The 72089-nt window shown below is 38.3% G+C and overlaps 2 protein-coding genes and 1 pseudogene across 2 annotated transcripts; 1 reads left to right on the top strand and 2 right to left on the bottom strand.

Moving 5' to 3' along the window:
- Nucleotides 1–21186: 21186 nt before the first annotated feature.
- Nucleotides 21187–49709, top strand: dpy19l1l (dpy-19-like 1, like (H. sapiens)). The gene is made up of 22 exons (XM_067600606.1): nt 21187–21663; nt 22291–22315; nt 22413–22500; nt 24352–24489; nt 25537–25657; nt 27437–27530; nt 28376–28433; nt 29903–29994; nt 31103–31202; nt 33697–33774; nt 36462–36548; nt 36710–36769; nt 37620–37700; nt 38217–38318; nt 38879–38950; nt 40030–40109; nt 41030–41054; nt 42770–42889; nt 43081–43255; nt 45105–45204; nt 45470–45595; nt 45907–49709. Exons 1-22 carry the CDS (start codon nt 21441–21443, stop codon nt 46076–46078), a joined length of 2217 nt encoding a protein of 738 aa, XP_067456707.1. The 5' UTR covers nt 21187–21440; the 3' UTR covers nt 46079–49709.
- A 5125-nt stretch (nt 49710–54834) lies between these two features.
- Nucleotides 54835–61283, bottom strand: LOC137190879 (uncharacterized; annotated as a pseudogene).
- A 1621-nt stretch (nt 61284–62904) lies between these two features.
- LOC137190883 (fucolectin-1-like) lies at nt 62905–69808 on the bottom strand. The gene is made up of 6 exons (XM_067600602.1): nt 69648–69808; nt 66431–66498; nt 65594–65888; nt 65217–65371; nt 63923–64205; nt 62905–63735 (listed from the first exon to the last, which is right to left on the bottom strand). Exons 2-6 carry the CDS (start codon nt 66492–66494, stop codon nt 63585–63587), a joined length of 948 nt encoding a protein of 315 aa, XP_067456703.1. The 5' UTR covers nt 66495–66498; nt 69648–69808; the 3' UTR covers nt 62905–63584.
- Nucleotides 69809–72089: the final 2281 nt, after the last annotated feature.

Below are 72089 nucleotides of genomic sequence, written 5' to 3'. Positions count from 1 at the left end.
TCCGAGGGCCACAAGTCAGCAAATTCTTTACCACCATGCTTTTGTAATCTTCATTCTTACTGACTCACATCATTTATTTTGAACCAGCTAAAAGCCAGTGATGGCAGCGTTTGATTTTTGGCCCATTTTCCAGATTAGAATCCAAACCAATAAAGCAAAGTCTGGGTTTTTTTTTTAAATTTTTTATTTAAATTAAGACCTGAAACTTTATCCCATCTGCTTAATTTGTTGCAATTTTCTCTGAATTAATCGTTAACGTCATGGTCAACCATATTAGGTCCAATTTGTGTTACAGCGTACATTAAACATGCTTAATTTATTCATTAAATTGTCCAATTCTGCTACGAGAGTCCAGTGGCTGCTAAGAAATTAATTATGAATAGACAATAAATTATTTATCCACGCTGGGGCCCGAAGCCAAGACAAATGAGTCTTGTGTCTTGTTGTGGCTTAATGATGTTTCCTTGTTCATTGTGAGGCTAAAAGTTTATATCATGGTTATTAATTTCACAAGACAGAACAAATGAAAAGCAACCCAAGCCAGCTGGACTGTGCTTTAAAAACTTATTTAACATTTTTAATACTTTATATGATAATACAAACCTTATAAATCTGTAAATTCTTCAAATTATGGAATACTTAAAGAGTACTGAGTTTAAAACGGTACTTTTTAGTCTTTTTTTCCAGCATCACTGATCAAGATTAATTTAAAAAAATGTGTTTTTATGTCAAATGAAGGTCAGCTGAGGGTGTTGTATTGTTACTGATTGACTCAATGTGCTGACAGAAAATCTGGCATCATCGCTAATAGACATAAATTTGACCAGAATACAAATGAATACAAATCTCAGACTTTACTGAGTGTAAAATGATGAATGCAGAGTAATTCTAACTTGAATCAGCTAATTTTGATGAGACAAATTAAAATTAAATTGCACTTTGTCAGGTGTAGAAGTCATATGTGTTTTGAATTAGAGCTATTTAGTATCCATATGAATATATTAATAGTGCTGCCTGCAGCCTGTGCAGTGATGATTTGTCAAGTTGCTCTTTAACTAAAGATGGGAGTCAATGAGGTTAATCATCTCTCCACTGGCTCAGCCGCCCGTCCGCTCTTTCTTCGTTAGGGCCCGGAGCCATCCGTCACGACAAGAAAGAGCCTCCAAATTCTCTGAGATTGGCCGACAGTTTTTCAGCCTCTCCCTCTGCTTACACTCAAAACAATCATCAGAGAAGATAAATATGCACAGCAAATGCACAGCTATCGTAAAATTGCCTCTATTCCAGGAATGGCCAACCTAATCTGTTCTGCTCTGTCATCCGTCCAATTGACAGGGGAGGCTCTGTCCAGCGGCCGTGGACCAATGGGCCAGGAGCCTCACAACGGCCCGCTCCTTGTCCTCATGTCTTCCTGGACGCTCGGGGGCCGCAGCTGCTCGTCAGGGCCCCTCGTGCCTCTATTCTGTCAGTATCGGCAGCCGAAACTAAATAAAGATGTTTACTGACAGCCTAATGAAGGGATGGGCCCTGGTGATTTAACCTTGATGAATGGTCCGCCCAGGTGTTTTCAATAACGACAATAAGCACTGCAAGCCGCAGGCCCACTGATACTGGTATAATGCATTATTAGGCCATTAGAGGCAGGCCAAGAGAGACCACTTATGCACTGGCCTATCAATAATGCGGTGTCCCAGTCCACATTTGGGCCCGGGGAATTAGTCATACTGATATTCTATTTAATAAAAAAATCACAAGACGACGCATAAAGAATCTCATTACATTTTAACAGGGTTACAGTAACCCAGGAGGACCGCGAGTTTAATTTTCATAAGAGCATCCATTCCTCAATTATGTCAAGCAGAGAAAATGTAAATGGCAAATGGAATGCTAACAATATCTAACCAGCAGCGCATTGGCAGGAGAGGAGAGTGAGGGGGGCTGCAGCTCTCTTTCTGTATGTGTGTGTATGTGTGTGTATGTGTGCAGAGTTTCTGATCATGCAAAAAAAAAAAAAAAAGTCCACAATTTACCAGTAGTGTGTGTTAACCCACTCCCACCCAGTAAACCACACACAGAGATGCAGAAGTGAGGTGTGAGAACAGGACTTCTAATGACGTCTATCTAATCCTGACAATGAATTTACTGTTAATCTCCCCATCACATTAGAAAATATAAAAGTGTGTTAATTCTTTTCCAAATTTGTGTAAAACTATCCGTGTCATACAGGAGAAAACCTTGTGATGATGATGACAGATGGTTTCAGTAATGGATCATTCAGTGTTGATGATAATAGTGAATTCAATAAAGATGATGACAGACGATGACTTTCCATTTGATTGCAAAGTGTTGCTTGTTAATGTCTAAATAGCATTTTTGCACTTTGTGTTTTGACTGGTTTAATTATAGTCAATGTGGTGCAGCAAGACTTATTTCATGCTGTTGTGAAATAAGTCTAACTGCATCTCATATTGTAGTGGTACTGCAACAAAAACAACAACAAAAATCCGGCCAAGAAAACACTTACAGGTCTGCTATTTTTTCACATTTTTGTGAAATATTGGAGAGTTTTACATCTTTGGGCCTCAAACAGTTATTTATTTGAAACTATATGAGGGGAAATTTAGAGGGAAAATGTCTCTTTGGTGGACAACTTATAGACACGTGAATGATACAAAGAGACAGAAATGCATGGATTTTTTTGTAAAGGCCCACAAGCCAAAAGGTTTGAGAACCACTGGTTTAATCTGGTTTAATCTGGTTTAAACAATGCAGTGTAATTTATAAACTTGTCATTATTTTATGTACGATTTTAATCTGAAAAGTAACAAGTAACTAAAGGTGTTAAATACATTTAGTGAATAAAAAGTACAATATTTCCCTCTGAAATGTAGACGTATAAAGTAGCATAATATGAGAATACTCAAGTAAAGTACAACTACTGTACCAGTCAAAAGTTTGGACGCACCTTCCCATTCACTTGAATTAGAAAGTGTGTTCAAACTTTTGACTGGTAGAAAACCTCAAAATTGTACAGTACTTGAGTCGAGTTGGGAAGCGCACATATCAAAAGTATCGCTAAATATCTCTCAATACTGTGGTCACACCAGGAAGTGTAGCGAAGTTTATCCACACATGTCTGCGAAAGCTAGAAACTTGTTCACATAAAAAACTACTTAAAGTGCTAGTTGATGAATTGAGGTGGTGAGTTAACATGCTAACACGATAGCTAGCTGAGAACATGCTATGACTAGTCAGTCATAATAGCTCACCGAGCTAGCCGCCTTGCTAATTGTCGGTTTGCAATCTAGCTAGCTAACAGGACACTAAGACACGTAAAACCATTGCTCTTTTGTAGAGAAGTTTATACTTCAACAGAGGAAGTTAAATAAAAGTGGATGATAGAACACAGCTAAAAAGCTCCTATTCAGCACTGTTATGATGACTTTCCATTGATCATAGCACAATTTTGTGTGTCAGTGTTCACCAAAGTGAAACAGGGAAAGTTTTTGTGTAGATTTCCTTCGCTCCCATAAGCAAACCCACTGATCATGGCAATTAAATGAATTGATAGTAAATGCTGATGTAACATGCCTTTAAAGAAGACGCATACATGTTTCCACTAATCTTGCATCCATGTGTTAATTGATCTTGTAATAGTTTTAATATATATTCAAAAAAATCATATTTGAGTATTTTCATATCGAAATCCCTGTCTCTTCTCTTCTCTGCCTGTAAAATGTTTTTAGATGTTTGATGACTCATTAGGAGTGTAGCTATGCCAGCTCTTACAGTATGTTGGTGAGACTTTAGCTGAGCAGCCAGTTTATTCAGAGGAAGCATGTCTTGCATCCAACTTTAGTATTTGTAACACAAAATCTTAGAGCCCACATGAACTCATTTTTTATGTGTGACATCATCTCAGTTATGTGCAGCTGACATGCGCGTATAAAGGGCCACACACTGAGGAAATCAACAATTTTTTTGGCGATGGTGAGCAAGTTACGTTTGAATTTACGTAAGCACATCCATGCTTAGCACAGAACACACATTTCATTGGGGCGGGATTCATGAGGAGACATACACACAAATGGATCAGTATATTCTGCAAGGCTCGAACAAATATACATAAAATCTTTGGTCAACTCACAGCAGCTCTCATCAAAAACCCCAAAGACTGCTGTTGAAAGGTGTCACTCTGCACTCCGGCAACCCTTCCCTCTCACACATACACGAGCTCACGGACTGTCAGTAGCGGTATTGGCATGTAGCTATCAGCGCCCGGGGGCCGAAGCCGAGGGCCCCTGCAATAATAAACTGCTAATTGAAGGACTGCAGTGAGCAGAGAGGTGTTAGCGGGGCGCCCAGCCGCTGAAAGATCACTGCAGCACGCCAGCCAGCCGAGGCGCTGAAAGAGCCTATTACACCTCGCCTCTGTACCTGGACGCTGCGTTAATGAAAATGCACACTCACTCTGCCTGAAATATACGCTGCATACATGTGACTGACTGCTGGACGAGCATATACAGTACTGTGCAAAAGTTTTAGGCACTAAAAATGAGGATGCTTTCAAAAATAATGCCATGAATCTTTTTTTAAATATCAATTAATTTAAAACAAAGTTCAGTAAACAGAAGAAACCTAAATGAAATCAATATTTGGTGTGAGCATGCTTTGCCTTTAAAGCAGCAGCAGCAGTTGAAGGTACTTGGCAGGTTGGTTGTTTCTGCATCTTGGAGATGTTGCCACAGTTCTGGATGGTGGATTTAGGCGTCTCAGTTGCTTCTGTCTCTTCATGTAATTCCAGACTGACTCCATGATGTTGAGATCAAGGCTCTGTGGGGGCCAAACCATCTGTTGCAGGACTCCTTGTTCTTCTTTTTACTGAAGGTTGTTCTTTATGACTCTGGTTGTATGTTTAGGGTCATTGTCATGCTGCATAATAAATTTGGGACCAATCAGACACTTTCCTGATGGTATTGCATGATCAATAAGAATCTAAAGTGCCAAAAACTTTTGCACATTACTGTAGATGGACAGACAGACTGTGGAAGTATTTCTAAACATCTTTTCATTCATGTTGTCCTAAAAATCACACATTTGGACCAAGCTTGATGGGAGCAATGTGACTGATGTGAAAAACTGTTAGTAAGGAGATGTTTGAGATGTTCATCATGTGGGTTTAAGAAGTCTTACAAAGAAATTTGCTGTAAAATATAAAAACATTTTTTTAAATGGATGAAGAATGGCTTGATGAAATTAGCCAAACTGTGTGCTGTGTTCAGCAATTAATATTGTTTATTAAATGAAATCACTTTTATTGGAAGACAGTTAAGAACACAAACCTGACAAAGACTGACTTGTAAGCTATTTCTCTGGTTGCTCAAATCCACAGGACTTGTTGACTGTAGATAACGGTAGGATTTATTACAGGGCTGTAGTGGATTGCATTAGATTGGGGGTATTGCTGCTGCTAGTTATTCTATAGATGTATCAACACAGCCTCCATATTGGTCCGGGGTTGTTGACCTTCTGAATGCATACAAGTATATTGTGGGAAGAGGTCTATCCGCTCTTTATTTGGTTTTGGATCGTCACACAAGGCAAGTTTTCGTATCAAAAGAGTGTTTAATGCAAAGTAACAGTATTACTACAATAAATTAAAGTTTAGCCCACATGTCATTATTTTTAGAAGTATTCTCTGTTTTAATGCATTGCTATGTGGCTACTATGATAATTTAAAAGATACAGGATAGAGAAATGATATGTGTTTTTAATAGTTATAACTACTAAAAATGTCATCATTCTTCACAACTCTGTTTTGATGATATTCATATTTTCACACACGCTGCTGACATTTTCCACACTATTTAATACACTATTTACATGTTTGTGCAAGTTGTTCCAGTGTAACAGTTACATATTCTGCTCAATCAATTGTTTTGTAAAAACAAAAACAAAAATATCACGAAAATGAAAACAAGCACTTTATTAGGAACACTTGTGCAATCTAATGCAATCCAATACAACAGCTCTGCCATAAATTCTACTTTTATCTACATTTTCAGTTTTTGTTGACATTGTCAGAAAGGTGATAATTCTACTCTATGTTTATTATTGGGGTCATAGTGGGTGGTGGTGGTGTACCAGAGTGCATTATATTGAAAAGTGTTCCTAATATTTTGTCCATCCCATTAACAGTCATGAAGGGGGCAAAATATTAGGAACACTCAGAAACATGTAATGTTACTGGTACGTTTGTGTCAGCCTTTTACCTTATCCTCATACGTTTTGTTGATGTATCCAATTAGGCTCTGCTGACGTTGCAAATATTCACATGCTGCCTGCCTTAAGAGGACCAGTTTCTTGCGGTCAGCCATGTTAATTGTTTGCATTTTGCGTCGTGAGTTGTAGAACGCTTCAAGTTCGGAATTTGGAATTTTTCTGACCTCCGACTTGAATGTAAAGCACAACGAGAAGCCTGCTTTTCTCCATAATCAAGGACTCCATCCAGCTAACCATCCATCCATCCATCCATGCATTGGATGCTTATCCTCTAGAGGGTTGCAAGGGAGCTGCAGCCGATCTCAGCTGACATTGAGTACAACACGGACAGGGCGCCAGTCAATCAGGGCTAACATATAGAGACAGACAGTCATTCACACTCCTAATCATATGGGCAATTTAGAGTCGCCAAATAAGCTATCTGCATATTTTTGGTTTGTGGGAGGAAGCACCCAGAGAGAACCCATGCGGGCAGCACGGAGAGAACACCACAGAGAAAGGCCCCAGCTGGCCAGCGGGTTCGAATCCAGACTCATTGTTTCTAAAAATTACAAAGAGTTTTGAGTGGTAAAGTTGTCAGACGTAGCTACAGAAGCTGGCGGGGCTTAGCGAAGGGAGGCCTAAATCCTGACTTGTAAAGACAATCTGCTGCATTTTTCCTACTAGAAAGTGGAATTTATTCAACATTGTAAATGGATACGTCATGAAAACCTGCGTACCCTTTAGGTCTAGGTGCAAACAAGCAAACACACAGTATAGTACAGTGGCAAAAAGGTTTGTAAAATCACTACTCAAGTGTCTGTAAAAATGCCATGAAAAACACCACAACCACCACCAGCTCCACCTCTCCTCCATGCCTCTCTCCCCCCATGGGCCTCCGTCTCACCCCCTCTGAGAATGAACCGAGGGGCCCCGCGAGAAACAGCCCCTTATGCGGCGTGCATGAAGCCATGCAGAACGTTCATAATCTTTTAATACTTGCACAGGCAGGAAAGATTAAACCGTCAGGGTGTTGACAAGTGACAGAAGAACCTCGTCGAGTGTGTAAGTCACAGTGGCGGAGTCATGCACTCACTCACACACACTCACACACACACGTACACGCACACACGCATACAGATACACACTGTGCGCAGGGTCTTCTCCCCTCTCCGAGTGGTCAGGGACTCTTCACCTTAATTAAAGAAATTGGCTTTCCAGATTGCTTCCCCAATACTTGATCAGGTACGTCTGTAGCAGTAAGAGGCTTAGTCAAAAATCGCTGTGGTAATGAGAGAGAGAGAGAGAGAGAGAGAGAGAGGGGGCACGTACTGGAAGAGGAGGGAGAGAAAGTGAAATAAACACAGACACAGGCAGACAAAGAGATTAGGAAGAAAAAGAGAGAGAGAGAGAGAGAGAGAGAGAGAGAGAGATGGGGAAATCTGGGAATGAATAGGCAATTCATTCACAGCAAGTCTCCTTTGAGGCAACAATAAAAAATGACCCCTGTGAAGAGTGACACAAACAACAATCTGTTCAAAAACATTCAAAAACTCAATTTAAAAAGTTGAAAAAAATCAAGTTGGTATCATTTTATTCCTCCCCTTGTGTTCTCTCTGACAATACAAACTTGTTTATATGATTGTGTTTACTGTATACACCCATAAACCTGAACTTGCTTTATTGGTAACTAAGTAAAGTAGGTGGTACCTGATTTACATTAGAGATTTGCACAACTGTTGCCCGATACTGCTTTTATCGAACAGTTTTGTGATTTTTTAAATGTTTTTTTCAAGAGATTCAAGAGCTTCTAATGTCACATGCACAGTAATACAGTAGTTGGCAACAATGAAGGCAGTGAAATGTGGCTTCTTCGAGCTCTAGTTCCCATTAGAGTAGAAAATAAATATTTACATTTGTAAAAAAGGAGAGAGAGATGAAATAAAAAATATAAATGTAAACAAATATACATTATATTGCATTAGGTGCACGTGTGTGGTATTGCACATAAGTGTATTGTACATAAATGGCACATTTTGTTATTGCAATTTTAATATTGGTCTTCTATGGATAACAAGCATGTCCTGTATATGACAATAAAGCTTTAAGATTCTACAATGTATAAGTATAAAAATTCAGAAATAAACAGGAAGACAATGCTACACATTCCCTTTTACCCCATATAAGTACACTAATCCATTGGAACATATGAATTATTACACACTGTTCAGGTCAAATTTTATGACTTGACCTAGAAAACAAAAGTGGAAATATTTCCGGTTTTTTTTTGTGTGCAACTGATGCGTATTTTTTCTACAAAGAAGGTGGTCCAGGTTAAATTTGACCCGTATTTATTGAAAAATTCTAAAAAAAAGTTCTTCACATTCAATAACATTCATTGAAATCATGATATCTGTTATGTTCTCCTGTTTTAGGTAACATTGAACCATAGTATAGTTTGATTGTGAATGTTTTTTCTCCATAAACAAATGGCATGAGACCTAAAGATTACTCTTTATCTGTTCTATGAAAGTTTAATTAAGGGTTAATCACCCATTTATTAATGACTGATGAGGTATTCAGAAGCACGTTTTGAAAAAGTAGTCAGAGACAGATTTTGAAGGAGCTGAACACAAAACTTCACGAGTGACTTTGTTGACTGTGACATTCACTAATAAAATATATTTGACTGCTTTCATGACAATACAGAAAGACACATATTTGATCTGTGAATGAGCTAAAGTTTGTTAAAGAACTTGATTCTTATCTTTACAAAGGCTGCAGCTGAACAGAAAGCTCTCCAGGTCTCTTTCTCTCTGTCTGTCTGTCTTTATGTTTGGCAGACACACCGCTTGCTTGTCCAGTGTCCATTAGCCAGAAGGTCCCAGCTGGGTGACTCTGGTGTTGGTGGTTGTGGTGAGGTAGGGAGTGTGTGTGTGTGTGTGTGTGTGTGTGTGTGTGTGTGTGTGTGTGTGTGTGTGTGTGTGAGCAGGGCCCCTCTGGCATTGTGTAGGGTCTGAAAAGGAGGTCACTGATTTGGGCTAATTATATTACATAGACCCTACTTAGGGCTGGTTAGATCTGTATTTATGCAAGTGTGTGTGTGTGTGTGTCCTTGTATGTCTATCTTTGTGAGGACCAATTTGAGTTTTAAACTTTGAGAGCGATGACATTTCTTTTTTCACTCAGACTGCAGCTTGTGTTACGATTTTTTCATGTGACACACTACAGAACGCAACAACTTGTGAAATTGATCTTGCGTATTTTGAAGCGTGTGTGTTCTCGTACTTATGTAGAGCATGTTCGGGGCCAGAGATTAGAAACGAAGCTTTTAGCACAAGTTCAAGCAAGAAGACAACTGTCAGCCTATTTCATCATCACACCGAGGTCACTGCTGTCATTGCAGTCCACCACCACCACCACCACCAGTGTCAAGGCCCTGTCTGAGGCTCCCTAGGGAGATCTCTGATTGGCTGCTATTTATAGGGCTCTATCCATATGTTTCTATCTAATTGACGGGGTCAACGCCAAAGTCCTTATCAAATAAACCTTCTGCATTCATGTTAACCTGTGTTGTCGTTTTGGGCATGCACTTGTGCTGGTTAGCATTAGGGTTAGGGGCCAGGGGAAGGCTTAGTGAGGGTCACAAGTGTGAGTGTGTGTGTGTGTGAGAGAGAGAGAGATACTGAAAGAGTGAAAAAAGGGAAAGGAAGGAGAGTAGATGAAGAGAAACAAAAGCTGGCATGAGCACTTGCAAGTTAAACTTTCAAAATCACACACACGCACACACTCCTCCGACTCTAACCATCCTTTAAACACACAGCGTCACCATCTATTACCTACAGTAGGCAGGGAGCCAACACTAACAATGCTAACATGTAGCTAGCCTTGTTAGCTTTACCACCAAATCATCTGTGTGTCCTCCTCTCTGCTGCGGCTAATCCTCCGTTCGCCTGCTGACTCTGTTGCCGCTCTGCTTCATTTGTCTGCACAGCCAGCGCGGAGCAAAGCCAGTCATATGACTGCATGCTCTGCACATCGGCCTAATCATATGGAAGAGATGATCACAGGGCAGGAAATCGCAGCACAGGGCCAAAGGAAACAATCTTTCTGCACTGGCTTAAGCCAATCATGTCCTCTCTCTCAACTCGCCGCTTGGCCTCTCACTTGCCCTCTCCCTCTGTCTCTTCTTCAGATTTTCTTCTTGCTGCCTTAATTTATACACCCAGAACTCCAATTATTAACCTGTATTCTGCCTAATATTGACACAAATACACACTGTTGGTATTTTGACTTAATTTGATTGTTGATATATTCAAATTGGGTCATTTTTAAAGCATGCAGCATGTATTGTGTATTCTGATGTGCCTTCTCATTTTGTGCCTTTTTAATCTTTGTATTTCTGGAATAAGCTGAATGATAATAGTAATTAAAGTTGCCTCAGGGTTTCTATTTCATTGCAATAGTTGGAATTCCAAAGGTGCCACAAGAGAGGAAATTTGTTCAAGGTTTAGGGCGAGTTATTTGCAAAATGTGTTATTGCATTTCTTATTGCAGAAATTACACATGTGCTTGATTGAGCTGTTATAAAAAGAAATATAAATAGGGGTTTACTTTTTTTACTCCTTTATTTTGATAGCAGACCATAACAGGAAACATAGGGAGAGAGAAGATGAAATGCCTTAAATATTCCCATCCAAACCCGAACCATGGATGTTGTGGCTAAACGGCGGCTGGCCACCGGGATGCCACAACTGTTGTTTGTATTTTAATTAAACTAAAAATGAAATTGCATGTTTCAAAATAGACTGTCAAAACTACCATTTTCAACTGTGCCACTATAATTCTCCTTAACCTTCTAGGTTGTTTAAAGTAAGTAAATCTGCACCTTCTAATATTACAACATAAACAGTAAAAGGGTGAAAAGTGATTGTGTAATATAATGTAACCCTGACAACCTCAACGGCTTGGCACAGAAAATACTAACATGACATAGTTTTGCTCAGTTAGTCAGTTAGTCACCAATATTTTGGATGTTATTTGGTGTGTTTTTGTATGTCAATGTGTCCATTTTTATTTTTTATAGAATTTAGTTGTGTTTTCAGGAAAATCTTGGCAGGTTGGAAAAACCTGCACAATCAATCATCACCAGTCAAACAAAATCAAACCCGCCTTATCAGAGATGATTGCACTTAATGAGGATATAAGTTTTGATAAAAGACATATAATCATGTATTATATCATCTAAATGTAGAACTGTCTGACCTGAAAGAAACATTGAAAGAAACGAACATTGCTGAGCCACCAGCCGCTTTCCTTTAATGAAACGAAGCGGTGGCTCTGATGTGTATCAGACGCCGTTCAGCCTGACGTCTCCTCCTCAGTTTATCTCTCCATCAGCGGAGCAGCAGGTGAACCGGCCAACAGCTTTGTCCCGGGAAGCGAGGGATTCAAACACTCGAGGTCAAGGTGCGCCGGTAATCCGTTCAGCTGTGTTACCAGGATTAAGACGAGGCCAAGGCCATCGCTCTGTCCACCTAAAACAGGCGTTGCCATGACAATGACCTGGGAGAAAAAAACGTACTACAGGTGCAGCACCTGCTGGGGTTAAAGACAGTGCTTGACAAAACACATAAGAATCTAATTAAATTAGGATAACATACTTGTTGCACCTATTCATGTATACTTACACCCTCACATGTATACACACACATGCACAAATACACAAAATCAAACAACTACAGTCAGAATCACTTTCTAGTTTTCTCTAATAGATTCATTAGCCATCAATTGACCTAAACTTCCATCCTGGTATGTTTTCAAGTTTTCATTGGAACTATTTTCTACCAAGTCCCAGTGAAAACTGTTGACAGAGAGGTGTGTGGATTAGACATTGAGAAGTAGCCAGGAAAATATATATTTTTACTTTTTCAGTGCTGTAAGCACCACAAACACTGAGTCCTGTTTTTCTTAGCTGGAAAGACCACTCTACTTTTGTTATTTGTGTCTCAACGTTACATATTGCTCACAGCCAAATATCTGATTTGTCAAAAGTCGTTCTGCAAAAACAAAGGAAATCTAGTGATACGTAGAGGGACAGTTTATTTATTCATTTATTTGGATCCCTATTAGCCACCACCAACGTAGCAACTACTCTTCCTGAGGTCTACACAAGTAAACATTACATCATGATGCAAAACAACAGTGTGATGAAATCCAAGGCAAAAGAAAAGGGGAAAAAAGTACAATGAGTCAACAACAATAAAAACTAATGATAACAATAATAACAACAACGATGACAAGTACCCACACTATATCTTATGTATTAATTAGCACAAAAAGCTAAAAACATTCGATACAGCTCATAAATGGTAGTTGTACCTGTTCATTTCCTTTTTATTTGAAGTTAAAAAAGAAAATGACTAAGAAATTCCTCCAAAATGATCATATAGTGAATTCTGTTTTCTAATCAGAGACAACAAGTTTGAAGGAAACAGGATTCACCTAAAAAAGTAGATTACAGCTTTTCATTTAAAAACAACTCTAAGAATCCACTGAGCATGACAACATAAACTTAATTTAAATATTTCTAAACCCTAAACCAGCCTCTATAGATAAAAAAACAGGGAAATCATCTTCACTCTTAACCTTGAACATTTTAATCCTCTAACACACACAGAGACACACAGACACACACACACACCCTGCCTGCGACAGCCACTCTCTCCTGCGGTCTGACTGATGTGGTGTTGTGGCCCCGGGGCCCCTGGAGAGCGCTAATTGAATTGGTTTCCAGAGAATACTAATGGGTCTTAATGTTGAGATAACTGATACTCAAACAACGAGTGATCATTGACAGCATGTGTTTCTGCTCTGTAATAAACATGTCACAGCAACACAGGGAGCCAGTTGGTCTGTAAATTAATTCCTCCCCCTGTCCCATCCCCTCTCCTGCCTCACACACACACACACACACACACACACACACACACACACACACACACACACACACACACACACACACACACACACTACTACACTTGTGAGGACCCTCTTTAGCCCTTTTAGCATTAAAGAGCCCGATGAACTAACATTCAAGAGCTACCACAGAAGCTAAAAGTAGCTTCAGCATATTTCTCTCTACCTTTACACCACATTCTAAAAATAAAGACATTCAACAGTTCTTTAATTCTCTTGTTGGTCCAGCTATCTCCTCTGTGGCTTAATTTTCAAAGTATCTTGAAACCATAAACCATGCATGCATGCTGTTGCAGATTTTAAAAATGATAAAATTTACGTTAACGCCGCAAAGTCCACACCAACAGTTTGAGAAAGTTCTGCCCCTAAAGAGGGACTTTTTTAGGGGTCTGGAACTGTACCCTAGGAGCTATTAGACCAGTGGCATTGGGCTCCAGTGCAAGATGTTTTTACAGGATCAAGAGCTCAAGACGCAAACACACACACACATAGTGTTGCAGACAACTTGGATTTTACAGGTCAGGTTTTCACAATACCATTTCTTATGCATGAGACATCAAATGAGATAAACATGCATGTAGTAATGCAAATAAAACATTTTGAAGCTGTAAGACATGAGCTTTTTTGTTGTTTATTTGTTTAGAGATGATGTTTTCTCCATGCTTTTGTGTGTGAGATGACAGGATTTTAGGACTAAACAGCCATTATTGAAGTTCAAATCAGAAAATCACTTGGTTTCATTGCAGTAAATTCAATTATAAAGACAGTTATTAACCACAATTAACTGAATTCATACATGGTCCAGAAAGACTGTGAAGGAAGGTACCTGCAATACTGAGATAGATCAACCCGTGGGCTAAGTTCCCGTGGTGGAAAAATGATATTTGACACAATTCATTCTCTATCCACTAATATAAAAATTTGTGACTACATACATTAACTCAACCTTTACCTGAATCTTAACCTAACCTTAAACTCTAAAAGCAAGTTTTAACCCTCAAAGAGATCTAAAAACCCACATCGGTCCTCACAAGAATAGCAGAAGTACACAAGCACACACACATTAGTGAAGGACATCTCATATACATACATATGGCCATGCAACGAATATGAATATGAATCGAGACATAATATAAATGATATTTAACCAAAGAAAAGCAATTTACACACACATACATGTACATACACACACAGCGGATCATGCCCACTGCTCCACAATTACAACAAGGAGGTTAGTTCAACAAAATGTGATTCACAGTTTTGCAATTTCGTAATTACTAACTATTGTATTGCATGATTGAGTAAAACATACACACAGTCACTCAGGGTCAAACACACACACACACACACACAGCCGTCTTCCCAGTGTCCCTTGGTTACTTTGGCATCAATGGGTCCCATAGCTGTCCAGACCAGAAGCCTCCTCCTCCGCTTCCTCAGCCATCTGGGAGATGTTATTCTGTCGTTTTTCTTGGTAGGACAGTCTCTCGTGCAGCAGAGTTGACCTCGGCGCTCTGAAAGCTGCAGCTTATAAACACCACTCACTGTTTCACACCTCAGCCAGCACACAAGCAAGACAAACACACTCAAAAAAAAAACACAATAAATGTTCTATTTTGAAGTTAGGTGCTTAGATGACTGTAATCTGCAAAATCCAGTCATTAAAATGTGTCTTTTCTGTAGTGTGGACAGTTTAATTGGTGTGTAGACGGAGCTATTCTTTGTGCAGGCCAGCTGTCTTTAATTAGCAAAAGGTCCCTTAAGCAACACATGAAGCGTTTTGGATAGAAGTGTCGTCAACTTCCAGCTACAACACCGTCTTTGCCAAAAACCCTGACTGTCACTGTACCCACCCACACTCTCACCCGGCCAGTGCCTCTGCCATGCTGTGTTTGGTCTAAAAACAAATTCCCTCAGTGTAATCACAAGCTGAGTTAACAGTTTTCAATAGCTTGTCCTTCATCGTCGTCATCCCCTCCAGCGACACCTCAACGTCTCTGACAGCCCTGACGACAACTCAGCTTCAGTTATTGTATTTCGACCGAGCCCTGCAGCCATGAATCAGCCGGGAGTTTGAGAAAATACCGCCGTGAGAGTGAGGAGGAGCATGGGGCTCCTGCTGGGTTAGAAATTGGGGTTGATGCTGAGAGATGTGGCATGCAGAGAAGGGTTTTTATCCCACACGATGTCCACATGTGCTGGTGGGTTTTCAGGAGTGGCTTTACACAGGCTAAATGGGGGAGGGCACAAATACATGGTGCTCCAACAACAACTGCTGTAGGGCGGTAAAACAATAAGCATTCTGTCAAACGTGTGAGTGGGCAGTGAGAAAGCCTGTTCGAATAAGGCGATTACACAGTGAGGAATCTGTAGTCCCGTTTTATGACTAAATTTACAGTAAATGCAATTATAAAAGTTGCATTTTCTTGCAAATGCAAGAAAAGTACAAGAGAAAAAACATAGATGACCAAACCATAAACATGAAAACTGCATTCACAAGAGTTTGCAAGAAATAAAAAGGTAAATAAATACTTGGATGTTGCATTAGCACATGTTGTTGTTGTCATATGGGGTTGATGGGAAAGATTTCCATGTTTTTGACTTGCAGTTTGTCAAGTGATGGCTAATAATACAGTGCACTGACAATATGACTCTTTATTCATTAAATGTAGGTTTAATCACCATGAATGACAGACTTTGGCCAATGTGAGGCATCCCTATTTACTATATTTTGAAGTACTTCCATGTTATAAAGTGCCAAGTCAGATTCCCAGTCATAATTATGATTTGGAAATTGGCGTGAAAGCTATTTACAAGTCAGAATCTCATAATTACAAGTATGATATGACGTGATCGTGGCATTGCCTCACACAGCTAGTATAATGGTTAAGCTAGCCTGGTGAGCACCAAACTAATCACAGAAAAAAATAATTTGAAATCTCAAGTTACACACAACAGTCACAAAATAGTTATAAGAAACTGATTTCCAACAAATAATGGAGCATTTGGAGAGTAGGCAAATGTGTGATTCAAAAAATATGGAAGATAAAGTTTCCCAAAATAAATGACGAGCTATTTGGGTTTAAATTGACTCATCAGTTTTTCCAGTGAAATAAGATTTAACATTTCTTCTGAATATCAACAACTGCTCATTGCAAGTGAAAAAACAACAGACTCAACTTTCTCAGAATATTGTATTTCCCCTTTATCAAACTGTGTTGTTTTTTTTTTTTACAAGAAACACCTGAGAAATAACCTGTAAAATAAAGCGTTCCCAGAACACTTGCTGCCATAGTATGAACTAATAGGGATCCAAATAAATAATGAATTTTATTTGCTAAAACTATGTCTACATAAAATGCAATGGTCAAAGTCCCATCAAATGATCTAACACATTTTTCCTAGTTTGACATACTTATACTGATGACCTCATTATGCAACACCTGGCTGTCTCTGCAGATCTCTGCACAGACAGCTCTGACTCCATGTTCATCTTCCGTCTCTTTTTTCTACTGTGATTCTCACAGATTCTCACATGCAGCACTGTGCCAGCGAAGAAAACAAACACACTGTCTCCCAAAACTTCTCATCCCTCCCTGGTTTTCTCACCCACATACCCCTCCCAGTCCTGCTACCACTACATCACCCTGAGCGGGAATTGGCGTGCAGATTTCCCCGGCGGGTGTTTGTTTGTAGAGTTTGATGCAGACAGTTTCACCCCTCCCACCCCCTCCCAGTCTTTCTCCAAGCTAAACACATGAGTTCAACTCATCTTTCCTGATGTTGCTGTCTCTGTTGCCAGATAGACTACCTCATCATCCAGTCTGAAACTATGGCACCCATGTCTCGGACCAACATCACAATGTCTACTCGTCTGCTCAACTGCCATATTTTTTTAAATGAAACTACACATTTCCTTCTCCCTTTTATAGCTTAGGAATCTGCAGAATCTCTCCAATTCAGGGATGATGATGATGATGCTGCACCTGTGGTTTGGCTGCTACAAGCTGACTCAACTGGTCCAGACTGGAGAGGGATCAGACCCATGACGAGTTCTTTTTGAGGGCTGTACAAGCAGGTCTAACACTGGAAAATACAGTTTGGGAGTGTGAAGCCCATATGAAATGTATACCCCTTTAAATAATATTGTAAACTAAATCTCTAATCAGCAACAGACAACCTGAGCTGCTGTTATGAGATGCAGTGAACAATGTTTCAGCGTGTGCTCAGGGTCCAGATGTATTGTGATCCTTTAGTGACATCTACTGGTTTCAAAATGCTGGTGGAGCTGATATGATGCAACAAATTCTACCTGCTGCATTTTATCATACTGGTATTTATGGCCAAATCTTACATCAATTAATGTAAATATTCTAACAGCAAATACATTTTTTCCTGCTCTGGTTAATGAAATTAATTACTGTATCTCTATTATTACTTAAACAGAAAATCTGTAAAAACACATAATATGTTTGTATGTGGTTGTTGTTATTTCATTAGTGCCTGTGTAGCCTACCCTCTTCCTTTATGTTATCTTTATACCTTTTATGTTTACTGTTTTTGTTTGTATGTGGCTTTGCTGGTATTTTTTGTTCTTAACTTTAGGCTGTACCATATTGTACAACTCCATTAATTAATCAAAAACAAAGTTTGTTAAAAACAAATTGTATGATATTTTATTAGTTTACAATAATAATACCAAGTAATTTTGACTTTTTTATCCTCCATATATTTATGTTTGTTTATTTGATGCTGTTTCAAAGCCTTTTCGGCACTGTCAGGAATTAAATTCTGGTAGTCAAATAATGATTCAGAAAAAACAGAAATTTACCAACAAAATACAAACTATGTACAAATTTTTAAATTGTAGAATGACAGAATACAGAGAACATAACGTCGGCGTTCTCAATGGTAGCTACAGCCCTGTTTGAATAAATACTGTGACATAACAATGTTTTTTTTTAACTGTAAAATAAAACACATTTCACTGCCCTGGGTAATGAATGACATATGATATTTAATTTGTTTGCAACAGCTTTTAAAATGTATGTAAGGCAGTGATTCTATTATATGTTAAGTATTTTGATGTAGTAGCCTATGTCTTCATTTCAGTTTGTAGGTCTTTGTTAGGGTATAAATTCTGAAATACAAAGTCATTATTAGTATCTTGCATTTAACAACCTAGTAAGTAAAAATATGAGATACTAAGTCAAAACTTTGTCAAATAAGTCTAAGGTTGAACTTTTTGCTCTTTTGATGAGTGTGAAGTCAAAATTATGAGATAGTATCATCATTTTACTAAGCCATAAGTACTTTTGACTTAATTTGAGAATTTTTATTTTCATCATTTATATCTTCATCTGTTTAGTAGTTGTAGTAGTAGTTCAGTAAGTGCTCAGTCCCTACGAAATGTTGACCAAGCATTTGTCACACTGTCCGAAATTAAATTGTGGTGGTCAATTTAAAGATCAACTCCAAACATGTTTTAAGATGTATATAAAATACTTGACTTTGAATAATAATTTGTGTCTGTTTTTGGTTCTTCCACAAAAAAAGTTCAATTATCTTGTTAAAATTGTTATAATTGTTAAAATGACATCTACCTCTTCTCTCTCATTTAAAATTCCAGAATCTGTAAATATGTAAATACATTTAATGTCAGATGTTTAACAGTTTGACACAGGATGTCTCCTACTTCACTGTAAAGTCTATTCTCAGTGTCTCAGTCACTTGAAGGCTTCAAGTTTCACCCTCATATAAGTTGAATACTGGACCATGATTGGCTCCAAAATAGTTGTCATGTCACAAATCGTGCCTTAGGTACAGGCCTTGAGCGCTAAATTTTCAATGAGCACAGAAACTTTCCACTTTCAGTAGATGAATGTGAAAACACCCTTCTGGTGTCAAACCGCACATACATCATTCTGCACAGTGAAGCTGAAACCACCAACTTAAGGAACAAGAAGAAAAACACATTTTTGAGTGAAGGGGGATAACCCTGCAGGGTTTCTCCTAGGCCAGGTCATAATATATTTTTAAATTCTTCTGCTTCTCCCAGTTTAAAGGCCCCTAATGATAGACCCACAGAGGTGTTTTTGCCTATTTTGCTTGATTAGACCTCTACTTAAGAGTGTGTAGGCCTGTATAGACTATCTTTGATTGACGTCTCCCCTAAAGAATTAAAACACATTTCTAATCCACTGGAGAAAGAAATATGAACGTATATTCAGACTATACAATATATATCTAAAAAACACAGCAGTAGAGTGGACAAAAGAGTCATTAAGTTTCATTCAGCGCATTCTGCTCATTCATCATTCACCACAGTTGGCTCACTCATTCAGTATATAGCAGGTTTAAGTGTTTAGTGTGTTCATAATGGAAAAGTGACAAAATTGACTCAATATTGTCAAACTTTTCATCCTTTCACAATTCTGTTTTTTAAGCTCTTGACCATTTCAGATGCAATCACAAATCTTAAGATATTTTTGACAGGTTGAAAAGCAAATTTCAATGAGTTCCAGCCAAGCGATATGACCACACAGGCAGTGTGACATAGCTCACTGCTCATTGCTCACATCAAGTCTTGATGTGAAATGAAATGAAAAATGAAAAATACCTCTTCATTTCTAAATTAAAATGAACAGAAATTATATATTTCCATGGTAACAAACAGCTTAGTGACAATGAATCGTTAATGTAGCCCTGTTTAATGTTTTTGTTTGTTTGTTTTGAATTGAATTGCAAAAATTCATAAATATGATACCAATGAATTTAGATTAATTTATTCATTTATTTATTTTACATTTTTTTTGCATTAAATTTAAAATTTTGCAGTAAAAAAAACAGAAAGTTGCCTTAATTTTACATTCAGTAATAGGGTGTGTATTTTTTTGTATTTTTACATATAATTCAATGTAATTTAACATTCAAGACCATTAAGAAATTGAATAATCCTGTTAAAAAAAACTATAATATTCCATTATATCCATTTACAGATTACAGCCTTTATTTTATGGTGAATATTTTTAATAAAAATAATTTACTGTGTTTTTATGGCATTTACACTTAATGTAGGAAAAACAAAAAAAACTTGTAAAATAATACAGTAAATTTCCGTGAAATAACTTTTTTTTTTTTAAACTGTAGGCTATTGAGTCAGAAAATACATAAATAGGCCTGTGCACTTACCACGTAAATGTTTTTAAATTGTAGAATGTAAAAATGCTAGGTTCCAAGAGAAATGGTAGCTACAGCCCAGGTTTGAATACTTTCTTTGGCCTCATAATGTTTCTTTAAGGGACAGGTTCACAATTTTTCAAGTCTGTATTAAACATTGAAATAGGTTTTTCTTGCTATAATCATTCCCCCTGTTCATACTGACCATCAGTAGATCCCTTCATAATGCACTTACAATGTAAGTGACAAGGGACAAAATCCACAGTCTTCCTTCTGTGCAAAAATGTATTTAAAAGTTTATCTGAAGCTAATATGACGCTACGCCTGTCCAAATTAGTCAAATCAAGACATCTTTCAACGTTACAGTCTTTTTAGTGCTAAAGTCCACCGCAGCTCGACAGGAAAACACTGTCAGAGGAAACACAAAGAGGGAATTTGATGCTAAAAAGACGGTAAATGTGGCAGATATCCACTTAATGTGACTAACTCAGACTGCTGAAGCCTCATGTAAGCTTCAGATCAACTTTTAAATGCATTTTTGCACAAAATGACTGTGTAGGCATTGAAAGGATATTTGAAGGGGATCTTTTAATAGCCAGTATGAACAGGAGGAATGATTACAGCGAGGAAAACCTCTTTCACTGTTCATATTGACAACTGACTATTGTTTTAAGACACACTTGAAAAATAGTGAACCTGTCCTTTCACTCTCTCTCTCTCTCTCTCTCTCTCTCTCTCTCTCTCTCTCTATCTCTCTCTCTCTCTCTCTCTCTCTGTGGTACCCACTACTTTGACGTTGCCATGGTTACCATAAGAAGCTCTCTGTAGTGACGCCAAACGTCCAGCTGGAGGCGAAGTTTCATAAGATTTCCACGTCTGTGTCTGAAGTGAAAACACTGGTACTAAAGGGGCAGATCCGAGGACCAGATACGAGCGACCGTGTGGAGCTGCCGAGCTCACACACCCCTCGGGTTTTTCAACGGCTCCTCGCTGCCTCGCCTCGCCTCCTCCTGGGGACCATCATGGTGGCTAAAAACAGAAAACAGACCGGGAAGAGTCCAGCGACCCCGGCTGACCGCGACAGGAGCCCGCTCGTCTCGCCCCCTGGCAAAAGTAACGTTAGGCGACCAGGCAGGGATGGCAAAGCTTTCAACAGCTCTCATTCAAACGGGCTCTCCGGCATCAGACACAAGCTGGGGCTAACTCCCTCCACAGTCGCGAAGCTGGGAATCACTCTCCTCCTCGGTAAGTTAGGAGCGTTAGCCTGCTAGCACCTTAGCTAACGAGTGCTAACACTAGTAGCATTAGCGCTAAATTAAGTTATCTTCGCTGCTCATCAGCTGGCTAACGTTAGCTCACCTATCCGCTAGCTCACCAGCGTTAGCTAACTGTTACTCGTTGTTGCTATTGCAAAGAGGGTTGAATCGAGACCAACCGGACTTCTTGGTTGTAGATACTTGAAAAGTATCAAGCTCAAGTATCTACAACCAAGAAGTCTAGTTGCCCTCGATTCAACGCTCCTTGGTTAACCATAACCTGGATGACTGGGAGTCTTCACAGACATTGTTGCTGTTCATTAAAATCCCAGCAAAGTAGCCGGTGTCCTTTTCAGTTTATGCGACCCATCAGCCCCACACGTGTTAATCCTTATTTTTTTTTACAGTCTATGGTGTTAACACTTATGGTTATGGTGTTTCACTCTTCAGTAGCCCCCATATCATTATCAAGTCCTCTCCCTTGTAATTGAACTGCCTCGGTGTTTGTGTCATTGCCATTTCTATCCCTCTGTCTGGAAGTCATTGCAGTTTGTTAAGACATGAATGAGCATTTTTCTTTTTAGCAGCAGTGAAAGTTAATTCTCTCTGTCCACAGCTTCTCTGACTGGATATCTCCACTGGTAAGTTGCTCTATTAGCGTGTTATTACTCACATATTAAAGCTGTGTTTTCTTGTGGATGCAGCAGCTGGATCACATGTTTCTCCTTCTATGATTAGGTATCATCTTACGCAGCTCTTTGAGAATGACAGACACTTTTCTCACTTGTCTAACCTGGAGAAGGAAATGGCTTTTCGGACAGAAATGGTAAATAATGCATTGTGTTTTTAAATTAAAGATACACTAATAACATTGTTTTGAAGCTGATGCCAATATAATTTGACACATGCAAGTACACAACAGGTTAAACTTAAGGTTGTAAGCTGCTTCAGTTACTCTGACAGTTGTTTTTGTCATTTAATGAGTTCATTGTTTCCTCTATGAAAGTCGGAAAAGTACACATAATAAGGATGACGTCTGCAGATGTCATGTTTTGTTAAACCAACAATCCAAAACAGAAAGAGATTCAATTTGCAATCATCTAAAACAGAGAAAAGTAGCAAATCCTCAAATGTGAGAAGCTGGTTTTCCAGGAAATGTTTTTTTCTTGAAAAGCAACTCAAACAATAAATCAGTTATCAAAGTTGTTGCAAATCCATTCTCTGTTGATCGACTAATCAATTAATTGACTAATTGTTTCAGCCCTGATACTGTGATTCTTTTGCTAATTTGACAATCATATTAGATAACACACTTACAGGACAAAGAAGGAAGTATAAAATGGCAATTCTGCAATAAGCAAAGTATGAAAGTAAATGAATAAATCATATTAAAATGTAGTTTAGATGAGTTATGTACATCACAGTGTAAGGATCAATCATTAAGGTCTTTTTTATAGTAAAAATGCAAAACATTCCCCTAGTTTTAGCTTGTGACTTAAAGGTTTTTTGGTTTTCTTTGCCTTATGTGTTAATCTTAAATTGAATTGAATACCTTGTAGGCTTGAACTGTTAGTCAGACAAAACAAGCAATTTGAAGACTGAGTTTAAGGAAATTGTGAAAGGCATTTTTCATTATTTTCTGACATTTTATAGACCAAACAATAAATTGGTTAATGAAGAAAATAACGTGCAGATTAATGATATTGAAATTCTTGTTAGTTGCAGCCTTAGCTACCATATAGTCACATAAGTTTTCCCTGCACTCAGCCCTGAAGAAGGATGTGATGTCATGGTTTCAATGCGGAATAAAACAGAGAAACAACTCACGCTGCACGACTCCAATGTCCACTTAGAATTTATTGCACCAAGGTGACGTTATGAAGCACTACTGCTCTTCATCAGACTAAAGTGAGCGGAGCGATGACGAAGTGCACACAGTCTGTGAGAACATTGCTGCAGTTTGTATTCTGGTAGTTTAATATTAGTACAAAACAAGGTCATGACACAGAGCTGGAATATCGACTTTGACTTTTCCAAAAAGCCAGCCTATCAGCCAGCTGTGCAAATTTGCAAGCCAAATTTGTTCAACTTTGGGTAAACTATGACTTGCAAGTCTGCTGAAATGTAGACTTTAATCTGTGCAGGCTTCAGTTGAAGTGAATATTTACAGGGTGGAAGTGTGACATGGCCCGGGCCTTAACTTCTGTGACACCACATCATCTGCACGTTTAAAGATAATCATACTTCTTCCCCATAATAATATCTCAAATCTTCTTGTATTCCTCTTTTTTGTCACTTTCTGTCTGTTATAAATCCAACTCCACAAGGGTAAAATCAGCAAATATGTGTCACTTTATGTAGTATATGTTTGTGAAACATCATTAGTGCTGTATGAAAGCTGCTGATGGTACTATGCGGTGAAGGCTTTATGCCCTTTTGTGAGATGACACTGAAGGTGATGATTTAATCATATGCAAACAGAATATTTTTCTCTTTGTGCGCTACCAAATGGGCTGTGAGCTGCTACCATCTGCTGAGCCTGTACAACTCCTTCTTGCTTCCTCTGAGTTTTTTTGTGAAGTTATATTTAGTGTCTGCCTGTTTCTACGTCTCTTTATCTCTGTATCACTCTTCTGTATGAGTTGAATGTGTTTAATGTATCTTCTTTTGGTTCCAGGGTCTGTACTATTCCTACTACAAGACTATTATTGAGGCTCCGTCTTTCCTGGATGGCCTCCACATGGTCATGAACGATCGTCTGACAGAATACCCCCTGGTTATTAACACGCTGAAGAGATTCAATCTCTATCCAGAGGTAATCTTGGTTTGTAATTCATGTTAGCTACAGCGCGGTCGCATTACACAAATCAATCATAACACATTTTATTTGCTGTTATCAGACCGTACAGACTTTGTCCTCCAAAGCTTAAAAAAAGATTCTACATTAAAATTTCAAATCTCGCTACATCGAAAAAAGGAAGCGAGCTGTCACATTGAAAAAAGAGAAAGTGAGAAAATTTAATATGCTCAATATGTGCAGAAATACTGGCACTAAATGGCAAGAGGAACACAGAAAAGGTGTGGACCAGCAGGGTGCTAACGTGTCTCTAGAAATAGAGAAAAGGCAGGAAACGATAATGAGATGCTGTCATTATTGAGAAAGCGTATTCGACATGTTGCCTCCAAGCTTAGTGACATATTTAACACAAGAACAATAATATAAATATAAATCTCACTACACACCAGACCTCTAGAAGTTTATTTCTGCACATGCTACGAGAGTTTTTAGTGAGAAGGTCCGAACAAAACTCTTATCGCATGGAGAGATCTGGTGTGTGTTGAAATTTAATCAGAAAGACATTTTTTTAGTTGTGCAGGAATAAAGCTGAAGGAATAAAGTGGAAAAAAGTAATTCTAGTATATGTTTTGCAGTGCGCCTGGTAACAGAGTGTTGGTATTTCCACTGGTTAGTGAATTTGTGGAATATTTTAAAATTTTAAAAGGTGTATTGCTGGCAGAAAATATCAGGGAATTGGGCCACTTTACAAGGCAACACCAGAATGTAATTTAAAGCTGGTTTTACACATTAATGGCATGTTTTTACTTCCTATATTCAGTACAAGTAGGTCAATTTTAGCAAAAACCACAAAAAAACAATTTAAGACAGACCAACCTTATCAGCTCAGGAAGGAAAAAACAGTTCTGGAAAAGTAATTGCTCATTTTACAGGAGGTCTACAACAGGAATCCTGTGTATCTGTGCTCCTCACAGATAACGAAACAAAGACCCTTTTCAAACATATTGTTGAAATAAGGCTTTTCACCGGTTGTCATCCCTCCTGCTGTGCGTCTCTGCTCCTCAGGTGGTCCTGGCCAGCTGGTACCGCATATACACAGGTGTAATGGGCTACTTTGGGATTCCTACAAAGATGTGCTGGTCCATCAACAGAGGAGAGGGACTCACGCCTGTGGACAGTTGTGAAGGTACAGACTGTTGCCATGGAGCCACTTTCTAGATCTGCAAAATACGCTTATTTGTCCACACGTACACACACACACACACACACAGAGCAGTTAAAATCCTCACACAGTCTCGCACTGAGTTGACTGGATGACTAACTTCTTCACAGACTTTGATCATTTTTCTCACTCAGACAGATGTAGTCGAAACGGCCTCATGGAGAGTTGGCAGTGAGGAGAAGATGTATAAATATTGCAGAAAGAATTGAACATAGGAATCTGTTTTTGACTTTGAATCAAACCTGTAAAAAAGAGGTTCTTTTTTTTTCTACAAAAATTCCCAACACTTTACTAAAGAATAATTTTTTCTCCCTCTAATAGTCAGTTGTGATCTTTACATGCAGGCTCACAGAATCATATCAGACATTTACAAAACAAAATAATTATTATAGAAAAACACTATTACACACTTTTGTTTGCAGGAACATTTCCTGGAAGGGTAAATCTGCTGACAGTAAACAAGCAAAAACAGTTTACTTTGTGAAACTGTAATCTCTATATTTCTGTCAGTCTCATTAGAGGAGTAATGTTCCTCAGGGTTGATGAACAGGCTGTTTTCACAGTGTTTACATAAACCCGATGCAAGCCGCCTTGCATAAGAGCTAACAGAGAAAGTGGGAACATTTCCTGTAACTGTCAGCCGGTACATTCTTTTTGTGAGATCCAGAATAGATCAGGAAGAAGCACTGCTGAGAGGAAATGATTTGATGGTGATATAACTACGGTTGCAGTCAGTTGACTAAACAGTAGGGTGGAACAAAGTATTTATGGTCACGAAAACATTGAACCTGCATCTGTCCTTTAGATCTCTGAGAACAAACTTGTGTTTCTGTTTTAGACACGTTATTGTCGTGTGTGGTACCTCACATCCACATGTTAATTAAAGAAACACAAACTAGCAGGTCAAATGTACTGAACATGTCAAATATGCCACATATTCTCATAGTGATTTCAGTTCAGCTTTAGTGTAGGGCTGTAACTAATGATTATTTTCATTATTGATTAATCTGCTGATTTACTTTTTTAAGATTAATTGTCAAGTCTTTGAAATGTTTAAAAATAGTGTAAAAATGGCATTCACAATTTCACATTCATGAGCTTGTTTTGTCTAACTTATTAAAATGTTAAGATGTTCAATGTACTGTCATATATGACAAAGAAAAACAGCAAATCGTCACATTTGGGAAACTGGAACCATCAAATATTTGTCTTTTTTGCTTTTAAAATGACTGAAACGATTCATCGATTATCACAATAGTTGCCAATTAATTTTCAGTCAACTAATTGATGCAGCTCTACTTTATATTACTTGTTTTGTAAAACTGTTGAAAACACAAAGATGTTCAGTTTACAGTGATATACAACATACAAAATCTTCACATTTTAAAGTATTTTGGGGGAAATTTTGCTGTTCTTGGATACAACACAGGAGATGAGAAATGAGGAAAGAGAACCCATAACCCAAAAATATTAAGATTACTATCACAGACGACTAAAGACACCAGAAAATATTCAATTTTGAGAAGCCGGAACGAGATCATTTTAGTATTTTTTTTCTTAAAAAATTACTCAAATTGACTAATCTAACAGCTGTGATTCTTTTGTTCTTCGACTAATTGGTCGATCAGCACTGATTACAACTCTTGTCTTCATTATTAACCCTCAACATCTGTGTGTCTGTCTGGATGTGTGTGTGTGTGTGTGTGTGTGTGTGTGTGTGTGTGTGTGTGTTGTGCACATCAGGGATGGGCGACCCGGCGTATTTCTACGTGACCTGTGTATTCCTACTGAACGGCGCGATGATGAGCCTGTTCTTCATGTACGGTGCTTATCTCAGGTAACTGCTGCCCAACACTCTGTCCTCTACATCTCCACTGAACATCAGAGTGGAGGAGATGAGTCTTTATGGTCCATCTCGTTCCTCATCAGTCAGCTTGTGACGGCTTTTGTGTGTAACTATTATTTTATTTTTTTTATTTTATGGGGTGAGTTGTTTAATAACAAGAGTTTGTTATTCGGTCCATAAAAAACACAAAATACTCCTCTTTGAAAAAATAAAAGTATATGTATATCACTCCAACAGAAACTAAACCAGAACAGTCTCTCATCATTGGAGGAAAGAACTTTACTCATGTTAACAAGCATTAACAGGAAATACATTGAGTGACGTCAATCAGTCGGACCAGCAGCAGCAGCAGCAGCAGCCAGCTCTCTGAAAACCGATCACTTTCAGGACTTTAACGTTCCTTGTGGTGTCCTTGGCTTGTGTTGAGCCGAGATGAACGAGGGACTAAGCTACTTTGACTTTTTTCAGTCTACCACAGTTTGCGGAATTATTTTGCCGGCACATATCGTACCCTCTGACTCCCATTTACCACATGACGTCATTTTAAAGCATTTTAAAGGTGGCCGGCAGTAGGACTAATCAAAAGCAAGGGAGTGTACTGCCCAACCTGGACCTCGCCGGCTTGTTATAAGCTGTCAAACCGTGATAGAGGAAAAAACAGATGATGATGATAGTGATAATATGAGCATCAGTGAGGAGTGAAGTTTTATGGTTTGTTTCCTGTCTCTGCCAAGAATATTGGATGTGAGGAATCAGACGGAGGATGACCTTTCTGTCTTCTGTCTTCTACTTTCTGCCTCTCTTATCTTGTTTCTTTCCATTTTTTTTCTCTCTAGTGGCAGTCGGCTGGGCGGCGTCGTTACCACGGTGTGTTTTTTCTTCAATCATGGCGAGGTGAGTGTGTGCTGCCCTCGTCCACCTTTAATATCAGAGTCGGGAGATTTAAAGTCGGCACGTTGTATTTCGGTGCGAGTAAGTCTAGGTGTAAGCTTCTGAAATGTGTAAAAAGGCAAAAATGAAAAAGCAGTCAGACAGAAAAGCAGAGGGTGGTTAATAAGGACTCATTTCAGCCTCAAAGGAGCTTACAGTTGGTTTTGGCTGGCACTCAAAACTGAGTCCCCTCCACCCACCTCCTCTCTCTCTCCAGTTCCCCTCAGAACAAATAGCATGCCTCTATTTTTCCAGATCAATACTCTGACAGTTCAATCATGGACTTACAAACAGTTAGAGGTGTTTCTCAGTCCTCTCATACATCCTACACTCCTCTCACCAGTTTTTCTTTTACCTCCAAGTCCAGGGCTGTTTTATGACATTTATGAAGCGTCTGTGGTTTTCACATTTTTGGAGGAAGCAGTATAAGTGTAATGTGAAATGTTCTGAGATAATAAACATGAGAGATTGCAGTGTGAAGTGTTATTATTATGTATTAATAGTGGTGTGACATGTTATCGAGCGATGAAGCCTGGTTCCCCTTTTACTAACAGTAAAGAACATGCAGCATAATATTAAACAAGATAAATGCATTATGAAATAATAAAGGCAGTTATTTGACATTTGACTTCAGTGTTAACTTGCTGTGCTTTGTCTTCCTGTTCGTTCTAGAAAAAAAAAATGACCAGTATATTAAGATATTACATTAGTGGTAAACCTGATGTCACCAAATTATACAAAAGTGCTGCACAACCCTGAATCCTGGAGGTCCAAATTAAAGCTTTTAGAATGAAAGTGACAAAAACAAAACATCTTTGTTAAGCATGCAGAGAATAGTACAGACACTGGCAGAGAGTGATCATGTAAATCAGACAGCAGCCCAAAGTTTTTATTTTTTGTTGTTACACCGACTCACAAAATGAATTAAGCACAGCCGAGCACATTCGCAAGCAACAGTTCACAATCAGCGGTCGCTGGCTTAAACTTCCAGTTGCTACTGTTTGCTATGGCCCCTGTTAATTATGCCCTAGCTCTCTGTTGCAAGTCCCATTCAGGTCAAGACCGTTCAGGGAAGGGAATCATTCTCACTCTCTATCTGTGGCTGCACACTGTGGTTGCTCATCTCAGCCAAGACTCTCTGTTCTGACCTCACAGTGTTGGAATGAACTTCCCACCGAAGTTAGGACAACAGAGTTACTGGCCAAGCATTTGTACTGTAGCGCTGAACTAACTGTTGTTCCTGTGGGGTTTGAATGTACTTGGACAAAAGCCTCAGCTGAATAAATATAATATAACGCAACTTCTTCTATGGCAAGCCACATGTTGATTGACAACTTAAGCTAATATGAAATGCCAGCTAGCAGCAGTCTGTTACAAAACGATAAAGTGATCAGTTTTTTAATGTGTGTGTGTTCGTTTATGCATCTTATCAGAGCACTCGTGTGATGTGGACTCCGCCCCTGAGGGAGAGCTTTGCCTACCCCTTCCTTGTCCTGCAGATGCTGCTTCTCACCTACATCCTGCGGTAAAACCACCATCCGTCTCTATAATTAATCATAATCCACTCTGTATTATGATTACTGAAAGAGGCTATTCAGTAAAAACAAAAATGATTACTTCCTTATGGGAGATGTTGAAATTGTGTAATCGCATGTGGGCTGGATCATTTTTCATAATATGACACGAAAATAAATATTGAGTCATTCGTTTAAACTCTCTATCAGCTCATGTTAAAATCATAATGGTCCAGATTACCTTGCTAAAAGTTTCAATAACATAAAAAAATACTAAAAGCATAAAACAATCAAAATAACCCAAAAGCCAATTTCCCTTCTTGAAATTTTAAATGAAAATCTCATCACCTGAACATAACCTTGTTATTGATTATTAGTAGTGTAGGCACACACAGTGTACCACATGTAGTGCCATCACATATTTCTAAACATTCCTCAATACAATCATCTTATAAAACCTGCAGCTTTATCATTTTTAATGGATACAGTGAAACATTTGGTATTCATTCCAAAATTAAGTTTTATCTTGCTGTGTGGAATTTCTATTGGAATAATTATAAAAGATTTTCACAGCTGGATGCTCAGTCAAAAACATGGAGAAGCATTTGTTTTTTGTGTTGGACCATAAATATGTGAAATAAACAAGCAAGACATGATCATAAACTGTTACCTTGTGACTGTAAAGTAAGACAGGCTACAGGCAATTTGCCCTTTGTGTTGTAATTACTGGGGTGAAGCAAAGCTTGTTTCTGTCGTCTGCTCAATAGCGCGCTGAAACAGGCTCTTTGGTGAGCTAAGAGCTTGTCACAGACACTTGTAATCTTCTCGCTGCACATCAACCGGTTGAAACCACCTTGTGTTTTTTTGTGAGTGCAGCCAGTAAACTGTGACTTCTTCTACCGCCGGCTTTAGATAGAGAACGAACCGAGTCTGGCTCGCACGTAACCGGTCTTTGTAGTACAAATTGAAATTGAATGTGTTGTGCTCGTGTGCCGTTTGTCTGTGTTTTCTCAGCGTCTTAATGCATTTTCTCTTATCTCCCCTAAACCAACACTTCCTCAGCAACCTGTTTTTTTTTTTGTTTTTTTTTCTCCATCTCCGTCTCGCTTCTCTCCCCAGGACACGGAACCCAAGCAGGACAGCCATGGTTGCTCTGGGCATCTCCAATTTGTGCTTTATGCTGCCTTGGCAGTTCGCCCAGTTCGTGCTGCTCACTCAGGTAAACAGAGAGCCAGAGAAACATTGAGAGAGAGAGTGTGGGAAGAAAGGAGAAGGGGCAGAGAGATTAGAGAGAAAATAGAGACTTTGATAGAAGAGGACAAAGAAGGTGCAAGGAGTGCAGAAAAAAAAATAACAGGCAGGAAAGACTGAAAGAAAGCGAGCGGATACGGCAGAAATACCAAGAATACACGATTTTATTTAATTGAATTAAAGGTCTCTCAATATACCTTAAAAAAAATACGCATATAAAATCCTAAGAGTGGAATAAGTTGAGGAGTGTAGGCTGGCAGACAGAAGAGTCGGAGTTTGAACTGCGACTCCAGAACAAGTAGGTCACTGCTGCGAGCATATTTGCTTAGCAACAGTTTAGCCCACGCTGCCAGCCGCACAGTAAGGGGTTTTAACACGAGACAAGTTATTTTACAGCTATTATTTCTTTGTTTCATCTTTGTAATTTGCTAATTGAACCTATTTGTCTCATCCGCTGTGTGCGTGACCCAACCTGCAGCCAAATATATCCACCCTCGCTCTGATTCACATTACTTTATTGTCAGATAAATTTACATAAAATGGAAATTTGTCTTTAGCACTGGCGTATGAGACATCATACATAACAATACACAATAATTATTAAAGTGTGATGGAATCTTAAAGTGAATAAGTGGCAGTAATAAAAGTGATGAGTGGATTTTTCTCCCACTGGCATGTAAGGCCGACATAACCATCACAACAATGCATAATACACAACAAATAAATGCATGTACATTAACATAGGTGATGGAGTTGGTTGCAGAAAGTCCCAAAGAGCAGCCTTAAAAAGGAGGGGGCTGAAGGGAAAGGGTAAAAAAAAAAGTGTTTTTGAGGGGGAGTGGGGTAGTTCCAAGGGGCCTATTTAAACAGGCTCTTATTGAGGAAGGTCACAGCTGATGGAATAAAGGATTTCTTGTAAACCGTTCTTCCCGGCCATTGGGACTTTCAGTCTGCAGTTCGATAGCAGCAACTGAGATGCTGAGAGTAGAGAATGGTTGGGGTCGTTGTAGATCTGGATTGCCTTTTTTGATTGCGGATTGAGAAAATAAATCCGGGAGTTGGAGTCGTTTGTCTCCAGTGATCTTGCTCGCCTGGTTGACAACCAGTGTCAGTTTGTTTTTTTGTTTTACTGAGAGGTTTCCATACCATGAGACAATGGGGGGAAACTCAGTTAGTGATTTGTAGACCATGGACAGAGTTGGCTGGCTGGTGTTGAAGCTCCTCAGTTTCCTGAGAAGAACGAGGCGCTTTCTTGCTTTCTTGTAGATGTGGTTGACATTGTCTTGAAAGGTGAGTTTATTGTCTTGTTACTGTTCCCAGATATTTGAAGCTCCACTTCCTGGCCCTCCATACTGATCGGCTTGTTGCCTCCTAGACATAGCTCCTTGGTCTTGGTAACATTAAGGTCTAAGAAGCTGTCATCAAACCAGGAGGCAAGGCTGTTGATGTACTGGCAGTAGGAGGCGCTGTTCACATTCTGCTGGCAGGCGACCGGGGCCATATCATCCGCATGCTTGATAAGGGAGAGGTCACTGCTGTTACACTGCACTTGATTTGTGCATATTGAGAACAGCAGGGGAGTTAGAACACATCCCTGAGGGACCCCTGCAGTCAGAGAGGATGGTGTTGATGCAGACACGCTGGGGCTGTTCTCTCAGGGATTCTCTGACCCAAAGGACCAGACTGCTGCTGACATTCAGGTCACACTTTAAGAGGAGGTGGGGCTGGATTGTATTAAAAGCAGAGGAAAAATCCACAAAAAGAATACAGACATAAGTGAAAGCTGTCTAGACGACCGTTATCCAGGCGAGTGAGTGTAGCATCTTCAACATCTCAAGTAGCTCCGGTAGACAAATTGCATGGAGTCCATAAACTCAGCTGTTTGAGATGAGAGCTCTTTACACATGAGAGGCTCCATACATTTCCTAAGTATATGTGTGAGAACTCTGGGTCTGAAGTCATTCAGAGATTTGGTATGAGGTGTTTTTGGTACAGGGTGATGGTCTCTGGGGGAAACTCCTCAGTCTGGAAGGAGCGATATGTCTGGCAAATACACAAAGTATGCTCCAGGTCTTTATTTCTTTTATAATCCCACAATTAGTTACATATTGTTAGCTGGTATTAATCTCTATAATATTATCATACCTTATATCCCTCTATTGTTACATACATGTACATAGCTATGGAGCCTGGAGTGTGCCACTGGAATAATTATAGACTTTCACTGTGTTTAAGTACAATCAGTCAGTATTTTATTTTTTTGTTTGGATCTGTTTTATCCATATTAAAATCTCAAAATTGATTGATTAATTAATAATAACAGTATTTTCTATTCTCTCTCTCAACATTTTCATCCTCAGTTGTATCACCTGTTTCATACCTTCTGTAGAACTTTACAACCGCACAGTTGTTTATAAGTGATTTAGTGTTGATGTTGTCTCTTTTTTTATTGTCTTTTTCAGGTGGCTTCTCTATTTGCGTCGTATATCCTGGGTTACCTCGGCGCCGCAAAGATGCAGTCTATCCTGGTCACTCATATGGTACAGTACACGACCTTTCCACATCCTCCATCAATCAATCAGTCAATCAATCAATCCAACAGAGTGTTTCTGTCTCCTAACTTGACACTGATTTGTCACCGGTGCATCATGCAGGTCATTGGCGCTGCTGTAGCTTGATTTGATTGAACAGTAATAAAAATGACACGAAAGCCATTCACTGAAACAAGAGAGACAACAAAATGACTAAAAATGGAAAAAGAAAATGTGCAAATTACCAAGCTGTGCAGGTGAGCCAAAAAAACCAACACTGAATAAAGAAAGAAAAGCAAATAACTGAAAGAAAATAGAGAAGACATTGTAGTTTTGATGTATCATGAATGTACATTACATTGCCTTTCCATGACTGAGTGGATCATCTGTTGTGCTCACCATGAGTGAGCGCTGCTCTCCAGCTGCTGTCCTCTCAGTTGTAATGTGCTCCGCCTCGGTTCTTATCTCGCTCGGCCGGGGGACAATTTCACAAGAGCTGTGAGGACAACACCAGCGGAGACAGGAAGGACTTTCTTAAGTATTAACGATGATACCGGTCATGCATCTGTGCGCGTGTTTGCAAAAGTCCGCTGTAGCATGAAATAGAGAGGATATATCGGCAACTTGGTTCACTCCGCCAAGGACAAAAGTATATCTGCTTCGATGTGAGGACGTAAAGATGTTTGTGTGTGTATGTGTGTGTGTTATTGTGGCCATTCATCCCTCTCCTCCACATTCTTCCCTTCCTAATCCTCTCAGCAGGCGCTGTTAGCGAGGGCCTGTGTGCTCCACAGATAAGACGGCCCTCTGTGGTAAGATGGTGGAGATTTGTGTCAGAGGGAGGCATATGGCTCTGCATAATTTAGAAAGCTTGGCAATGATGAATTTGGCTTTGTGTGTGTCTGTGTGTGTGTGTGTGTGTGTTTGTGTGTGTTTGTGTGTATGTTTAGGAAATGAACAGAGGCGCACAGCGAGGCGTGTGTCCTCTATGACCTACAGCAGTGTTAGTGAGCCTGAGAAGTGTCACTTGTTACAGAGTGTACTAACATGTAGGGCTGCAGCTACCAAATACTTTCATCATCGATTCATCTGTCAGTTATTTTTATGATTGATTAATTAATCAATTAATTGTTTGGTCTAAAAATGTCAGAAATGAATGAGGATTGCTATTTTCCCAAAGTGACCATTAAAAATTTACAGTTCTATAAAACAGAGAAAGGCAACATTTGAGAAACTGGAATCAGAGGATGCCTGGTGTTTTAGCTTGAAAAATAAATTATTAGTCAGTTATAGAGCTGAAAGTCAATTGATTGATTGACAGAAAATTTATTTGGAACAACTCTGTTAATCAAATAAGTGATTTTTCTCAGAAAAAATGACAAGAATTTACTGGTTGTAGCTTCTTTAATGTGGCGACTTACTGGTTTCCTCAGTTTTCTATTAGAGTAGAAAGATCACAGCACCTAAACCAAATGACAGAAAAAAAACCTCCACTATGTTGAGAGTTTGTTTTACTGTCATTTATGGTGCTTCTCTGTCCTCTCCTCTGCTCAGCTCCCACACACACACACACACACACACACACACACACACACACACACACACACACACACACGAAGCGAACAGCAGAGCAGAGAAGCTGGTAGACACAGTGAAGTGAAAATAACTCAAAGATTGCTCGAGTTCACAGCTGCACTCATTACTGTAAGTGCAATAAAACCTTTGTGAATAAAAAGTATTTTATCAAACCACCTGTTCAACAAGCATGAGTACGTAGAAAAGTGATATTTCCACCTGCTTTGCCCACAGTCTCCCACAGCAAGCTTGTTAAGCTAATAGCGAATTGTTACGAACAAACGAAAGCTGTCTCTATGTAACTGTTTGTCTTAGTTTGACACAAATCTTAAAATTTAGCAAATTCTTGTAAACGTAGCTACAGAAATGAGACAAACCAGCCCCTCCTCCCTCTGCCAGCCGTATCTGCAGCAGTGAATCACATCATCAGCAGAGGGAGGGTGAACAGGATGAATGTCCTTCATTCTTTCTGAACTCCACTCGGTATTACAGTCAGAAATATTATTTATTTTTTACTGACATTTTAGATATTATTGAGTTTATATAGTGATTTTTCTGTTGCTGCTCTAGAAACAGTAAATTGTTCTGATAATTATTAACTCTCAGTGTTGTTTCAGCACTACCTAAATGTGCATTTTCGGTCACCCCGCTCTCTCCATACAGTATGTTTGCAGAGTGGTGCATTATTTCACTCTTCATTGAGGGATTAAGCATCAAGAGCTCATTTAATAGGATTATGTTGTGATGGTCGCTGTGTATTCAGAGTCTAATGCACTGAATTTAATCTCTGGAGTGTATTCAACAACACTGTCACACAGAGGAATTCTTTCTGACACTTATTTATCTCAGACTACCCTCGTGTTATAGAGAGGGAAGAGATTCTAGTTTTTTTAGCAGTGAAAATGTAACTGAGTGTTTTTATGAGACCACAGAAGCTGGCTGTGCCTCCGTGCTCGGTGCCAAGCTCACATGTTCAGCATTATTTCTAATTACACAGACAGATCGTACACATCAAGCTACTGAAATCACCGGTTGCGCAGTCCGCAGCTGTGTGAATACAACAGGAGGGCGGTGAATAAAGCCTCCTCTCCTCCTTCCTTTCCTGTCTCACCTCTCTGCAGATCACACTCGCCGTCTGCTTTATCCTGATGTTTGGCAACTCCATGCTCCTCACGTCCTTCTACGCCTCCTCGCTCGTCTCCATCTGGGTGAGTGGGACCTTAGAGTGTCCCGGTTCATTAAGTTAAGTTAAATATGATCAATGTGTCCAGCTAGTCTAAAATAACAACGTTTTGGGTGGGTCTGGATTATCTTGTTTTTTCTCTGGTGAATTCTGGCTTGCTGATTTGTTTTTCTTTGTTTTTTTTAGGGAATCATTGCATTGAGGGATCGATTTGCTCAATTCTTCAAACCTGGCATCGTCACCTGGGTATGAATTATTTGTTTCTGTTTCTGTCTTTCTTTATTAGGATCCCCATTAGCACCAGCGGACCCACCACACATATCCACCCACCACACATACAGTCATACATACACATAAACACAGCAACCAAACCAGGTCATCTTACAGAATCAACAGTCAGGCACATACAGAGGAAAACTATCAGCCTTTCAACAGAACATTAAAGCCAAATACAGAATTATAAATCAATCACAACTCCTCAGGAATTCATAGCAAACTCACTATTTTCCATACAAATAACTAGTCATCCTTGATAAACATAAATCCTTTCCACAAATTTAATTCTCACAATTAAATTATATATTTTTCCAAGAAAAAGGGTACAAGAATACATATATAATTTAACCCAGGTTTACATTTTAGGTTTTCACTGGTTTACACAGAAACACACAATTCAATAAAGGTTCCTGCAGTGTTTTGAGAAACTGTTTTAACAGACCTTTGAACAGACTTTAGTATTTTCTTGAACAATAATTTCTGTTCCACCTGTTTAGAGGGATACACTTAATTCTTGCACAACAAAAAACAAACGTGGCTTAAAATCCGTCATTTCTTATTAAATGTTTAAATCCAGTGCCTATGTACACATATTTGAAACTAACATCTCAGAAAACAAACAGGCTATTGACCGTACAGCCATGAGTTTCAACTCCTCTATCAGTCAGTTTAGTAAGAAACCAGCTGAGGCTTTAAAGAGGTGAAATAATGGAACTAGCTGATTTTTTTTTTTTGGCTTGTAGATTGCAGGTCTCTGTCTGAGTGAGGTTTATGTGTGTACATATCAGACTACCAGTGTGAACCTCTTCTTCCTCCTCAGGTCATGCAGGGTCTGGCTTGGGTCGGCTCCACCGTTCTCTTCAAATTCATGCTGTCCACAATCCTCGGTGCCTCCGATGATGTAAGCTACTGTAACTAAAAGAATTATTTTACACTAAATCCATTTTGGTGTGTTAGTAAATAATATGTTCAGTCACTTTTTAACACTATTAATTGATCCTGGTCCCAGTCTGTATTGAATTACTCTTTAACTTTCTAAATAAAAAATGCAAATATTCATTTTAAAACGTGTTCACAGTCAATTACATTCCTGATATGATGACAAAAATAATTTTGATATGATTAAAAAGGCTTGAAAGGAATGTGGAAAATTGGTTTTCATGTCTACATGTAGAAATATTTAGAAGTAATTCGGAAAAAACAAAACTTAAAGTGATGACCTCATATTGTTTATTGCCACCATTAGAAAAGGTCATTCTGAACAATTATTGTTTTCCAGTGTGTATTCAAACATTTATACATGGCATTTGTATGTGGCATTGAAGTCAGGGATTAAATAACATTTTGAAATACAAAATGTACACGAAATATGTCCAACAATGTCCATAATGTTTTGGTTCTTTTTCTCTTTTTCCAGGCTCACATCAGTGGGCTGATCAAGTCTAAGTTCACCAGCTACAAGGACTTCCACACTCTGATGTATACATGTGCTGCAGAGTTTGACTTCATGGAGTTAGAGGTACGTCTCAGCTGAACACTTGAGCTCCCCCCCCCCCCAAAGCACAACCTCCATCAGAGCTGACATTCGACTTCCTCTGGTCAGAGCTGCCACAAAGTAGTGATAACTGAAGAGTGCAGCTCAGTGAGCTGCAGCCTTTCACTGATAAAAAGCAAGTCTCTGGTGGTTTTGTGTGAAGGTATCGGCAGACATTCGCTTTCAAAATGTCACTGCGGTCTGCTGTGACGATATCAGAAATGCATAAGTTCCTGCTGTTTTGTATTGAAGTGGCTGGTTTTGCCTCACAGTGGGGACTCAGTGTGGAGGAAACCTTGAGGGGAAATAGAAATCTGACAACAGAGCCAGGAAGCTCATTTTGGAAAAGGTTCATGCTACACTGCAGCTTTTTGCCTTTTTATTGAATAGTAGGTAGTGAAGTGGCAGACAGTGGCCCCTGGCTGGAATTGAAAAAGGAACACTGTGGTTATGTGGCATGCGTAGTAACCGTTCAGTTACCAGGGCGCTCCAGTTCATGTGTTTTTATAACATTATGAGATAACTGTTGTCTCTCTCCCTCTCAGACTCCTGTACGATACATCAAAACATTGCTGCTGCCCATCAACATGCTGGTGGTTGCTCTCATTGCTTGGAGGGTAAGTTGTTCTATGTTTAAGACCAGACCTCAGAAATTGATTAAATTCATAACTTGGATATTTTGATTTCATGCGCTGGTGCTGCTCTACACTAAGATCCTTTAACAGTCTACATGAGTCTCATGTTTTACCTGTGAGACGTGCATTTCAGTGCCGTTGTTCATCAATTTCCACACAGTCAGAGAAATAAAAAGTGTGCCTGGGTCAATCACTGGACGGTAGACGTGGTTAGATGCTGCATTAAGCTGCTCTGCGTCGTGTCACCCTGCCTTCTCTGTGTACAATGACACAGTTGAAAAAAAAAAAAGGCAATTAGACTTAAAGGCTTCTTGACTGATGGATTGAATCGTCCTCGTTTAGGGTGCAGCCCTACAAATAACAACAGCTTGTAGTAAACAGAAGGCACCTGAGGAGAGGCAGGGAAAAGACAACACGAAATAAATATTAATAAGAAACGTCTCCTTCACTTTCTCCAAACCTGTGGGAAATGAACAGTCTTCGGTGTAGTCCTTAGGAACAGAAATTGTACAGATTTGACTGCCAGATAGTGTGAGGCCTGCAGTATGAAACCTTTCAGAGCAACACAGCGAGCAGTCAAACATGAAATTCATATCATTTTAGAGCCTTGAGACGCTGCTTCACTGCAGCAGAAAGACAGAGCCGGCAGTCTTTTAAAAGTCTGATTTTACTCTATCGGTCCGAAAATTGCTGTTTTTTTTTTTTTTATTATTATTTGCCCTGCATGTAGTTGACATTTACATGTGTATGTTTAAGCTTTTAGAAGTAAAGACAAGAGACACTTATTCCTGATTCCTGTTACATGAAACATTTTAAAGGGAGAAACACTAGAGAGAAAAAAAAAATGTAATAATTTGAGGAACTGCTCTTTATGTACTCTAATCTTATTACAACGTGCCCACGCTAAGCTAAGAATACATGAGCCGATTTGACAAAGCATGGCGTGCAGTACATGAGCGAGCTGGTAGGAGGTTCATCACATTCAGTGCACTGTTTGTTGGAAACATGACACGTAGATGAATATTCTTTTCATATTTTTCTTAACATTTGACTTTTTCCAGACCGTGCAGGATATAATCAGATTCCTGAGGGACGGCGGGAAGACGTCTGTCAAGACTGACGATGTCGATGAAGCTGCAGGGTGAGCATCCTTAGGCCTCCTCGCTGATTTCACTATATTTTTTTGTTCGCTTTTTTCCAAACGGTTAAAATACTCAGAAAAAAGAGGGAAAGTGCAAACGGATTCTCTCATTTTCTTGCATTTCACAGCTTCTTCCTTTTTTCTGAATATGAGTCACTTTATCAATTACATGTATTAAATAGGAAAATCTGAATTATTTGGTAATTATGTTATTTTAGCTTTAAACCAGCTATAATGGGTGTTTTACATAATGACAACGGTATCACATGTCAGTGTGTAATGCATTGTGTGTGGCTCGTAGTGATGAATCTGCAGCTCCCCTCGGCTTTATGGAGTTTTATAACAGGTTTCGGCTCATTGTTTAGCTGTCTGGCTGTAACTCTACTTTTTTGGTTCACTCTCAGCGCTCTCATAGTGTCATTTTCGGATACAGCAGGCAGATGTTTTCAGAGAAAAAGCTCTAAAAAACCCACTGTGCACTACCTGCTCAGCAGCAAACAGCAAACAGACACAGTGGAGCATTTAGTACCTAAATAACCAGATATTTCCCTCAGGAGTTGGTAGGAAGCAAAACAGAGCTGAAAGAGAGTGAATATTGGACTGACATTCACCAGGTGGACAGAAACACGACTCCAAATGAATGATAATTTTGCTCCATAGCTGCTGGATGTGGAAATAAGCAACTGTTTGCTAACAAGTTCAACATATCAACCTAAAAGGTGATATGGCAGTGTTGTGTTCACAACTTGTTTCTGCTGCCCCCAAGTGGCCAAAAATCAGTCATTGCAGGTTTAAATAACCAACGTCTTCATGAATAATATATATGTTTTTTAATATTTCAAAATTTTTGCATGTTTTTTTTTGTCCCCTATTGGACAAGCTGAGTTTAAACAGTATATTTCTACTCTTCTCTGTTGCAGGCCTGAAATAGTCGCAAAGGGAGAGGTGAGAAAAAATATGCTTTCATTTCTTTTTTCCATAGTGTAGTATATACAGACACATTATCTTGTTAACACCTCAGTGTGAACTTTCAGGGATTTTTACAGCATTGCTCCAGTTTTCTAAACCTGTTTTATTTGATTAGACTCCTCCAGTGCTGTAATGTCTGCTCAGTCGCTGTGCCCCTAAGTGATTTTCATCCATCCTCTCATTACTGAGAACTGCAATGCAACTTCCCTTCTGCTATGAAATCTCTCTCTGTACCTCTTTTTTTTTCAGCTCTCTTCCAGCTGCTTCATATCATCTTCTCTAATGTCTCTCCCAGGGCAGGAAAATGTTCAGATGTTCATCCACCAGCCACGTAGTCTGGCAGTTTCCCATATCATTGCTTTAATGTTCCTGTATGGCTCAGTGACTAAACCCAAGGGTGTTCCCAGTGTGCGTAGGGAAGCCATGCTAAAAAAAAAAAAGTACTTTAGATCAAAACATTATTTCATTATATATTTTATCCAGGAAATGTAGCTTTTCTTCAGAGCTTAGATGAGAGTTTAACTTGGAGGGGAGTTTCCTCTACAGAGATAATTGCTTTCCTGACAGTAGGGCTGCAATTTAGGATTATTTTATTTTAAATGAATCTATCAATTCATTTTTAGATTATTTGTTTTGTGTACAAAATATCATAAGTGGACAAATGGTGCTCGTCACAAATTCCCAGAGTCCAAGGTGTTGTCTTCAAATCGTTTGTTTTGAGGACTGCAACTTATAATTGTTTTCATTATTGATTAATCTGCTAATTATTTTCTTGATTAAGTGTTTAGTTTATAAAATGTCACATAAAAGTAAAAAGTGTCTAATTTCCCACAGCCTAAGGAGACATCTTCAAATGTCTCGTTTTGCCCGAACAACAGTCCAAAACCCAAAGATATTCAGTTATAATGATGTAAAACAGAGAAAAGCATCAAATCAGTAGATATTAAAACTAGAACCAGCACATGTTTAGCATTTTTGCTAAAAAAAAAAACAAATAGTTGATGATTAATTTTCTGTTGATTGACAAAAATATGAATCAACTAATTATTGCAGCTCTACTGTTTTGTCCAAACAACAGTCCAGAACCAAAAGATTTTTAATTTGTTAGTATATAAAAATAGAAAAAAATAAGCAAATCATCACATTTTAGAAGCTGAAACTAGTGACTATTTGGCTTTTTTATTCTCTATAAATGACTGAAATGATCATCAGTATTGTTTATTACTTTTCTATTAATTGAGTAATCGACCTATTATTTCAGCACTATTTGACAGTAAAAAAAAAAGGGTCTGTTGGGGAATTAAAATCAACTCCCACACTTAATGCATTTGTAATCAATGATTAATAATGCTGCAGTATAAAATAACATACAGAAGAGCCTGACTGCAGATTGCAGATATATCAGCTATATGTCAGCTGATAAATGACAAGAAAATAAAGTACAGAAATATCAAAGAACCATTTCTGGGTTTCAACTGTTTAAAAAAACAAATTTGAGGCAACCAAAGAATCCAAAGAATTTAATTACCCCAGAAAAATGAATTCAGTAGAGTGGACTGGTCAGAGTTTATACTGGTAGATTATTGTGGTTGTGTTAAGCTCACCTGATCCCTCCAACTCCTCGTGCTTGTTTCATTTCCTCTGTGCCTTCGTGTCAGTTTTGATCAGACTGTAAACTTGTCGCTCTGCAGCTGGTGTATCACAGCCTGCAGCTGGTGGCGTTCGCTGTCCTGGCCGTCCTCATCATGCGTCTGAAGCTCTTCCTCACGCCGCACATGTGCATCATGGCCTCGCTGATCTGCTCCAAACAGGTCTGTCTCTCACCACGAGTGAAGTGAAATGATTTAAACACTTAAATACTACATCTGTAAACTTAAATTATGTTTACAGCATTTTAAGAATTTATAGTGAGATCGTCTGTTTGGCTGAAGGTTTGTTGAGCGTGGAAGCTGTCCTTCAATACTGCTCTCTCTCTCTCCGTCCTCCCTGGTTGTTATATCAGTTATTCGGCTGGATCGGGGAGAAGTTTAAGCACCAGGTTGTGGTGTTTGCTGTCTTGGCCATCATGGCTGTACAGGGAGTGGCCAACCTGCAGGCCCAGTGGGCGATTATCGGCGAGTTCAGCAATCTGCCGCAGGAGGAGCTGCTGGACTGGATCCAGGACAACACCCGGCCAGGTGAGTGATGTTTCACCCTCCCAACTGTACACAGCAGGCCTCCATGAATCCTAATTATTTTGCTCATTGTTGTGATAATCTAGAAAGTCTTGATTTGAGGAATACAGTAAGTTTACTCTGCTTTTTGTAAACCTCATATCAAACTGTTAGACTGCAGCAGATGTTCCATGATTACATAATAACTTCATGATGAACGGTTATAATACAAAGCCAAGAGAGCTTCTGTTTCCACTTTAAATGCCATTATAGCTCTGCGAGCATGCACACTACAGCAGAATCTGCTCAGAAATTTACTTGTGCAGCTTCTTCAGGCTGAACACAAGTATTATTCCCTTCCGTGATGTGTGTGTGTGTGTAAGTTACTTGCTTACTAATCTACAAAGCAAAAGTCATTGTGTGAAAAGTTCAATAATTTTGTAATTCAAAGGTCAAAGGAATAAAAGGACAGTTAATAAATATATATACACACATACATACTTTGTCTGTGAGCTATACGGCTGCCGTCATATGTCCAGGACGCTTGTATGGGACGCTTAAAGAAGTAAACGCTCTACGAAGTAAAGTGAACGCGCCTGCAAGGAGGCAGGGCCAGAAGTAGCCTGAGTGCGAGGAGAAGGACTGAAGCTGGAGCAGATAATCTGTGCAAGCAACAGTATATCCGAGTGCAAGCATACAGTTTGAGTAGAAGCAAAGCAAATCTAAGTGCAAGCAGGGGTTATTTAAGTACGAGGGCAGGGTTTGAAGGAAAGAATTACAAAATCTGAATGTGAAATCAATAAATCATGCTCTCAAACTGAAAAACCATGCTCTTGAATAAAGAGGAAAAAAGCCCCGTAGCTGAGAGATGTTCATTATGGTTGATAAAATTGACAAACCTTCCCCTTACATACTTCAGATGATGTCATCCTGCACAATCAGACACATAAACAATACCTTCATTGCTAAAATACTCTCAAACATTTGGCTTCTTTTTTTATAGCCCTCCATTCACCTTGTACGAAGACTTGATTGGTACATGTGATGATACATGATTACTTACTGTATGAACTCCTTCCCGTGATACAGATAAATGGGCACTTTGTCCTTGTTGCTTTATTTTATCAGATAATCTGATAATTAATATGTCTGAGTACCCCAGAAAGGCTCTGATATGAATTATATCATAGTATTTTTTTATACTATGACCACTCATCACAGGAAAGAGACAGGTGGTCAACTCATGATTATGTTTCACAAGGAGTGTTGCCATGGTTACCTGCATTTTAATTTATCAGTAGAACAACTGTTGTTATGTTGTCCTAATAAACAACTTGAAAGGACACCTGCCAGCCATCGCCATGGTATGAAGTTGTAATAATAGATACATTCTATTAGAGGTGCAACGGATCACAAAACTCACGGTTCGGATCGTATCACAGATTTGAGTCACGGATCGGATCATTGTTCGGATCAGCGGAAAAAAAAAGGGGGGGGGGGGTCAACAAGTTCTGTCATATGTCCCTGACACTTAGAATAATCTCCAAATTAGTTTTAATGATGCCACAGTGGTTGTTCATACTCGCTCTTTGTCTTAGCTTTCCACAGATGGATGTCTGTCCATGACCTTTCCAAAAGATCAAACTGTTGCTCACTAAGTTTCTTTTCTATTGGGTACATGCCCTTTGTCCTTTCAAGGTTTTCAGATATGTACACAGCCACCCACTGTTAAAGCCTTCACACACAGCTGAACTCAGCCTCCACGCATACTTTAAACACACAGTTTATATGATTACACATACATAGTTGATCACACAGTTATATGATTAATGCAGTTACTTCCTTAACAGTATGTTTTGTGTGTGTGATACAGATTCTGTGTTTGCGGGAGCCATGCCCACCATGGCCAGTGTGAAGCTCTCCACAGGTCGACCCATCGTCAACCACCCCCACTATGAAGACGCTGGTCTGAGGTCAGTATGACAAGCACCACATCACTCATGACTACGTGACTGATCTGAGTTTTGCAGTTGAGCCCTTGGCCGTTGAAAACATTTGGATTCTCCATCATGTAAAGTCAGAATAACAAAACAGACGCTGCATCGTTCTGTTCATTAGAAGCACCAGATGTCTTCAGGAATCTACAAGTCACAGTTACTCTTGACTCAACCCTTCTGGACTTACAATGAGACTCAAGTTGTCCTCCACTGTGTCTGTCATTGTATTGTTTCCTTGCAGGGAGAGAACCAAGCTGGTCTACTCCATGTACAGCCGCATGTCTGGAGAAACCGTAAAGAGGAACCTGATGAAGCTCGGAGTGGACTTCTTCGTCCTGGAGGATTCGTGGTGCACCAGGAGAACCAGGTACCTCAATAGTGCACATTGTTACCTGTGATCATTTGGTTTTTCTAGATTTTAGGCTTTTAACTGTTGCTTTTAGCCAGAGAGAAGTGGTTCAAAACTAAAAAATCTCCTCCCACACACTGTCAGCACTTAGGTATATTTATTCAGTAGCTACATTTCAGTCCTTCATCATGCACATAGAATTACAAATAGCAAACTGGAATCTTGTAATTTTGTTCAAATGCTGCACAAATTGTCCCTATTTCTGATTGTTTTCCTCTCTCCCTCTTTCTCTCTCATTCATTGTTCTTCTTCCCTCTCTCTTCGCCCAGACCCGGGTGCAGTATGCCAGAGATCTGGGATATTGAGGATCCCCAAAATGTCGGTAAAATTCCTCTCTGCACCCACATGTCCAGGAACTCACGGCCTCACTTCACCACAGTCTTTTCCAATGACATTTACAAAGTTCTCAAAGTCCCCAAAGTCACCAAAGATCTCAGATAACAGCGTGGGATGGACTGGTTCTGCGCCAAACTTGCTCTTTTTCACATTTTTTTTTTCGGTCTGTCACTGCCGTTGCTGCTTTTTACTTCCCAAAACTCAAACACACATAGTTCCCCTTTTTTGCGGTGCTCTGATTGACTGGGCAGTGGACTAATATTGGTCGGACTCGCCAAAACAACTTGTAACGGTTTTCGGTATTTATGACTTAAAGAAACCCCTGATTCACTACATTTTGCCAATCAACCCTATTGCTGCATCTTTCCCCCTGTTCCCATTACGCTCCAGTTGGTGCCCAAGTGAAGGCTAAAAGTTGTTGTAGCTCTTCATGTAGCTTGCTGCATTGGTTCTGTTACAAAGAATCCCTATTTTAAGTAACATTGTGTCCTCAGAGATGCTGTTCATACATCAGTATTGTTTTTATTGCTGTTTAGAATTGATTTTCTGTGATTCAAGCTTAAAGGGGACATATCATTACACATTTCCAGGTCTGTATTTTTATTCTGGGGCTCTACTGGAATATCTTTGCATGATTTACAGTTCAAAAACTCATTTATCTTGTACTGACTCTTCATGCAGCCTCTCAGTTCAGCCTCTGTCTGAAACCACTATGTTCTGATTGGCCAGCTCTCGGAAGCTGCCCTTCTTCAGACTTTCACCAGTTCCGGTGGCTATGTAAACCAATAGTAGTAGTAGGATTTCACTTCTTTTTCTCGTTTTTTTTTTTTTTTAACTCAAATAAAAACTTCTCAAACAAATGCATACATGTTCAAGCCCAAATCTGATCAGAAATATGTGAGCGGACAACATGAACAACCCATTGAACAACTTTAGCAACAAAGGTAATGGAACAGATGGCCGTTTGTGGGCATGTGCGAACAATCTGACATCATTTCGGTGGGGAAGTAGGGAACTTAGTAACTTTGCAAACTTTGCCCTGGCTTTTGACTCAAATAAAGCATTTTTACATATGTTCATCTCATGTATTGGAACTTTGACCACATAAACATCCAACATCATAACAGTATCAAAATAACATAGATAGAAAATCACAATAAGCATGATATGTCCCCTTTAAGAAGTACATTTTGTCTGACAGGACCAATCCATGATGTCCACATACTGTGAAGCAATACCCTTTGCAAACTGACTTCTTCTGTTGTTATGCACAGTGTTGTCCTCTAAAAAGATTTTTCAGTAGTATACTATTTTTATAATTTATTTGTGTGAGTATTTTTATGCAAACCTCAAGGTGTTGAGACATTTTCTTTAGAAGCGAAGAACGTTTTAAGAGTCTTTGGAATCACAGGGGAAATTCCTGTTCATGTGTTTGGAAGCTTTTAAAAACCTTTTTCATACATATCATTCAGTATTGGCCTCTAGATGAAATTCAGTCGATCCAGAATGAGATTTTTAACAAAAGTTCACTTTTGTTCTTACTTCAGTTATACTTTGAAAGTAAGAATTTCTTTATGGCGAACCATTTGCCGTTTTTGAATTTAAAACCATTTCAACTTTATGTTGAAAGTTTTTCCCCCAGCTGTGCCATGTAACAACTTTTTTTTGTAAATACCCAAACATTTGTTTTGTAAAATACCAATGTACGGCCTTTAAGAGGTGTTGTTATTGTTTTTTGCCAAAGGAAGTCTGATATTAAAGTTTTGTATTTGGGGTACTGTAGCACATGCGAGATATGTTTTTAATGTGTGAAAACCATCAGTTCTGTGAGTTCTGTAACAGCCAATCCAAACTATTCATAGCAATGAATGTTAATGGTAGCAGTCTGTGGGTCTGTCTTCTGCCCACATTAATGACTGTTTAACAGAATAGTTCAACATTTTTGGAAATAAGCTTACTTTCTTGAATAGAGTTAAGATGAGAAGATCAATACAATTCATGTCTGTACACTAAATATGAAGCCACAGCCAGGAGGCAATTAGCTTAGCCTAGCATAATGACTGGAAACGGGGAAACAGCTAGCTTGGTTCTGTTCATAGAAAAATGCCAGCACCTCTGAAACTCACAAATTAACACGATACATCTCTTTTTTTTCATCTGTACAAAAACAAAAGTGTAAAAACAAGTTGTGGTTTTAAGTGCTGGATTGTTTCTTGGCTGGGTGCAGTAACTTCCTGGACACCCCCACTCCTAAATATCACATAACAAGTGATATTTAGGGGTGATGGTTGGTAGGTGGATTTTTTAACCTTTGGACAGAGCCAGACCAGCTGTTCCCCTGTTGTTTCTAGTATTTATGCTAGGCTAAGCTAACCAGCTGCTGGCTGTAGCTTCATATTTACTGAACAGGCACCAGAGTGTTATCGATCTGAATGAGCATGTTTTTAAAAAGATGTCAAACTATTCCTTTAAGTACATTTTGTAGGTATTCACAGTTTTAATGAGCACATTCTAAAGAATCTCTTTACAAAAGTTGAAACAGTTTTGCTGATCACATTCATAGCTTGTACTGTCAAAAAGTGTCCTTTACATCCACTGCAGGTAAAGATAAGCAGTGGCACCATAGCTGCCATGTAGTCCTGATAATGTCAGACTTGGTTTAAATTGCAGTCACATCCCCACCTGTTTAAATCATACACAACACATTTTAAATGTTTGTCCATTGTTGCTGCCAAAGCTTGATGCCACTTTTCAGATTTAAGGCAGCAGCTGCAAAGCTTTACAACACACAGAATCTCTTTAATTCAGATTTTTTTAAAAATTATCATTCTAGAAATGAACAGAATAAGACAATATACAGAGTGATTGTCTTAAAATGATTTGAACAGCTGTGTCTTTTTAAAGGAATAGTTCGACATTTTGAGATTATTTGTGCTCTTGCTGAAATTTAAATTAGGAAATAGGTACCACTCATGTCTGTATGCTAATTATGAAGCTAGAGCCAACAGCTGCTTAGCTTAGCTTAACATAGACTGGAAACGGGAGGAAACAGCTAGCCTGGCTTAAAGGTAACAAAATCCATCTACCAACAACTCTAAAGTTCACTAAATTCTGTTTGTTTAATCTGTACAAAAACAGGCAAGTTGTGGGTTTACGGGGCATTATGTGCTGGAGTAATGTACAGTGACACAAGACTTTAACAAGTTATTGTCCCTGGTCAAGAAACAGTCCAACACAAGTCCCCATTAAACCATTTTGTTTTTATGTATGAATTAAACAAACGAAAGATGTTATTTAGTGAGCTATGGAGGTGCTTGGATAGAGTCAGGCTAACGGTTTCCCTCTGTTTCCAGTCTTAGCTAAGCTAAGCTAACTGCCACCATGTTGGAAGAATGGCAACAGGAGACTTCTTCCTCATGTGAAAACGTGAATTTAAGTGGCCACCACACAGATGTTTGGTAGCATCTTTATCAAAGGGATGTTAGCAAATTTTCTGATTCATGTTGACTCTTCCAACATGATGGTGTGTCTTTCACAATCATCGGTCACTGTATCTAATGTTTCATGATGGACTTCTGTTCTAAAAATGCAGCAAGTTCTCTCTTGGCTTTAATGTATTTTTTGTGTAAGAACTTGCAACTGGTTGAAATCATTTCAGTGCAACACACCTTGGTGCAGATCATTGATTGGGCACCATGATGCTGTGAAAGAATGAATTAGATTGGTGAGATGTTTTTTAAACAAACATGCACTCAGAAAGTGCTTCTGTGGTGAGATCAAACGTGCCAGAGCGAGCGGCTGAACAAATCATACAGTACACATTTCATCTGTTACATTTTGTGCATTTAATTGCAGAGCTGTTGGTTTATGTACTACGCCTATAAAAACTGAAGATTTCACAGTGTAGAAGTGGTCTTGTAAGTCAAGTGCTTGTTTTTAGGAGGTGGGGCTGTTGTCACACCTCCTGGTACATTTTGACATAAATAGTTTATTCCTGTCACAGGCCTAGGTGTGTTTCAGATGTCTTTTATAATATTTGTCTATTTTGTCTGTATTTAAAAAAAAAAAAATATTTCTCATCACCACCACTGCTTTTGTATCTTAAATGTATGTTTGAAAAATGTAATTGAGTGATTTTGCTTCTTAACTTTTCTGTAACCAGGAATGTTTTGCACATAGCAGTTATTAAGCCTTATGGACTTAAACCATGTCGCAGATGTTTTTGTGCAAAAATGCAAAAAACCTCCACTGTTGAAATTGTCTTATCAAAAGTATTTATATCTACTGTGACACAAAATTATAATAATTAATTCTACATTTTACACCACGAAAGGACAAGATGACTGAGTCAGTTTGAATACGTCTTGGAAATGCACTCAGATGTCTCAATTACAGCAAGCAGAGAGACTAATTAATTAACACTAATTAAGTAGCTGATTGGCCGCCATCTTTGTTTTGATTTGGAAAAGAGAAGCGTAACTTGTGAAATGAGCTAAACATCTTTTAATCATTCAGTGGACAGAATAGTTTTTCATCCAGATGGTTAGAAGAGTCATTGGGGATTCTGGAAAAACAACAATAAGTGTTTTTAAACAACCTTTAGGGTTTATCAGACATTATCAGTTCATAATAACATCATGAGAGGCGCAAACTAGAGCTAATGTTAAAGTCCCCCTCCACAAACATAAAATGTGTTTTTCTTCTTGCTCCATCAGTTGGATGTTTGAGCTTTACTGTGCAGTTTGTTTTCACATTCATCTGCTGAAGGAGGAAAAAGTTTCTCTGTGCTTGTGTCATCACTCCTAGTTTGGAGCCATTTGTGGTCCAGTAAGCAACTTACACAAATGTGATGTGGATTTTTAAACAAGGGAGAAGGAGGAGAGGCCTTATTTCTAATTAGCTAAGTGAACTTGTTTGTGGAAAAGCTGCATAAGACACAAATTATTATTCAAACCAGAGTTATGCTATATGTCTTCAAACATGTGTGGAGGATCTTAAACCTTTTATACACTGCAGTTTATCACCAACAGTCCTTAAGCGTACCTTAACACTTGTTGAATCCACTGTCTGTTATCAGCTTTAACATGAGACCACTTGCAAAGAAAAAGTATAGTATTGACTCAGAGCTTAACTACTAACCATGACTCAACACAGAAATAGCTGACCCCGGCATAAATCAAACTTTCAAGTGTTATCAGAAAAGAATCATACATACATTTTCTGCCAGCATTAATTGAAAAGGTCTTTACTACTGCCCTCTACTGGCTCAGACAGGATCTAACACTGATCCATTTAAAATGGACAAACAGAATACTGATTCCAAAGATAAAGTTAATTTTACATCAAAATAGAATAAATACATAAACAACAATCTCTCCCCTTCTCTCAAACTGGTTGGACATTGGAAAAGTCTTTGACACAGCATCGCAGTTTCTACTCAGCATCCCATCAGTCTTATTGCATTGAGCTTGCATCTGGCTTCTGACAGGGTTCTGTGTCACATTTAGTTGTGTTCTAATATCAAGTGTTTTATGATCCAGACCAACATGTCAGGCTCAGTATTGTATGTACAGTATTAAAAAGACAGCTCAAAACAGCATTAGAAATGAAAATACACTGTAGATAAAATATGGTGGTTGTAGACTGATATTAATATTGCGTTCATGTTATCTGGGATTGATGGCAATGATAGCAAAGATTCCCATGTTTACGACTTGCAAGCGTTCATGTTGTCAGACAACTTAAGATGGTTGTATGATTAAAGAGTTGGTTTAATCACTATGAACAACAGACTTTGACTAGGTGTGAGGTGTCCCCCTTTGCTACATTTTCAAGTACTTCCATATTTCCCAGTTTCCCAGTCAAAATTACAACTTGCAATTTGTTGAGCCATTTACAATTTGGAATCTTGCAATTCTGAGTAGTCCAATTTGACATGAACGCCGCATTATACAGGGTTATACAGGGAATGAATGGGTTTGCACACAATTTCACTGGTTTCTCATGCTGAGAATCAAATTGAAGCTAAAGCCATAATTCTGATCCATCTGAGTGCATATAACAGTATCTGCAGATTAAGTACATCTTAAACTTAATCCAGTCTAGAGCCATACACCTCCACCTTGCACAGGGTCAGGTACTCACGTCTTCCAAGGATGACTATGTTAATGTAACGACCATTCATCCCGTTACACTGGAATTCAACAGCAGCACTTGCTGGGATGTTTGTGATCACAGCACACCTGGCAGAAGAAACAGAAATTACTTAGTTGACTCTGCAAAGATTTGCTAAAAAGTAGTAAATTCCTTTTTTACCACAGGTGTTACTTTCAGTTCCATACAATCTGCTGTATTGTAAAGATTGGAGATATGGTGTCATAAACAGGGCATCACAGTTTTTAATGTCAAAATGATAAATTAATATTTAGCTCCAGTCTGGCAGGGAATGTTTGATAGAGATAAATATTCTCCCTCCTGTGGTACCAATGTGCTAAGCTCTGACTAAATCCATTTGACTGACTTTTAATAATATTGTTATTGTAATTGGGGCTGTGAACTACCTGGGATTGTTGTTGCCATTGTTTTCAAGAGAATCTCCAATGCGGATCTCAGCTCCATTGAGTCGATGTGATTGTGCATCTCTGTTGGTTATCTTAACAGAAAACACCTTATGGGTTTTCCCCAGGAAAATGAATACAATGATGACTGTGTGGCTTTTCCTTGGACTGCCAGATTCTCTCCTGCAAAAACGTGGAGTAGAGTTTTTTTTCAGTGTTATATTCATAATAAAGTCCCAACAAATTGTGGATTTTCTGAAATGTGGCTGTGGAGTTGGAAAGATGTGGGTTTTACTAGTCAGGGAGGGTCTAACCAGAGAGACTAGTGAGTTGCATTTTGAAAACTGCAGGATCCAGTGTTTTTGGAGCTTTACTCATAGTTGTCTTAGATATGTTGGATATATTTTTAATCTGTCTCTGGCAAGCCCTTCAGCTTTATGGAAGTGCAATACAAAATGCTGTTTCCCTGTGGAAAATAGCTGTTATTTACAAACTTTGGCCAAATAGCAATTTGGTGCACTCAAGTAATAGGCTGTGTTGTAACTTTTTCAGAGATCACATCATTAGGTTCAGCACCATGGACAGCGGTCTACACTGCTGATGGACTGATTTGGGCTGAACTGAAAATGTTTGTTGTCCTGTTTCCTCATTCAGTTTTGTTGTAGATATATGAAAAAAATATATCACATGAACAATAAGAACATCTTGGTCCTGAATCTGTAACAGGCTGTCTAGCCTACATGGTCCATAATAGCATATTGACTGTTCATGCCCATCCACATCCTTGGAAAATAAAGACCTTGCAATACTTAAATCTGCTGTGGGTCTTGTGGGACTTGCAGACTGGACGGTCTGATATCAACCTCTGATCTGTGAGTTATATAGTGATTAGTTGAGAATAAATATCAGTCACATTCATTTCATCTACACAACATAGTATGGCTCAAATTCCCACCAGTTGGGGCACGGTATCCATAAACCTCCACTTTGCAGTCTCAATCCGGGCTTCTGAGTTCAAGACTTCTTTATGACATGCACATGGAAAGCAGTGCATCAATGAACTTTGAAGAAAAAATGCATGATCAGTAACTTATATATCATGTTTGTGTGACTCCTGTGTGACACAAGTTTCACCCCTCGTCAGTCTCACTTCCCTCTATAAGAATGACTTCTGGCAAAGATCTGGCAAGACATCTGCTCTAGACATGTGATTGCAGTATAAAAGCATCATAGATCATAAGATTAAAGGCAATTAAATGAATTACTTTAGTTAAACAGGTGTTTAATAAACCTGATACATAGTCTAACAATTCTATTCTATTCTATTCTATCTGCTGTATTGGCCAGCTGATTAGTATTGCAATCTCTGCAGGCAGAGGGAATAGTATCCACAGGCTTACAGGTTAACAAGCACTGAGACTACTGTCTGTTAACTGTCTATTTTGATAACAGTACAAAAGCCAAACAGGCAGGATAAGGAGAGAGCTTTTGTCAGCTTTTTTGTGTCAGACTTTAGAGAGTGAGCATATGGCTATTTCCTGGAGGCAGTTTTTACCAATGTAGACCTAGTACAAATTTAACTCAATTAACAGTTGTTAATGTCTTGCCAGCGCTAATGTATTAAATAAAAGGGGAGATTTTTGAGGAACAGCTATGGCCTGTTGGTTAACCAACCCTGCTTCATTTCCTTCTTCTTCCATCTAAATTTAGCTTTGACAAGGCAGGACATTATGAAAAAATGTTCAAATGTAAAAGTGATGAAAGAAACAAACGAGAAATAAAGAAACATGATATAAAATCTTGTAGTAAGCGCCCTTCAAAATATGTTACATTACACCTTTGAATACATAAATTCTAGTTCACTCTTAAATGTGTGGGTCTGTTGCTCAGCAATTGCAATGTTTCTGTTCAGGATGTCTGGTTGGAAAAATATCAGATAGAATGAAGAGGGCACAGCTCAATGTAGTAAAAAGACAATTGGGTATCATTTTGAATAGTCAGTTCCAACTGAATGATACCTATTGTAACATAAAAAGTAGAAAAACTCATAAAACAAGTCAGTCCCACCCCACAGTCTCTTGCACACCTAATACTGGTAAACCAGCAGTAAACATGCCAGCAGGTTTGCTCACTAGTGGAAGAGCTAGCACAGGTCTTAGAAAAAGTTATATATATCTGTTAAATTTACAGTCATAACCAAATAAATTAATTAAAGTACAACAAAATGTATCACTCAATTGTGGTAGATTACACTAACCGTAAAAAAACCCAATAATGATGAAATCAAAAGGACAACACAGAAGGCTGTTTCAATGATTTTTTTTATTTCAGCAGCAATGACATCCATAGTATTAAGCAGCAGAGAGGGCAGTGACAGTACAATGACAAGTTTAGTATTAAAAATTGCAACTCAACAACAGCATTAGACATGAAAAAGCAGACCAAATACAAAAATGTTGTAGACAGGCTGAAGTTTCCTTTATACACAGATAAGACAGAATATGCTTCAGTTGAATCAACAGTGAGAGGAGACAGGGTTTTTCTGACATGAGCTGTGTCTGAATTGCTCCTTATTTGCTTATTTTGAGCCTCTTCTGACTTAATCCAAGATAGAGCCATACACCTCCACCTCACACAGGCTTAGGAACTCTTCTTTGTCTGGGATAACTATGTTAACATAGCGACCGTCCATCCCGTTACACTTGAAATCAGAGACACCATCAGCAGGGATGTTTGTAATCACAGCGCACCTGGAAGAACAGATATTTATTAGTTGACTCCAACAAAGATTAGTCGAATACCATAAATAGACAATTCATTTTCAGCACACTCAAATGTCTAGTTTGGCACAATGCACATTTCTACTACTTTTCAACACCACATACATGAAGAGCAACATAAAACAGTGTTTTGTAGACCTAAACTCTTGGGTTTAGATGTTTTTTACATGTTTTTCATAAACCTGCAATTATTGAATGTTTGGCCACTTTGATGCAGCACAAGAACTTAATACTTAAACACAACACTAAGTTGTCATGGTGAACTTGTGAGTGAACAGTTGTCTACTCTTCCTGTCTACACAGAGTAACTGACATTCATTTGAAGTTGTGTTTTTGTCAACCTGACATATATATGTTATATATGTTTTGGTTCACTAACTCCTGAGGGAAATATGCTCATTAGCTGTTAAATGCTCCACTGTGTTCATCATCTAGTTGCTAACCTTTACTGTTTGGTGCTGGACAGTTAGTGTGCAGTCGGTTTATCAGTGTTTTTTTCGGCATCTGGTAACATCTAAAATAACTAATGAGAGCGGTAAAAGTGAACCACAACAGACAAGTTGAGGGCCATAAAACCAAAACAATGAACTGAAAGATGCTAAAAAGCTCCATAGAGCTGAGTGGAAATGCATTTGGGTGATAATTATCTGTGGGTTAATCACATTATACATGGTAATTTCATTAATTGTTAATATAACAAGACTTAGAGTCTGCAGCAACACTAGGGAATTCCTGAGCCTGTGCTTTGTGCATTCGTGTCATATCAGGGTTATCATAATTACTTGTAAATAGCGTCAACCTCCAAGTTGTAATTACGACTGGGATCTTTAATCAAAGTCTGTTGTTTATTGTAATAAAACTCAAATTTAATGGATAAAATGTAACTTTGTCAAGTTGTTAACATAGGAATCTCTCCAATCTTTCCCATCCATCAGCATCAGCACAGTGGTTCTTTGAGCTAAATATTAACATCTCTATGCTGTCATTGACAGTGTTAAACTGTTGTTGTGTAACAGATGGCATATTTACATATCATACATATTATCATCTTCACTCTCTTAGTTTAGCATGTTAGCATGTCACCATTTGCTAATTGGCACTAAACACAAAGCTGAGGCTGCGGTAATGTCATTAGTTTTGCAGGCACTTGGTCATAAACCAAAGTTTTTTTCTGTTGTTTTTATTGACTCGTACAGAGACTCTCTGGGTGACGTGCACTTTAAATAAACTGAAGTTGAAGTTGAAATTGAAATTTTGACCTGATGATGGTGCAATAGAGGAGAAGTTAAGAGAACACAAGAGTTAGGTGCTCATGTAGTGTAACTAATCATGTCAGTTTACAGGACCGTTGTGACTCAGAACAGATAATGTAGCCAGCTGCCATCTCCCATCCTTTATATTAACAGTCTGTGAACTACCTGGTATTGTTGTTGCCATTGTTAGAGAGAGAATCTCCAATGAGGATCTCAGCTCCATCAAGTCGTTCTGAGGAATCATCTCTGTTGGTTATCTTAACAGAAAACACTTTGTGTGTTTTCCCCAGGTCTAGTCGCCACCAGGGACTGATGTCATTGTTTGTGTGAGTGCACGACGCCTCTTCCCACTTGCTGGCATGATTTCCATCTATGGCATTATATGCTATGCCAAATGAATGCAGTGATGACTGTGATGCTTTTCCTCGGATTGCCAGGTTCTCACCTGCAAAAAGAGCATACATGTATGACTTCTAATTTCCTATGAAATACAGATGCACATGATTTCTTGCAATGTTCAATTTCAGTACCCTTATGACTCAACAAAATGTGTTTCATTTGCACCTGCAGCCATAATTTCAGATACAAGATAAATGTAGCTTGTAAGCACGGTCACATAATAACAAATACTACGAAGTTAAAAGAATAGTTTGACAATTTCGGATATAAGCTAATTCAGTTTCTTGCCAAGAGTTAGATGAGTAGATGGATACCACTGTCATGGTTGTATGTTCAATATGAAGCTACAGCCAGCAGCTAGTTAGCTTAGCTTAGCATGAAAACTTGAAAAACATGGAAACAGGGAGCCTCTAAAACTCACTAAAAACATGTTACATCTTGTTTGTTTAATCTGTACAAAAACCAATGTGTAAAAAGGACTGTTAACGATTTTTGGGGGGGACCGTGGATATATTATAAGAGCTGGCGCCGCTGCTCGGTCTTGCAGCCAATTTTTCCCAGTGGCCACTTGTGGTTTTGCAGTGAAAAATCCCCCTGCGGCCCAAAAAGCATTTTCCCCATAGACCACCATTGTAACAGAGACATCTGTAAAACTGTTGACAAGACACTTCAAACTGCAAACGTCAATTATGACTCTTTCTATTATGAACTTTTGATCCATGGAGGTTTTATATTTGTAAAACTTTCCTCAAGCCGACAAAAGCGATTTAAAAACCTGTGACGTCATCACAATGTAAAGTCTATGGGCTAGCAGGAACTCGCAGGCGGGGCCATTGGGGGAAACAGTACTGCGCATATTCAGTGGGTTGCACAATGCAGAAACAAACCCGGAAGCTAGAAACTTTTTTTGGCGTATGTGCCAGCCAAGCAATTCCTGTAGGACTGAATGGGGCATGTGGGGCCATTTTGTGGTTTGGTGCAGTAACTTCCTGGAGTCTCCACTTGTTGCCTGGGAAACTTGAGGTAAAGACAAGACAGATTTGTTACCTCCAGACAGAGCCAAGCTAACAGTTTTCCTCTGTTTCCAGTCTTTATGCTAAGCTAAGCTAACCGTCTCCTGGCTGTAGCCTCATATTGAACAGCCAAATATGAATGTGGTATTGATCTTCTCATCTAACTCTCAACAAGAAAGCGAATAAACATATCACCCTAAATGAAATACCCCAATACAATAATAAAACCCCCAAGTAAGATAAGAATTACTGAATACTGTGTTCACATCTATGTAATAGCTCAAAATCTCACCAGTTGGGGCACGATAACCATAGACTTCCACTTCGCAGAGTGTAAGAATCTTTTTTGACCCAGGTAGAATCAAAGTCACATAACGTCCCTCTACACGATCGGTGAAAGTCAGAGTGAATGATTCACCTGCAGCCATTTCAGAAATTGTGCCAACCCTAACAGAGAGAAAGCGAGATGGAGAAAGACAGCAGGACATGAATTATATGTTATATATTATATTAACACTAGAAGGCTGTTTTCACATTCATCTGTTGAAAGTGGAAAGTTCATCTGAGCCCATTAAGAATCAGATTTTAAGAGATGGGCCTACGAGCATGATTTGTGACATCACAACTAGTTTGGAAGCCAATCCTGGTCCAATATTCAACTTACACAAGTGTGATGTGGGAACCTGAAGCCTCCAGTGCACAAACACTGAGAATGGGCTTTACAGTGAAATACAAGACATGATGTGTCCAGCAGTTAAACTTTTGAAATGAACAAAATTAGCATAATCATAGATTCTAGACACTTTTGATAAGTGTCCCTTAACAGAAAGTCATGCGACATTTTCAATTTATACTTCGGTGAAAAGTTTCAGTTGTCTCCATGGTAACCAGATGCTATAATCTAGCCGGCTTGTTGTTAGGGACCAAGCCCAAAAGGCAGAAGACTACTCTAAAACAGTAGTCCTCCCCTAAGGGCGAGGACCGTATTGTTTTTTGTGTGTATCTAAAACTATGTGGAAGCAGTAAATGTTCAAAAAGGTGTGGGTTCACTCACACTCTTCATTCAAATATAACAGTATTTTTCTGTGTCCAGCTGCAGTTACTTGTTGTCTCTACACACCTGACAGTACACATGTCAATCTAACTTTCAAAATAAAAGCACACCACACTTGTAAGAAATATCCCTCATTTTTAAAAAGCAAAATGATCTGATCCCAACGGGCCAGAGTGCGAGGTCCCGACCAACGCTGCTTGCAGCTTTAATTGCATTATATTATTACAACCGGGATTAATTAAACAATACATAACAAATTATCTAAAGGTACAGACCAAAATATCAATAAGGAAGTTTAGTGAAAACTACAATCTCCATGGCTACGTTAGGAACACTACCCAATCACATTGCGCAACAAAATATGATGATGTCCGCGATATAACAAGCAACATAAACTGTTAGGTAAAATGAGTAAAGATGAAATATAAGTGTAAAGGTAAAAGAATATTTACTCACATCGGGTTTGCTGTACCATTTTCATCTAAAGAGTTTCCTATGTGGATCTGCAGCCCGTTGATCCTGTGTTCACAGCAGTCTCCTCTGTTGGTGATGGTGATGGAGGTGACGATGTAGGAGTCCAGCAGGTCCACTCTCCACCAGGGGTCAGTCTGTTCATCAGTGTGGGTGCACGAACCGGCCGCGAAAGTGGAGTCACGGTTTCCATCGATGGCGCTGTAGGCAGATCCAAACATGTGCTCATAGCGGTCTGACTGTGTCGCTTTTCCACGCAAGGCCACATTTTCTATGAATGAGACACGTGTAAAACACGTAAAATATATAATGGAAAGTTGCAACTTGTTAAGTGCATCAACTGATCATTTGCACAACTGTAACTCATCCAATAATTACTCTATCTATCTATACCAAACTTCTAAACCACAAATCTTTTTTTAAATTCACAAATACCTTCTCAGTCATTAATAAATGGGTGATTAATCCTTAATGAAACTTTCAGAGAGCAGAGAGAGTATATTCTTCAGGTTTTAGACCATTTGTTTATGGAGAAAAAACATTTACAATCACACCATTATGGTCCCATGCTACCTAAAAAAGGAGAATATGACATTTATGAATAGTGATTTTTGAAGTTTTGAATATATACGGATCAACTGTAACCAGGAGCATGCTCTACAGTAGGTGCAAAAATGTGTATCAGCTGCACAAAAATAGAAAAAGTTGAAATATTTGTATTTTTGCATGTTCTGGTGTTTAGGGTTTTTTTTACTGCTTTTACTGGTTTTATTGCTTTACACAACTGCCGTAATGGGTCAAATTTGATCTGAACATTATATAATGCTTAAAAAATCTCTGTCCTGTAACCCCTCGCTTCACACTTCTCATATTTTGTGCAGTTAATCCGTGATAAAAGATTAAGGTCCATTCAGTTCACCTTAATTTGTAAAGATTTCTGGCTTATCATACTGTTAACTTTTCTTGATGAAAGAACAAACCAACATCTAACTCCTTGTTTTTCTAAAATGTATGTTTTCCAGTATATATGACACATAATTGTCAAATGTCACCAATGTTTTTCTTTTCAGAAATTTGTGCAGCTGCCTCTGGTGTTTGTGTCTGTGAGGTTTTATAATATGATTTCATAGATATCATACTTACGATAAGTGTAAGCTGAGCATATCCCCAGGATGAGGAGCAGAAGGAAAATGCTGAGTTTCATCATTCTGATTGAGACAGATGACAGTCATTAATACGCTATATTTAAGAAATTCACACTTATTATCCTTATTAATACTGTTAGTTGTGTGTGATGATGTGGGTCAAATGGGACATCGTAAGATTTAACTAAGGAGGAGCAATTATAACAGTAATAATGAATGTGACACTGGAGATTCAGAAGGATTTGAAATGAGACTATGCTGGAAAAAATACCACCCTTCCCATTGCACAAAGAGAGGCCAATTTCACATTTAGGTATTTTATTCAAATTATCATTATTTTCTTCCTTATGCTGCTGAGATATACAGGCAGTGCACATGCAGTGCACATGCAGTGTAAAATGTTTTGTAAAGTATTATTCTCAGGTAGTGAAAAGTGAGTCAAGAGAGCCTGGATACTTAGAACTTGGTCTACTAAGATGATCTGATGCAGAAAGAAATGAAAGGTGTTACCTGGAGACCCGGACACAGCGAGCGCTTTCTTCCTGGAGTCTGATGATTCAACTAAAAAGGCATCAAATCCTGTAAAACAACACACTGCTGTGCTCTTTATATACATCTTTTTCCTCACTTCTACATCAGTTGAACCATATCCTACCAATCATCAGAAATCAGTTCATATTCATGTCAACAGTGTCCAATCATGTTGCACTGGTTTACTCCCATGTGCATGTATTTCACTTCCCTATTTGTGAATTAAATATGAGAGGTTATCCAAGTGCATGGCAACAAGTATACCAAAGATCACACAATACAAACCAATTTTCTTACCAATAAAGCGTGTATAACTTTGATCAAATCAAAATAATACAATAACGCTCACTCATTTAGTGGTGTCACTGGGTGCCGACCTCAACCGCTGCATGCTAGGGTTTGATTAAAATGAATCATTTAAATTGCTGTATGCAAATAAAAAACAGATTATTAAAATGTAATGATGTGATATACACACAAAGACATTCACATATAATAGAAACACTTACACATACACATACACTCAGCTATACATCAATTTAAAGTGAACAAACACTTGATAATAGCTTCTACAATACTCTTCTAAAAACTCAAGACATGTTAGACATAATGGGGGTTGGAAAGGCCACTACAAAACCAAAAAGAAGCAAGCCTGCTGGGTTTTAAAGAAAGTGGAAAGGATTGGTTGAGCATGGGTGAATAATTTGAAGTCTTTAACTGGTAAACAGAGTATAATACAGAGTTATAATTAACCACTTCAGTGCATATCAGCAAGACAACTGTAACTTCCTACACTAAAGGGGTTTTGCAGTGCTCCCTCACCAATGTGAGAAAAATAGAAGAAAATAGTGGCTGCATGCCTTTCTCTATGTGCAGGTGTGCAGTGCTAGGTGCAAACTGTGGGCATCCTTGACACTTAAATTACAGTGCACCCCTGAGATGTCCCCAAAATATCAGACAGGTGCAGGCAAAGAATAAAAATCGTATAAAAACAATAACCAAACATTCAGAAAATGCTTAGTGGCAAATTTTTACTTTGCACAATGTTGACATTCTCTTGAACTTCTTTGTTTTTTGCTAGTACCACTTGAATCTTTGGGTGTGTCAACATCCCAGTGTTCTGCTACTTCCCTTTTTTATGATCTGAAAACACACAAACACATCAAATTCTCTACAATTTACTTGCATCTGTACCTATGAATATTATGGTATTACAGTTGGTGTTATACCTTATTCAGATCATGGGCCATATGATTATTAATATTGATTTAAATGGAAAGGCTGTGAATGGTTGGACAAAAAGTCTCTGCCAGTTATATTTGGCAAAACTCTGGTGTTCGGCTGTCACTTGTGCTATACAAGATACAGCGGTTCCAAGTTTGACCTCTGAGATTACTTCTTCTTCTGAGTAGCTCTGCTTCAACGAGCTAGATTGCACATCTCTGTGTAGCTCGAAAAGTCTAGAAAGGACAGAGATGAAACTCCCTCCACAATATTTTGTTACATCTATTCTCAAAGCTGCAATCCTGATATTTACACTACACTGAATTACATTATCATGTGCAATGTGAAAGTGTCACTCATAGTGACAAACATAATTATCACTGACAGAGCCTATTAGCCTGTTTTGCTTCTTGTTTTGGTTTTACACATTTATATGGTTTACTCCCTGATAGGCTCCGATAAACCCACAATACACTTAAGAGAGAAAAGACAGGAGCACACTGATTGATATGCAGCCTTTAATAATGCAAGCAGACTAATGTTTCAACAGTACCAGGTCTACATCAGAATCAAAGAGGACAAAGGCATAAGGCAAACACACATATATAGTCAACTTAGGAGAGATGTACATTTGTTATTGGGTAGAAGGTTGAACAGGAATTCAAACATATTGGTAATAGATTAAAAGGTGGGAATTGCCAGAACCAATGTCCAGGTGCCAAACCCATACATTAAAAACAGAAAAACAAGAATTATGTGAAATCAAGCGTAAAAGGTTCATGTTTCACAGACACCAAACTAGAGCTAAAAGGAGATTGGTATTGGATTCACATTCAGCCTGCAGGTAGATACATGACTCCAAATGAATGCTAATGTTGTTTTATATTGACAGGATGTGTGAATTGGCAACTGTTTGCTAACATATTAGCCACAACAATTTTATTCAGCTAGATGATGTTGTCAGGTCTGTGTTTGTCAGTTTATTTTGGAATTATTCTGCCCCCTAGTAGTCAAACATTTATTGATGCAGCTTTAATGTGATCTAATCATATGTTGTCTCTAATGATGTCAATGTCATAAGTTAAGCTTAAGCTATGATTTTAACCAGAATCTGTAAAAGAGCATCAGCTATAGATACCAGCTATGTAAATTGTCATTGTTATACATTTTAAACCTTGTCAGATCTAATCCAGTCCAGAGCCATACACCTCCACCTCACACAGGACCAGGTAGTCCGTTCTATTAGGAATGATTACGTTAACATAGCGACCGTCCATCCCGTTACAGTCAAACGTTAGGACAGAACCTCCAGGGCTTTCTGGGATCACAGCACACCTAGGAGAAAAATAAATTATTTTGTGTACTTATTGAGTGATCAGTTTAATAAATGGATAAGCCTATTCATTTTTGGTTTTAAAGGTTAATATAAATATAAGTTACTGCTAACAAACCCAATGACAAATATCCATTAATGACCAACTTTTAGTCATAGTAGTATTTTAATTAATGGACTCTAGGGTACCTGGGATTGCTGTTGCCATTGTTCACAATAGAATCTCCGATGCGGATCTCAGCTCCATTGAGTGTATATGAGTAATAATCTTCTGTGACTATCTTAACAGAAAACACTTTATAGGTTTTCCGCAGGTCCAGTCGCCACCAGGGACTGGGTATGTATGTTGTGAAAGTGCAGGAGCCGTCTGCATAGTTGCTGTCAGGATTCCCATCTATAGCATGATATGCATCGCCAAGATATGAATACAATGTTGACTGTGAGGCTTTTCCTTGAAGTGCCAGGTTCTCTCCTGTACAAAAGGACACAGTTGCAAACATCAGCACTGATACCTAGTTTTCCTTGCTATCTCTAAAACAAAGTGGCCCCAATTTGTGGAACCTAAAAGTCAAAACTATTTGCACATTGTTGTCCTTTCCAGTAGTGGTAAACAGCAGTGAAATATGGAGAGTTTCTATATAGTTGTGCAGATGCTTGTTGCAAAACTTGAAGGATGCACCAGCAGTTGGCAATAGAAAATGTGCCAGATTTTATGTTGTGTATCAGTGTTTATTTTTTAAAGTGTTTATTTTTCCTATTATTATTCAACACATTTGCAAACCATCAAACATCTCAGCAACTTTTGAGAAATATTTTCTTCATATGATTTATCAGTTCTTATGTCCTATGAATAATTTAAAAGATGTTCATCATTTTTTCTAAATAAACCAGCTGACTGGATACTGCTGAGTCTCACTGCGTTCCCATTTACACCTGGTATGAACATGTGTTCTGAATCTGGATACATTATCTGAATAAAAACTTTCAATTCATGGGTTTTGCATTTATAGCTGGTATTAAAATGCATTCTGGTTTTTTGTCAGTTGTGCACACATTATGATCATATAATATTTTTTCAGAGATCACATCATTAGGTTCAGCACCATGGACAGCGGTCTACACTGCTGATGGACTGATTTGGGCTAAACTGAAAATGTTTGTTGTCCTGTTTCCTCATTCAGTTTTTTTTGTAAATATATGAAAAAATATATCACATGAACTGTAAGAACATCTTGGTCCTGAATCTGTAACAGGCTGTCTAGCCTACATGGTCCATCATACCATACTGACTGTTTGTGCCTGTCCACATCCTTGGAAAATAAAAACCTTGCAATACTTAAATCTGCTGTGGGTTTTGTGGGACTTTCAGACTGGACAGTCTGACATCAAACTCTGATCTGTGAGTATATAGCGACTGAGTAGTTGAGAATAAATACCACACATTCACTTCATCTATACAACATAGTATGGCTCAAGTTCTCACCAGTTGGGGCACGGTACCCATAAACCTCCACTTCACAGAGTGTTAGAGTCCTTTGTGAACCAGGTAGAAGCACAGTCACATAACGTCCCTCCACACGATTACTGAAAGTCAGAGTGAATGAATCCACAGCAGAGATTTTAGAAATTACACCAACCCTAAAAGAGAAAGAGATACAGCAGCTCATTAATTATGTTCTGTATCTACTTGGTGGTGTCTGACAGTAGCGTCATTCTTAAAGAATCAGGTCGTTGTGACTGGGCTGACTGGACCGAGGTTGAAGGTTTAATCCTTAAAACTGACATTGAAATCCTGCAAAAGAAAATGATGATCAAAGTTCAGTTTCTTTGGAAGATATAAAGGTACAGAGTTGCACTCACACTGGGTTTGTGGCACCATTGCCCTCTAAAGAGTTGCCGATGTGAATCTCTGCTCCATCAATCTTGTCTGCACAGCAGTCTCCTCTGTTGGTGATGATGACAGAGGTGACGATGTAGGACTCCAGCAGGTCCACCCTCCACCAGGGGTTGGGCTGTTCCATAGTGTGGCTGCATGAACCAGCTGAGAAACTAGATTCACGGTTTCCATCAATGGCATTGTAGGCAGCCCCAAAAACATTCTCCGTTCCCTGGGAGCAGTGTGACTGAGTTGCTTTGCCACGCAAGGCCACATTTTCTATGAAAGAAATACACACATGTTTTCCCCAAAGCTTAATGTTGGTTATTACTGTAGAGGCATTTATATCACACCTGAAAACCTCTGTATGCCCATCCTGTGATCTGCATTAGTGTGATTTAAAGAATTTTTAAGGCCTGTCAGTGGTGTGTCTCTAGGGATGTCAGTTGGTCAGTTGGTCTGTCCACCACTTTGACCGTGACTGATTTGTATAAGATTTGTATAAGGTTAAAAAATGCACAAATTATTCTTACCATGTTGGTTTAGTGCTCCTGAAATTGTCTAAATGTCCCTAGATTTTTGATAGTGGGAGCAAAATTTACCCACCAAAAGTTTCTTCAGTTGTGACAGAACAGGTTTATATTGACAGTACAGCAATCTTATCATACCTCCACCTTTTCTAAATTGTATATAATATATTAGCCATTATTAAAATACATATAGATATTAAATTACAGCACCAGATGTGTATTTTGAGAAATTTGATGATTTGATGTTTTAAGATTAACACATAAATACAGATATTCCCCCATCATACTTACGATAGGTATAAACTGAGTGCATCCCCAAGAGGAGCAGCAAATGAAATAACACACTGTGATCCATAATTCTAGTTGAGACAAACAAGAGAAAGATTCATTGATATAATTAAAACTGCAAGTGACATTTCAAGCACATTTTGACTATTTGAACTTCAAGAAGAACAAGAAAAAGATGAAAGAAGAGAGATGTGAGAACTTTTCTTTTCTTTTCTTGTAAAATGTAAAAATATTTTTCATGACTCATCAGTTACATACATTTATCCATCATACAAAAACACCTAACTGTTAGTAGGGTGGGATTTGAGCTGAAAAAAACTGTTTACATTTGGCTGTACAGTAAACATATACACCAGTTGCTCCACTGTAGTATTTCTGACAAAGTAGCTGACCGAAGAGTGTTTGCTGTAGTGTTAAACCGCACTTGCTGCTACAGTGATGACCACAGGTGTTGCCAAATCAAACAGGACTGAAATCTTAAGTTATTTATTTTTTTGTGACTATACAATATACCATGTGTCATGATGAATAATCAGTTATCTGTACATTCAAATAGCCTACTATTTGCAACTGTTGTATTCTATTGTGTTCAAACACGTCTTAAAGTTACACTACTCTGCAAATGGCAAGAATAAAACTAGCAGGGATTTGTTGGCAATCACTTTTCATGCATCTTCACTGTCTGTCTATGTGGTACTAAATTCTCCTTAATCTATGTTGTCTTTAATGTACCCCATCTATCAACATTAGAAATAATTCGACATCTTATTTAATTCCATTACATTTGACACCTATTTAAACTGTATATTATCAATATGTTAGATTATTGGTGTGTTAATTGCTACTGGAGATATGAAAGATTTTACACACAGACAAAAAAAGTTCTACAGGCTTTTGCAGGGTAACATCACTGAAAGGATATAAAGACTTTTTTTAAAGAATACAGAATGGTGCAGAGGTTTTTTAAATCCTTGTCTCTGATTGGCTATACTTGCTGTACTGTATGTCATCCATCATGTGTTATTTATGAGCACCAAATGCAATACAAAGTTGAAAATGTTTAAACTTGAGCAAAAAATTTGCACATATCGCAGCATTTCATGAATGTACCTGATGAACATACAGGCAAAGGAGAGAGACTGGAGGGAAATAAAAAAGAACCAGAGTTCCTGGTGAGTTGAGTTCAGTCAGAGGCTGAACTGAACAAAAACACACAGACACACTCCCACAGACACGGCCGGTACCTTCTGTTTCTAGCTACAGTGAAGGGATACAGTGGCTCTTGTTTCTTGTTTCTGATTGGCTAATTTTGCTGTACTGTATGTCATCCATCATGTGTTATTTATGAGCACCAAATGCAATACAAATCTTTTATGTGGCGCGTTTACATACAAAGTCAATGCAAAGACGCAAATTTGTGTCCGAGCGAGTTGAAAATGTTTCAACTTGGGCAAACAGGATTGCAGCTGGAGTTCCTGGTGAGTTGAGGTCAGTCAGAGGCTGAACTGAACGCGAACACACAGACACACTCCCATAGACATGGCCGGTGCCTTCTGTTTCTAGCTACAGTGAGGGGATACAGTGGCTCTGTTATGCTTTGGGGGGCATTTTGCTGGCATGGTTTGGGTCCACTTGTCCCCTTAGAGGGAAGGGTCACTGCAAATCAGTGAATGAGTGATTACCTTTATCCTATGATGAAACATTTCTAATCTGATGGGAGTGGTCTCTTCCAGGATGACAATGCCCCAATTCACAAGGCGCGAATGCTTTGATGAGTATGAAAATTATGTGAAACATATGCTATGGCCTTTACAGTCACCAGATCTCAACGCAATTGAACACCTATGGGAGATTTTGGACTGACATGTTACACAGTGCTCCCCACCATCATCATCAAAACACCAAATGGGGGAATATCTTTTTGAAGAATGGTGTTCATCCCTCCAGGAGAGTTCTAGAGACTGTAGAATCAATGCAAAGGCTGAGGAAAAGACGCAAATGAGGGAAACATGGACGCAATTTAGAGACTTGGCGTAGCCTACTTCCTATCCTGGCTTCAAGACAGGAGCATGTGGATTATCACCATCTGATGAGGGACCTTAGGGCTGATCCTGTCAGGTTCAAATTGTACTGTGATTTGCACTGTGCGTCTGTTGTTGAAAATTCATAGTATAATGCAATTGTTTTTGATTATGTGTTGAAGATTTATGATGTAATGCATATATACTCTCTAAGCATACATATATTCTTTAAGTGCATATATACTCACGTACTCTTAATGTACTAGATATATGTTCTTTATTTGATTTCTCTATTCATATATTTTGAAGCCCATATAGCCTCTCTTGTTTTTGAAACTGTTTAACTGACAAGACACAGAAGTGGAGTTGGTGAGGGGCAGGGTGCCCCCGCCACTAGACAAAATCAATAGTCTACCAAGCATAAACAGACAAAGTAAATAAACCTGTGAACTACTCTTTAATATTTAACCAGTGATATTTTAGGGGAGTTACTAGGATAAATAAGAAAAGACCAATGAGAGGATCTGAGGTGTGTTCACATCATATCATTCTAAAGTATAAATCAGATTGTATTGCCTGACAATGTTAGTTGCTCTGCGCAGAATAACTCGTCTTTGCATGTTGTCAATTCAATAAAGACCTTACACTTTTCTGAAAACTTGCCTCTCAGTTTGTGTTTTGTCTCCAAGGTTAACTCTACCACAGGTCGCATGGAAAAAAGTGCTAGACAATTCAACTCTAGCAGAGGACAAGCGTGTGCGTGAGATCAGCATGACTGGTATTCTGATGATTTATGTTACCTTGTCGAAAAATGCTACCATAGTGCAAAATGATTTTAGTATTTTCTTTAAAATTGGCTGAATGACTGTACTAAAATAAAAGAGTAATAGTTATGTTTACCCATGTTAACCATGCCTGCATCTCCCTACCTTCCCAATTGCTCCCCAGTGAACAACCACTTTTTGTTTGGTGTGAACACAGCATTACAGGTTACTCCTACACTTTGCTGTTGTGGAGTGAGACATGTAGTATTCACTTTTAGCGAACACATTTTGTACTTCAAAGTTTGCTCTTTAGGACGTTTTTCCATTTAATTCTACTAAGTCTGATAATCATTGGCCCAGGTCAGTAAAACAGGATACAACGAGATGGATTGATGAAATAAATAAAATGAGAGAAATGAGAAATCAAATGCTTACCCTGATTCCTGGTTAGCTGATACAGGCTTTAGAAGCTAGGAACTTCTTAATTGTTGGACAGAGATCAGTTTTCCCACTAGCCCTGTAACCACATCTGTTGATCAAAAAGTAAGCTCTTTATATAAAATCTCCCCAATACAGTAGATCATTAATAAAAATCACATCCATCTCAGACACTATCCAATGATATCACATCATGAGGTCAACTCCCATGCGCATGTATCATACTAAACAGGCAAAATAAGGAGAGAGCTTTTGTCAGTGTCAGACTTTAGACTGCGAGCTATGGCTATTTCCATGTATATTTAGTTTTGACAAAGCAGGACATTATGAAAAAATGTTCAAATGTAAAAGTGATGAAAGAAACAAACAAGAAATTAAGAAACAAGAAATAAAATCTTGCAGTAAGCGCCCTTCAAAATATGTTAAATTACACCTTTGAATAAATAAATCTAGTTCACTCTTAAATGTGTGGGGCTGTTGCTCAGCAATTACAATGTTTCTGTTCAGGATGTCTGGCTGGAAAAATATCAGGTAGAATGAAGAGGGCACAGCTCAATGTAGTAAAAAGAAAATTGGGCATAATTTTGAATAGTCAGTGCCAACTGAATGGTACCCATTGTAACATAAAAAGTAGAAAAACTCATAAAACAAGTCAGTCCCACCCCACCGTCTCTTGCACACCTAATATTGGTAAACCAGCAGTAAACATACCAGCAGGTTAGCTCACCAGTGGAAGAGCTAGCACAGGCCTTTAAAAAAAGTTATATATATCTGTTAAATTTACAGTCATAATCAAATTAATTAATTAAAGTAGCCTACAACAAAATGTATCACTCAATTGTGGTAGATTACACTTTAACTGTAAAAAATCTAGTCATCAGTCAGACCAATAATGATGAAATCAAAAGGACAACACAGAAGGCTGTTTCAATGATTTTTTTTTTATTTCAGCAACAATGACATCCACACACGGTAAAAAAAAAAAGGTTATTTCAAAGAAATTGACTGTATTATTTTGCTTTTCTTTTTTTTTTCTACATTAAGTGTAAATGCCATAAAAACACAGTAAATTATTTTTATTAAAAATATTCACCATAAAATAAAGGCTGTAATTAAAAATTAAACAAAAAAATTAAAATAATGGAATATTATTTTTTATTTATATTTATTTTTTAATCAGGATTATTCAATTACTTAATGGTCTTGAATGTTAAATCACATTGAATCCTATGTAAAAATACAAAAAATACACATCCCATTACTGAATATAAAATCAAGGCAACTGTCTGTTTTTTTACTGCAAAACTTTAAATTTAATGTAAAAAAATGTAAAAAAAAAAAAAAAAAAAAAAAAAAAGAAAAAAAAAAGGTAAAAAAACGGTAGAAAGTCTGGCAGCAAAAGTTGCCAAACAGTTAGTGTCACAGTAAAAAATCCTTTCGTTATTCTACAGAGAATTTAAAAATACAGATATTTACAGTAGACATTATCTGCATTTTTACAGTCCAACTGTTGTAAAATAAAAATAAAAATTCATTATAAAATATTGCTAGAATGTTAAACAAATGTATAAATCTGCACAAAAAAAGACAAACATTGAAGAAATACCTTAAAATTACCTAATTTAAATAAAGGCTTGTTTTATACAGTATTGTTTTGTAAATTCATAGAATTATCCAATTTATCCTTAAGAATGTCACATCAAAGCACAGATTTCTTGATGTAAAACACAAAAAAGTTATGTGAAATTATACTCAAATTACCCTCCTTTAATACCCATTAATGGCATCTTGAGAGTTTCAGGCTTTAATTGTATGTGATTATCTCATCTATTTACAGTAAATACCTGGTAAATATTGGTTTTATACTGTACAAAAAATAGTGAAAATGCGAAAATGGCTTACAAAATTTGATTTTAATAATCATTACTTTATATAAACATTATTTGAAAGTAATTACAAGCAACTATCCAATATATCTACAGACTTTTCCAATTAATGTATGAGATTTACTGTATATAAACAGTATTTGACAGTAATTACAATTAACTATCCAATATATCTGTCCGACACTGTTCTTCAGAGAGAATTTTTTTATATATTTTGTGTATACTGCCATCATTCTTCAGAACCTGCCACTTGTAGGCTATTTATGTAAATCTATCAGTCACTTATTTTGCTGTCACTATCACATGTATAATATATTGAGTAGATCACTCAATATATCACATATATATCTATATATGTGTGTGTGTGTGTGTGTGTGTGTATATATATATACATATACATATACATATACATATATATATATATATATATATATATATATATATATATATACAGACACAATACTCATCTGGCTGTTGTAATCACAGAATGTGTTATATTTCTTCCTATTAATTTTTTTATTACTATTTCTCTTACTGATATTCTTCTCATTAA

The sequence above is a fragment of the Thunnus thynnus genome, chromosome 10, assembly GCF_963924715.1.
Source record: "Thunnus thynnus chromosome 10, fThuThy2.1, whole genome shotgun sequence".
Classification (NCBI taxonomy): domain Eukaryota; kingdom Metazoa; phylum Chordata; class Actinopteri; order Scombriformes; family Scombridae; genus Thunnus; species Thunnus thynnus.
The sequence above is the reverse complement of the archived record's forward strand: the minus strand, read 5'-3'. Positions and strand labels throughout refer to the sequence as shown.

What these genes read in the sequence shown, in the direction of transcription:
- LOC137190883 (XM_067600602.1), bottom strand. Translation starts at nt 66,494, where the DNA reads ATGGATCACAGTGTGTTATTTCATTTGCTGCTCCTCTTGGGGATGCAC. An exon ending in GCACTCAGTTTATACCTATC is followed by an intron (nt 65,889 to 66,430) that starts GTAAGTATGATG and finishes TTTCTTTCATAG; the next exon opens with AAAATGTGGCCTTGCGTGGC. An exon ending in AATGGTGCCACAAACCCAGT is followed by an intron (nt 65,372 to 65,593) that starts GTGAGTGCAACT and finishes TTTCTCTTTTAG; the next exon opens with GGTTGGTGTAATTTCTAAAA.
- dpy19l1l (XM_067600606.1), top strand. Translation starts at nt 21,441, where the DNA reads ATGGTGGCTAAAAACAGAAAACAGACCGGGAAGAGTCCAGCGACCCCG. An exon ending in TTGCTCTCATTGCTTGGAGG is followed by an intron (nt 38,951 to 40,029) that starts GTAAGTTGTTCT and finishes GACTTTTTCCAG; the next exon opens with ACCGTGCAGGATATAATCAG. An exon ending in AAATAGTCGCAAAGGGAGAG is followed by an intron (nt 41,055 to 42,769) that starts GTGAGAAAAAAT and finishes GTCGCTCTGCAG; the next exon opens with CTGGTGTATCACAGCCTGCA.